Source organism: Osmia bicornis, chromosome 4 (genome assembly GCF_907164935.1).
Source record: "Osmia bicornis bicornis chromosome 4, iOsmBic2.1, whole genome shotgun sequence".
Classification (NCBI taxonomy): Eukaryota; Metazoa; Arthropoda; class Insecta; order Hymenoptera; family Megachilidae; genus Osmia; species Osmia bicornis.
In genome coordinates, this window is record NC_060219.1 from 246,770 (window position 1) to 318,858 (window position 72,089).

The following is a 72,089-nucleotide window of genomic DNA, read 5'->3' on the forward strand; positions in this document are numbered from 1 at the left end:
TAGCAAATCCCCCTTCCAACCCTCAAGATAACCCTTTCGATAATCCTCCCGTAATACCGACCCCTCAACGTCAACCCCATAACCCCTTTCCCCGCTTTTCCGACTCGTCCCACCTGTATCGTGACGACCAAGGAGTCCCTCCGCCCTCCTTGAGTAGCACACGTATCCCCTTCCGTATCCCGGAGCCCCCGTTACCCCATTCGTCCCGATGGTCCAACCCTATCCCAGCCCCACGCAGAAATTACCAGAATTTCACATATTCATTGCCGGATCCCCCGAACCACCCGTACGACCCAGCTCCTCTCCCCTACCCGTCAATTCCGCCCCCACCACGTCCCGACACCACCCTATCCCGCACCAACCCTTTTCACCCTTCGACCGGCGACCCCCCGGGCCCCGCGCGTGGGTCAGGGGGAGGCCGCGCTTCCGAACTTTTTCGGAAGTGGCGGATCTCCTTCGCGGGAGCCCCCGGGGAGGAGGAAGAAGGGTTCCTAGAAACCCTAGCCGAGTACGCGACCGGACATCAACTAACGGAGGACGAAATGTTGCTCGCAATCCCCTTCGTCCTCACCGGTTCGGCGCGAGTCTGGGCCGGGGGCCAGGCGGAAAATTGGTTCACATATGAGGAGTTTCTGGAGGAATTCCGACTCCAATTCATACCGACGAATTATCAAGATAGGTTATGGTGGGACGTAATTACGCGAACCCAGGGAGAACGGGAGACCCTGGTGGAATATTTACGTAAAATACAGATGATGTTCGCCCGCGTCGAACCCCCCGTCCCCGAGCGCGAGCGACTGGCCATCGCCCAACGAAATCTCCACCCCCGATACAAGTACGTCGTTGATTTTCACCCTCCCAGATCGTTTAAAGACCTCCTGAAATTAGGAGCATGGGTAGACGAGGTCCAAAGATATACCCGCGACTACCGCGAACCGCCACCAGTGTAAACGACCCTTATCCCCGAATGCGGGTATATACCACCGCGAAGTTCCCGATCCAGACTGGCGGCGGCGGCCGAAGCCGCCCAGCCATCCTCATACCGCCCTAAGCCCCGAAATCCTCCTCCCAGACCTTCGACCCCTCCTAACACGCCCTCAAGAACCCGTAAAGCCGGGTATCCACCAGTATCAAACGCCCGTATCGTATCACCGTTCCGAACCCTTTTGAATAGGCAGACGTTGCCATCGTTGCATGCAACGGCATGCTGCGGCGCGGACATTTCTTCGTTTCTTGATATAAACGGTTAGGCAATAGGACTGGGCCACTACAGGCGAGGAGTTTCGTTTTGCTGCGTGCCGTTCCAAAGGAACGGAGGCAACGGATCCATCCGAAAAATTTGTCGATTCTTTGCTGTTGCATCGAAGGAAAGGTTCATGCGTTGGCACTTGACATAGCGTTTCGTGCCGTCACTTGGGTTTCAATTTATTTGAAATCTTGCGGTATTATTGGATTCATTTCAAAAGCGATGAAATTATTTATGAATTTAATCTAATTTAATTTAGACAAATTTTATCGTCTAAATATATTTAAACAGATCAATTATCTTCGGTGCTACGCTGTACATAAAAGAGCAATGTTAATAATCCCTGTGTGATTATTGAAAAAGGACAATGTTAATTTTCCAGAGATTTTTCCGTTGCCGAGTATCGAAAGTTCTATTGGTCTGTGATACGGAGGCGAAGGAACGGGCCGATCCGAAAATTGTCGGTTTCTTGTCGTTCAAAGGATTGGTTCGGAAACCACTTGAAACGTAAAAACAACATACCCAGGCGAAGGCCCGAATGCTATATCAAGTGGAAACATGACACTTGAGGCACGAGATAATATGATTTGGAATTGGATACATCAGTGAGATAATACTAATGCAACGACTGAACTTTGTTATTTTTCATTTTTTTCTTAAAAACTGTTACCAACATATTTGTGACGTTTTTCTGATTAAAATGATACCAAACACGATATGGTTTGGATAATTACACTAAAGAAACAGCATGCAGCAAATCGAAACTTCTCGCCTATAGGAGTTTATTTCAAGACACGAAGAACTATTGTCCGAGCCGTAGCACGCCGTGGCATGCAACGAGGCAACGTCGGCCTATTCAAAAGGGTTGGGAACGGTGATACGATACGGGCGTTTGATACTGGTGGATACCCGGCTTAACGCGCTCCCAGGGCCACGAGCTCTCCCTACCTCACCACCACCGTCCCGAAGAAACCCTTATGCATAATTTCTCAGTACTCCAATACAGCCCGATCCTCCACCCCCTATCGTCCTGCTACACCTCCTCCTCCCCTAACGATTACCGAAATCCCTAGTCTAATGTCCCTCCCCACGACACCACCTCCCGTCGGATATAATGTCCCAAAATCCTCTAACGCACCGACCACCAACCGCCCTACTTCTTACGCCCAAGCGACTTCCGGTTCCCGACAACATCCTCCCCGTTCCGCAGCCCCAACCTCCCAATCCTCCCTGCCCGGCCAGTGCTGGAATTGCGGCCAGCAAGGATACTGGTTCGGCGCTTGCCAACAAACGCGGCGGAAATTTTGCTTGCGGTGCGGAACGTTTGATGTGATTGCACCGGAATGCCCAAGATGCTTGTCGGGAAACGCGTACGGAGGTCGGCGGTAAGGGTCGACGCAACCTCCCCGAAAACACCGATCCAACACCCCGGATCCCGTGTCCTACTATCCCCAAGAATTCCTCCAACCGCCCCCATTCCAACTCCAAGGAAATCCCTTTTAGTAGAGTCCCGTACAGAACCCTATCCCGGTGATAACCGCATTTTCCTCCCTTTACAACACGGCAAATACATTTTCCAGGCCCTCCTTGACACCGGCGCAACCCATTCCTATGCAGGTCCCAAAATTGCTGAATTATTTAGACCCCATTTAACCCCTTCCCAAGCCTGCATGATCCTAGCCAATAATATAAAAGAGAGAATCCTCGGAGAAGTCACCCAATCCCCCTCCGCGCAAGCGAGTCATTGGGGTATGAGGTAGTCCTAGGGATGGATTTTATCGCCCGATTTGGAGTGACCATAGACGGAGATCTAAGGTCGTGGCGGACTCCGAACGGACCTCTTCGCCCCTTTTACCCCGAATCCTCACCCAACCCTTTTCCTATGAACCCCGCTTGCGCCGGACTTTCCGAAGCAACTCCCGAGGAAATCTCGGGAATTCAAACCCTGCTTGACCACCTCATTCCACCCCCATCCTCCACCTTAGGAACCACTCCTCTTGTAACTCATTCCATTGATGTCCAAGCTCACCCCCCAATTAAGCAACGTCCCCGTCGTATGGCTCCCCGTGTCTTAGAAGCCGCTCAAAAAGAAGTAGATTCAATGCTCCAAGCAGGCATAATTGAACCCTCCTCTAGTGCTTGGTGCAGCCGTCCTGTCCTAATCCCCAAACCCAACGGCTCCTATAGATTTTGTATCGACTACCGTGACGTTAATAAAGTCACTAAAAAAGATGCCTACCCCCTTCCTAGGGAGGTGTCCCACTTGGACGTCGACCGATTGGACGCGTCCCGATTGGACGCGTTCCTTTTGGACGCCGTGCTGATTGGACGCGTTCCTTTTGGACGTCGTGTCGTTTGGACGCCGTGCCGTTTGGACGTCGTGTCAATCGGACGCCATATCTTTTATAATCATTGCCTTTGAAAATCGGCAGATGGTGGTATTGTTTGTCGATTTGTGGTGGCACCTACGTCCGGTGAGCCGTCTCGTCGGAGAGTTCATTTCCGACTACACGAGCGCACCCTATAGTAGTATAGGAAAAGCGGGAAAATGTTTTTCCTCCCCCGCGCCAAGCGTTGGCGTAGGTCATTTTGTCCGGAAATCTCGAAGCGGTTAGTTGGAGACGCTTGTATAGAAAATACTTCCATATTTTTATATTTTTATAATTTTTATATTAATTCAAATTTATAAACTCAGTTATTTAGTTATAAGAGTTTAGTGTTAGCATCAGTTAGATGAATGACTTATTAGAAAAATAAAGGACTTGTTTCATGTGCAATACAGACAAAGAGTATTTAATTTATTCATTCTGTGTAACGGGTGATGATATGGTTAAGGCCTAATTTATCCTCACTCGTGAAGGCCCCTACAATTGGTGACCCCGACGTGATTCAAGACCTTTTGGTTTTGGAAGAAAAAGTGAAAAACTGTTCCGAAAAAATGTGCACAAGATGCCCCTCACACGGTCCTCCGGCGCGACTCGATGGAGACGCCATAAGGGCGGACGAGTCGGTTGAAGCAACCCTTCCGACGCTTGCGGCCGGGACTGATGCGGCTATATATTCGGCGACTTTAAAAAAACTACCGCCGTTTTGGAAAGAAAACCCGATACTATGGTTTGCACAAGTGGAAGCGGCTTTTGATCTGGCGAGAATTTCGAGTGACGATACAAAATATCGTCACGTAATCACACATTTGGATCAGACGGTTTTACCCTTCGTGGCGGATATCCTCACCGACCCACCGGCGAGAGGGAAGTATGAGGCGATAAAAAACAAAATTATCGGCGCTTTTGACGAGTCGCCGGAATCAAAATTGCGACGTGTTCTCCGTGGTCGTGGAATGGGGGACGAGAAGCCGTCTCATTACCTCCAAAAAATCAGGAACCTCGCTAGTGGTCAGATCAATGAGAATGTGCTGCGATCTTTGTTTTTGGAGCAGCTGCCGGACAATATACGTAGCATCCTGGTTATTACCGAGACACAGGATTTGGGTAAGCTGACTTTGCAGGCTGATAAGATCGCCGAAATGCAAGCGGTAAACGTGGCGGCGGTGTCGTTCACATCAACGGCGTCTTCACCGCCCGACAAGATGGCGGCGCTGCAGGAACAAATCGGGGCATTGACCAAGATGGTGGAAACGCTGACGACACGAGTCAGCCGAGTGGATCAGCGACCATGGCGGCAATGGCGGAGAAGGCGTAGCAACTCGAGGGAACCCAGGTCACCTCACCGATCGAGGTCGAACGATGGCCTATGTTTTTACCATCGACGGTTCGCGGACAGGGCGAACCGGTGCATTATCCCATGCAGTTGGACAGGACCACCACCACACGGACCTTCGGGCAATAGGAGCCCTGCACAGCTGCCGGAAAACTAACTGAGTCTATCCGCATAATGACGGCAGCGGAGGGTCAGCACAATAATTGCCGTCTTGTAATTACTGATCGCGCCAATAATTTAAGTTTTTTAGTAGATACAGGGGCCGATATCTCCGTGTTACCGCATAGATCGGCGACAGGAGTATCTGTTCCCGCAGATTTTAAAACATATGCAGCTAACGGCACCGCGATTGAGACGTACGGGACGACTACATTGAAGTTGAATCTTGGTTTGCGGCGTCCGTTTACATGGGAATTTATCGTGGCCAATGTTCAGCAGCCCATTATCGGCGCAGATTTTTTGCGCAGGCACGGTCTCTTGGTGGATCTCCGAAACAAAAGACTAATTGACGGACTCACCAGACTTTATACAATAGCACAGGTTTGCACAATTCCTCAACCCTCTTTGACGACAATAGACAGTAATAACCCTTTCCAGGATCTTCTTAGACGGTACATTGACATCACACGGACGATACAAACTCACACACAGCCGAAACACAAAGTTCGACACCACATCGTCACTAAAGGGGCAGCATGCGCGGAGAGGGCGCGTCGATTGCCGCCGGAAAAAATTAAAAGCGGCGCAGGCGGAGATGAATTATCTTCTCGCGCAGGGGATTTGTCATCCTTCCTCTAGTCCGTGGGCCAGTCTCATGCACATGGTGCCCAAGAAGAACGGTGGGTGGAGGCTGTGTGGTGATTACAGACGTCTCAATAGTATGACGATCCCAGACAAATATCCTATTCCCCATATTCAGGACTTCACGCACAGACTACACGGGACAAAGGTTTATTCGACATTGGACTTAGAGAAAGCGTACCATCAGATCCCGATGACGCCTGAGGATCGCGAAAAAAACAGCGATAATTACACCGTTTGGATTGTATGAGTATAGAGTCATGCCATTCGGTCTTAAGAACGCAGCGCAAACATTTCAACGCTTTATGGATACAGTACTTAGAGGTTTAGATTTGTATTTTGCTTTATAGATGATATTTTGGTAGCCTCAGCGAACGAGAGCGAACATAAAGATCATTTGCGGCAAGTTTTTGAGCGTTTACAGGAGCATGGCGTGTCATTAATACGGCTAAGTGCAATTTGTTTCTCAATCGGTACGGTATTTGGGGTACCTTATTGATGCTAAGGGAGCCAGACCGTTACCGGAGAAGGTACAGGCTATCGTCGAATATAAAAAACCGAATACGATAGCAGAATTACGTCGTTTTTTAGGCATTATTAATTTTTATCGCCGTTTCATAGGCAACGCTGCTTCTATACAAGCTCCATTGAATACATTTCTGGAAGGTGCTAAAAAAAGAGACAAAAGGCCAGTCAATTGTGTAAGGAGCTCGAGGCCGCGAAACCACGAGCCCCGCCATCACGCTAGTACCGACGCCGCCGACAGGTGGCGACCGCGCGCACCGCGAACTCGCGAGGCCGTTCGCCTCGCGAGCATAGATATACCGGGCCGCGACGCGGCAGAAGGCAGATCGACACTCGGAAGCGAACCATACGGCAAGCGATAAAGAGACACGATCATCTTCATTTTGGCACCTTCGAATCCTCCAGCAGCGTTCGGTAGGACGGGTTGTCTTTACGGCCGTCCTCCGATAAAGTCAGCTGTTTCCTGAGCCACGGCCGAGAGCTCGCTCTCGGCGGCTTCCTGACCGCCGGCCCGGACGTACTACGTCTCCACGGCGTCCACCGGAACACGGTCCCCTAACTGCCTGGGTATAGGACGGGTTGTCTTTACGGCCGTCCGCCCATGAAGGCATCGGACACCCGATCACCCAAGACATCCCGCTACCTCCGCCGCACCGAAACGCCGCGCTAAAGACGGCCAACACCCCGTCTCGCGACCGCGACCGTGCCGCACCGCAATCCGCGCCGTAGTTATAAGTCCGCGTCGTAGTTATAAGTCCGCACCGTAATCGCTTTGCGACCGTAGCCGTTAAGTATAGTAGACTGATAGGAACCCAGGGCCGTAGCTTTAAGTACACGCTGTAATCGTTAAGTAAATATAGTTATTTTTACCCACCAACCAACGACTTATTTATTCGTTCACACCAAACCCCGGACTTACCGGCTGAGCCGGCAACCCCCCGGCGGTTATCCGTTACAATTGGACTAGAGAAACCGAGGAGGCTTTCGAGGCTTGTAAGAATTCGTTGGCAAATGCGTCATTATTGGTTCATCCTAAAGATATTCTTCGTTATTGTTAGTTACAGATGCTTCAGATTTGGCATGCGGTGCAGTGCTCCAGCAGGAGGTGAACGGAGTGTGGGAACCTCTAGGTTTTTTTCCAAAAAATTCACTCCACAAGAACAGAATACAGCACTTACGACCGTGAATTGACAGCCATTTATGAAGCAATCAAACATTTTAAACATTTCATAGAAGGACGACATTTCATTATACAGACAGATCACAAACCGTTGACATACGCATTTTACAAAAATCAGATAAAGCTTCTCCCAGACAATTAAGACAACTAGACTACATTGGACAGTTTACAACTAATGTTACCCACATTCCGGGATCTTGTAATAATGTTGCTGATGCTTTATCACGGCTGGACGTTATTAGTATGCCAGTCGTGGTAAACACTGAAGATATAGCAAGGATGCAAGCTAACGATCCCGAGCTTCCACAATTATTGCAAGGAAGCACTGCACTGCAGCTCAAACCATTAAAAGTCGATGGGCTGAAACAATAATATATTGTGATATTTCTACCAATATTATTAGGCCTTATATCCCTGTAGAATTGCGCAGGCGTGTGTTTGATGGCGTGCATGGGTTGTCTCATCCAAGCGGTAGGTCCACCAAGAGATTGATTGGTAAGCGTTTTGTTTGGCCGCATATGAATAGGGACATTGTCAGTTGGGCTAGAACTTGCTTGCGTTGTCAGAGAAGCAAGGTAGCCAGGCATACCATTAATAAGCCTCAAAATATAGCTGTTCCAGAGGGTAGATTCCAGCATGTGCATATGGACATAATAGGACCTCTGCCAATAGTTAAAGATTACAGATACTGTCTTACTATGATTGACAGGTTCTCCCGTTGGCCTGAGGCGGTTCCAATTAAAGATATTACTGCAGATACAGTTGCCACAGTTTTCTATGGCACATGGGTATCGCGTTTTGGTTCTCCTACCTCAATAACTACTGATAGAGGCGCACAATTTGAGGGACAGTTATTTAACTCATTGGCAAAGCTTATTGGTACCAAACATATTCGCACAACTGCATACCACCCTGCATCAAATGGTATGGTAGAAAGGTGGCATCGATCACTTAAGGCAGCTATAATGTGCCATGAATCAAAAGATTGGGTCACTATCCTCCCAACTGTCTTGCTAGGATTGCGATCCAGTTACAAGGAGGATATTGGTGCCTCAGCAGCAGAGATGCTTTATGGAACTGCCCTCAGATTGCCGGGAGAATTTTTATTGACACACAGCCACGCGATGATTTCTGCACTGACGATTTTAGACGTTACATGCAACTGATACGACCAAAACCGACGTTACATCACAGCCGAAAGTCCCATTTCTTATCAAAAGATCTGTTTACTACTTCTCATGTTTTTGTTCGAGTTGATGCTTCGAGGAAACCTCTGGAACAGCCGTATGAAGGGCCGTATCGCGTTATTAAACATGTATCGGACAACACCTTTTTGGTGGATTACCGCGGAAAAGAATCTGTGATTTCCACCGAGCGTTTAAAACCGGCGTATATATAAATGGACGAAAATTGTGATCCGCAACCAAGAGTTTATTCGCGAAAATCGTCTGCTCTCCTTGACAGGTCGAGTGACTTGGAGGGGGGTAGTGTGGCGGCACCTACGTCCGGTGAGCCGTCTCGTCGGAGAGTTCATTTCCGACTACACGAGCGCACCCTATAGTAAGGAAAAGCGGGAAAATGTTTTTCCTCCCCCGCGCCAAGCGTTGGCGTGGGTCATTCTGTCCGGAAATCTCGAAGCGGTTAGTTGGAGACGCTTGTATAGAAAATACTTCCATATTTTTATATTTTTATAATTTTTACATTAATTCAAATTTATAAACTCAGTTATTTAGTTATAAGAGTTTAGTGTTAGCATCAGTTAGATAAATGACTTATTAGAAAAATAAAGGACTTGTTTCATGTGCAATACAGACAAAGAGTATTTAATTTATTCATTCTGTGTAACGGTTGATGATATGGTAGAGGCCTAATTTATCCTCACTCGTGAGGGCCCCTACAGATTTAAATTCCTATGCTATTCGAATGCGTATGCATGCTAAAATATATGATTACATATATCTAACGATAAGGTCAAATGGTTGTTTGCAACGTTTGACAGGTATAGGTTATAATGAAAAACATGTGGAAATTGAATGCATTTACTTTCTTACAAGATATATCTTGAAGTATGTTTAAGGTAAAAGAAATATTAAACCTTACTTTGTTCAATACATCCTTTATTTCAAATTAATGTTGAGTACAATGTATGAATATATAATAGTATGATATCTTTTTTTATATTTTCAGCACCTGTTCAGACATTCATGCGGAAATTACAACCAGAAAATTATGGAGGAAAAAAGTTGAATAGATCCATCAAAGAAATTAAACAGTGTGGACTGAAATACTAGGACAAAAAACAAAATTATACTCTGAAAACAGATGCAATTACCCAGATAGCAATTTGCATGCAGATTGGCAGCAGATTGGCAGCAGACTCTGCTAGAATCTGTCTACAAAACCATAGCCATCTGTTTCCGCATTTGGCTGCGTTTCTGCAAACAGAACCTGCGTACAGAATGATATAGCAGATTGGCGTCAGAAACCGAGCAGATCCTGCTAACATAACCTGTTGCCAAATTGGCGACAGAAACAAAACAGAGTCTGCGCGCAGACTGTAATGTCAGATTTGCGGCAGATTGGCAGCAGATCCTGCAACTTCAGCCATTTAAAATTTAAATGGACGTGCATATACTGGCATTTAAATGAGCTCTTTAAATTCTTATTATTACTTATTTTTTAAGGGAAAAAAAAGAAATATTACAATATTTTTTATTTTATTATTAATATACATATGTGCTAGTTATTATGAATGTGGTATAAGTCAAAATGTATCAGTTCTATTGAACGGCATAATACATAAGAACTGACAAGTTCAATGTTTTTTACATTTCTATTTACACCACTTTCATAATAACCGACATATATATATATGTATTTATTAATTTAATATACATATTTATAATTTCAGTGTTCATTTTTATATTAACAATTTCTGTGAAGTATACTGTCAGTCAAAAATTTGAAATCAGGATTGTAAGTACTGCAAACAAAGAGAAGAAATGTGAAAATTATATTACTTCTAATCGAATTCCAAAATTGTGACTGCTAGTATTTTATTTATTTCTTCTTTGTTTTGGTGATTCCTCTTCTCCACTGCATTTGGGCTGAAGCGAGCGTGCTCGTGTATGCATCGCGTATCCAGTTGCTTCTTCTTGAAACCTCTCCGTTCCCGTACATGAAAAAAGAAAGTATACAATTCACTAGTATTAATGCTATGAAGAAGTTACTATGAACAATGAAATATTTTAAAACGACAAAAGTACATATGTTAGTAAATTCATGTGTAGAACTTCTCAAAAAATCTCGTCGTTTGGTCCAATTTTAAATGAGGTGTTTCCAAACTTTTTGACGAGGGTTGGTTCCTAGGATTTTTTTTTTTTTTTTTTTTTTTTTTTTTTGGCGAGGAGGGGGAAAATGCTTTATGCACACCGGGCAGGGACCGCAAGCCCGGTAGTGTGGGACTCCGTATACCCACTAAAAACCCTACTCCTCGTACTTACCTATATATACACCAGAACCGCCTGTGTCAGCATTGCTTTACCCTGATTCGTAGGGTAGGTTGTAGCTTCGGAAAATTGGTCAGAAAAAGTAGTTAATTTTCAAACCTGTCATATAGGATAATGGTAAGAATAATACTATAATAACAAAAACATTTAGTGGGTCATACCTTAAAATTAAAGCCGCTTCATCCTGGATATATTTCTTATTTAAATGCCATCTCCTTCCCGCGTCTTTAGTGTAGCCTGTAAAACCAATAGCAATATTGAAAGAGATGCAGAGAGATGAATACATGTTGCATTTATTTATTTATTTAATGATTTCAAATAAATACTGTTTGTGTTTGAAAAGTTGGCAGTACGGCCGAAAATGCGTATGAGCCTAGATGGGGCACGACCGATCAAGCCCGCGTTCCTTCCCACTGCCAACACTCGAAACGCTTCAATAAGAAAATACATATATATACATATCGATCTTACATGTTGTCGGAATGTAGCATCACAGCCACGGCGTATTCTCTTCTTTCTTGTTCGTCCTCTTCATTGTCGTCCATGTTGTCTCCAGAAAACGGCATTCTGAAACACTTTGAACAAATATCGTGTGGACTAATATTAAATTCGGGGCTCAAATATCGACATTTATACAGACCTACCGCAGAGGATTTTATGCCGATATCAAAAATATCATCGACCTCTGTGAATTTCTTCACACCTAAGCGAAATGTATTACTGTGCTCGGCAATGGAGGACAGAATACATATGGCACCGTCGCGCAAGATGCAGCAATTATCGCGTACATCAAGACTGAACGACATGCCATTAAACTGTATCCTACGATACTGGAGGAAATCAGTACCGCAACCAAGAGGCACAGATACTTCAATATGAGAAGATGGAACGACCCTCACCCTATTTGCTCCATGAGCCTGAATCTCCGCCATTCTGTTCACAAATTGTTGAAGAGGTAAGCCCGGCTTTCTACAATACTTTCTAAAAATTCGCATGTTGCTTTCAAACGGAAAAGCAGAAAACGAATCTAAAGGACCAAGACGTCTTACATCATTAGTCAAATGCAGAAGACCATGAACATTATAGGAACAAAAATTTGGGCCATACAACTCTTCACAACGATAGACAAATTTTTGCAGAGCAAGCTCTGCAAAATTCAAAAAGTGACTCGACGGAGATTGTGACGCTAAAATTCGAATACCGGTGTGAAGGAAAAGGAAATGAGTATATAAGTTGTCATTGAGGAGCCCATATGCCACAACCGGCCCTGTGTATAAAAGAAATTGTCTAAACTCTGTTGCTTTATACTTGGTATAATACACCAGAGATCTTGGGCGTCTTCCAAACTCAGAGGGGCAAAATTCTCTGAGTTTGTCCAGTCTTGCAGACATACAAGCAAGATGGCTACCTGACAATTTGGACAAGCGTGAAAATTTTCCACTTATCCATGCAGATAATATTTTTTTCGTGACGCCCAAGCATACCAAATGCATGTATTCAAATGGAACCTGGGAAACCATTCTGAAAGGTAGTAATGATAATGGACTGCAACCTTCTTTATGATGATCCTCATCTACACATTGAGAGTATTGGTTGTCAGTCCTAAGCAAATGCTTTATGCCATTGAAGACATATCTACCTTCGCTGTGCGTACCAGACACTTTGCATTTGGAACAGGGCCGGCTGGATGTATGTCCACGGTGGTTAAGGATGAAAGCTCTTGCTGGTGCATCAGCAATAAAGCACCTTAATTTTATTGGTATCTTAGTACCATCAAGATCAACACCACCGTTGGAAAGCATATGGGTAATGTTCATGATGAACATATTGAAAAGCCTATTAGGATCACTAGGCTTTTGCAATCCTCTATAAATGCCGACAACTATTGGCCTTGCATCAGGTATGTTCCTAATCATACACTGAATCGGCCACAGATGGATTGTTCCCGCTCTATCTAAAGCACATCCATCTGTGCTGAAATCTAATTCTAATTCACTATCTGGTGAAAAAGAAGCATTCTTGATAGATTTTACAATTTCAGCTTCGACATCAAAATGCACATACTCTCCCGGTTCTACAACATATGTTGCAACACAAGTTCGTGGAGTACCCAGGACAGTCCTAATATCCTTGGGTAGCTGGCTAAAGCAGCTATGTGTTCGAAGAAGGGTAAGTAAATTATTACCCTGAACATGATTAATATTGTTATCCACACAATATGAAGCCAAACTTTCCTGAAATGAAGTTTCAGGAACCGCTTCAGAACTACACAACACTGAAGAAGACAAAGAAGAAGAAGAGGAAGAAGAATTGTAATCCAAATCTACACCATGGATGGCATCAATACCATCTGCGTAATCTGTTGAGGATGAAGGAACATCCGCCAGATTAACAGGGGCATTGATCTCTTGAATACAAGAAGAAGAAGGAGAATCCGACGAAGGGACAACACTATTGGATCCTACCTCATTCCTTATGTTGCGTCTCTGTCTGGTCGATGATATTTTAAATATCGGCTTCCTCGACACAAATTAAAGGAACTCATAATTAAAATTACTAATTAAATTAAATGTATGTTAGGAATATAAATGTAAATATATGTATATGAAAAAATAAATGTAAGTAAAAATAATTTGTGGTTAATATATGAAAAAAATCAATATAATTTAAAAATGGAAAAAAATGGTTAGTAGATAATAGAAAAATGGTAGTTAGTAGTTATAATAGTAAATAAAATATATGAATAATTTATATTAATTAATATGCGATTCGAATAAGACGCCTGTTGCACTGCACTCTCGTTCGTTCAGCGACACAAAGCGAATGATATAAAACGGTTGAACGCTGTCTCTGGGAGAAGTTTTTGTGGGAAACGCGTTTATTGGATGAGAATTTCCGTCACGTTGATTTCTGCAACCAATGCAAACACCTCCCGCGAAAATTGATGGATCGTCTTTTGTTTTTTAACGGAACGACTGCAGAGACGATTGTTATCCCTTGTGAGGCTCGTCGGAGACGGTACAGACTGCTAAATTCGGATACATTTTACTGCGATTTTTTTTTCAATTTCATTATAGGGACTACAGGAGAGAAGTGCAATTGCCAAGGATGAATTCAAATGTAAGTATGACTTTTATTCATTGCAATTACATGTATCGCGGATATGAATGTATACATATTTTAAATTTTCTTACAATATTTATTTATTACAGATGGAAATGGAACACCGTCCAAAGAGGATGGCCAACAAGCCGGCCCGGTATCAAACCACGTCCTCCGACGAAGAACCGCGAAAGCGTTTAAAGGTGGCCCCCGGAAGTATCGTCGAGGACATAACAGACCTGAGGGCTACCTTGCAGGGCGCGGACGATGAATTTGTATCTAATTATACACAACACGAACACACGAACACATACACATCACTAGACACATACTCGCCATACACAAGCACATACACACCACCAAACATAAACATATACTCGTCACACACACCACCAAACACATACAGGCCACCTCCAACAGTATATGCACCACCAACGCAAAGTTTACATATTCCAGATGCAGCGGAGAGTAGGCCTGAACCAGGGATGCAGCAAGGTCCGGAACCTACAAATTTACAAATAAGGTAAGTTGCATGTTCATTCTTCTTCTATACAATATAGGGAATAAGAATATATTCCTCAATTTGTTACATGTTTAAGGACATTTTCTAACAAATATTAATGTTTACAGGGATCTATATACAAAAATTGGCAACCTGGAGTCCATGGTGACGTAAGTATTGATTGCATGTTATTAAAGTATATATAATTATCATTTATCTTTATAGGAAACCCCATTCATTATTGGAGAAGGTGGCGAAGCAGCAGCAGCAGCTGCTGCACCAGCATCATGGAATTCCGTCAAAGCCAGCGTTTCTACCAATTTCATCGCTGGCTGGAATGACGGAATTCCAAAATATTGATGAAGACAGGTACACGGAAGTTGTAAGTGAAACAGAAGTCTCATTTTATTTATCTTTATGTAACAAATGTTTGTGTCAGTTGTTACTTACTTTGTTTAGGTACACTATTTGGAGTACGTGGGCGGCTTCAACCTGAAGGAAGCAGTCACCCTCTCTTTTAAAGAAACAGTGGGTGACTGCTTGCTAACATCTTATTCCTGGTTGGGCCGCGAAGATAACAATCTCGCACTTTGCGAGACAAGAATTGTTCGTGCTATACACGGTAAGAATCACTGTTTATATAATTGTGATACTATTACTTCATATGGTACAGTATTGCCTCGTAATAAGCAAGTGGTCTCGACTTCGAAATAAGCAAGTCGCTATCCCCTCTTCTTTGTTTGAAGTCGCCCGCAAAGTGAGAGGTACGAGAAATGAGTGAGAGGTCCATGAAAGCGCGAAGCCGATGTTTAGGGTAATAAATTTCACGCTCGACTGAGCAGTGACATCGGTTAGTAGAAGAAGGATGGAATATATGTATATAATGCTTTCTATCCTTGTTCAAAAAATAACATCGCTGCTCGGCCGATCACTATATGATTTGCCGCTACCTCGGATCTCTCACTCGTTTCTCGCGTTCTCTATCGTCCCGTTTCGAGAACAAAGTCAAGCCGAATAGCTACCTCCCTCGAAATAAGCAACGGTTCGGTCCCGAGCCACTTGCTTATTTCGAGGCAATACTGTATTCTGTATTCATATTATATGCTTACATTTGATTTTTAGATGCCGTGCTCCGGAATAGGCACTTCCCAAGGCCGTCCCGCAAGGATGTAGCGGAACACTTGAAAGCGGCGCTTCGCACTGCTAAGGAAAGAGTGCGAAGCAAAAGAAGAGGCCCCCGAAATACTCAGCATGAAACAGTGGATAACTTTTGGACTGCTGAGGAAGAATCACGTTGAAACAGGAAGAGGTTAGTTTTATATTATATTACATATATAATCATAACCTTGAAACACATGTACTTACGTATGTACTCGCAAGTACCTTTATGCCTTTTTCATTCACTGCCATAAACTCACTTGTTGGATAAATAACTCTAATCTAAACACATCTTTTTCAATCTTTCTCTTCTCTTTCGCTTTCTCATAGCGAGCAATCCATCTATGGCACGGCAGCTCTAACACTGCCCTCTAGCGAGAATGTACATATGTATATAAACATTTATACATATGCATAATATTTATAATTTGCAGCAGGCTGGGGTCAAGCAGTGAAGAGGAACTGAAGAAGAACTGAAGAGGATCTGAAGAGAAACTGAGGAGGACCTGAAGATATAATTATTTTGTACACTTGTTTTATTTTATGAATTTATACATTATTTATATCAACATTTATATGTTGATTTGTTATGTATATTGTTGACATTGTAAATGTAAATTTTTTGGTTGTGAATACTGGTAAGGTTTTGGCAGTTTTCCTTATCCTAGCAACAAATGTTGGTATTCTTGTATTTATTCTGCCAAATAAAATATTTTATTTTTTGTTATATATTTTGTTTACAGTTCTTTTAGTATCCGTCCCTTTCTACCCCCCCCCCCCCCCCCCCCCCCCCCCCAGAAAAGGACAAGTGTGAATGTATTGTATATATGTTATACATTCATTTTTCACAATCTGATCATGACAATTTTTGAGAAGATTATATATAAATGTACATATACTGTATATATGAAAAATGTATAATGGCATCTTTCATTTTTCTTATTGAATAAAGTTAATGCATTCTCAATTAATTGCAATTTATTAATTATCAATAATTTTATTTTATAATTTATAATTTTCTTTTTATTTCGTTCGTAGTATTACAATTCATGTTATTGAAAAAAAATATCCTGTGCTCTGATCAAATTTATAGAGTTCTTATTCTTCAACACTCGTAGTTCGGAAAAAGATTTTAAATACCACTTATATGTATATATACAGTGACTATAGTCACTGTTCCGTTTAAAATTTAAATGGCTGAAGTTGCAGGATCTGCTGCCAATCTGCCGCAAATCTGCCATCACAGTCTGCGCGCAGACTCTGTTCTGTTTCTGCCTCCAATTTGGCAACAGGTTATGGTAGCAGAATCTGTTCGGTTTCTTACGCCAATCTGCTTTTGCAGGGTTTGTTACATTTCTGCCGCCAATCTGCTGCAATAACTGTATTTAACAGATCCTGCATCAAATCTGTAGCCATTCTGCTTATAAAATCTAGTAACAGGAATCCGACAGAATCTGCTATGCGCAGGTTTGGCTATCTGGGTACTTTCTCACAGGATATATCTGGAAATATGTTTGAGGTAAAAGAAATATTAAACCATATTTTTTTCAATACATTCTTTATTCCAAATTAATGTTTTTGAGTACAATGTATGAATATAATATGATTTCTTTTTGTTTATTTTCAGGATTCATTCAGACATTGATGAGGAACTTCCAACCAAAAAATTATGGAGTAGAAAAGTTGAATAGATCTACAGAAAAACTTGGATATATGCAACAGAAGTTTGTCTGGATATATGCAACATCGCTATCCCCTCCACTTGGGGGGATCCCCCTAAGCCGGACCGAGCCGCTCGGCGAGGAAACCGTGTAATATGATCCGACCGTAATATCGGTGTGACTAATACTAATTGAACGATAAAACTTTTTATTTTTAACTTTTTCTTAATGAAACTTTTATTAATGCACTTGTGAGATTTTTCTGATTAAAATGGTACCAAACACGATATGATTTGACTACATATGTATAAGGCAGGCCGTACACCAAAGATACATGAAACACGCAACATGCAACATGCAACACGTCGCATGTTGTGTACGAACGTAGAATAGGTAACGCGGCACGGTACAAACGATTTGTACGGACGCAGAATCGACACCTCGCTTGGATATATGCAACATTAAATGCCCAGAATCGACACCTCGCTTGGATATATGCAACGTTTAAATGCCCAGAATCGACACCTCGCTTGGATATATGCAACGTTTAAATGCCCAGAATCGACACCTCGCTTGGATATATGCAACGTTTGAAACCCGAGTCGACGCCGCAACCGGTTTTCATTTCCAATCCTCCTTTGCTTTTCGCCAACTTTTAACATCAATTTTAGCAAGTAATTATAATTCAAACTATATCGTGTTTGGTATCATTTTAATCAGAAAAATTTCACCAATGCGTTAGTAAAAGTTTCAGTAAAAAAAAGTCAAAAATAAAAAAGTTTTATAGTTGAATTAGTATTAGTCACACCGATACGTTTCGGCTCTTTCCTTTGATCATCGGACCTCTCTCTTTCCACCACTGTCTGTCCTTTTCTACGTTCACGCTTGGCTGCTCGTCGCGTGTAACCCGAGATTCGACACCTCGACTGGATATATGCAACGCCTGGGTCCCAATGTTTGTTGCATATATCCAAGTTTTACTGTATTAAAGAAATCAAACAGTGTGGAATGAAATGCTAGGACAAATAACAGAAACGTACTCCGAAAACAGATGCAATTACTTATCACAATAGCATAAATAATGGCATACAATCGATATTTTTGAATTTTACACGTCAAATACTACTGAAGTATTAAAAAAGGTTAAGAATTTAATGTCTCTCAAAATGAAATTCAACCAATGCTCGTAAGAAGGTGCCTGATTTGTTATGTCTATAATGTCAATAATGTTATTACAATAATAATAGTGTGTCCAATATAAAAAAGGAACATTCTTGAAAATGCATATTTTTTTTCAGTTTTTATTATTCCATTATGTCATCTGTGTAGCAACTTATCTACCATGATAATCATCTTTCCTCGTTCAATAAATGAAAAGTACTCCAGATTATCAATGAAATAAAATGTTGTTAACGTACTACATTGTTGGACTACCATTAATTAATATTATGTAGTATAATTGTTCAAGTTAATTTCGTGAATGACATTGTAGAAGATCTCAGATTATATTTACCAATAACGATATGACTAACTAGAGAGGAAAAGAGTTTCCAACGTTCTGTCCATAAGTCTTCTTTGACAAGATTCTTTCTAAACGTTTTAATATCATTTCAGATTCGACTTAGCAATAGAATAATTCAATACAACTGTTCTACTCGTTTGAGACAAATTCAAGATATGTAAACAATACAAGCGCTATAAAAAAGATACAAGTGAATAGTGAAATAGAAACTCTGTTTCAAATTATTTTTTTTATAAATTATTAATTGGTAAAACTATTTATTTGAAAGTAGAAGAAAACACTGGGAATTGTAACTTAAATTCTATATTAAGGAAATTAGAATAGGAAGTTAAAGTTTAAGGGATTCATCTACTTTTATTAAACTATTTATTTGAAATATGCTGGTATTACATTGTTTTTAAAGTCTATAACGTGCAAGACAAACTTATCTAATTTAATACTGCTCTTGCTTGAATAATTTCTACACTGTATCTATTTAATACTTCTACTCCATAATATCTCTGTTGCAATTTTCCCCTCCGTGTCTGATCAAACGCTGAAAATAAAGAAGAAATCATATTATTATATATTGCTACATTATACGCAACAACATTAATTTAGAATAAAGAATGTATTGAAAAAAATAAGATTTAATATTTCTTTTACCTTGAACATATTTCTAGATATATCTTGCAAGAAAGTAATTGCATCTGTCTTCAGATTATGTTTTTGTTATTTGTCCTAGCATTTCATTCCACACTGTTTAATTTTTTTAATGGATCTATTCACCTTTCTGACTCCATAATTTTTTGGTTGGAAGTTCCTCATCAATGTCTGAATGAATCCTGAAAATAAACAAAAAGAAATCATATTATATTCATACATTGTACTCAAAAACATTAATTAGAAATAAAGAATGTATTAAAGAAAATATGGTTTAATATTTCTTTTACCTTAAACATATTTCCACATATATCTTGCAAGAAATTAATTGCATCTGTTTGCAGAGTACATTTTTGTCGTTTGTCCTAGTATTTCATTCTACGCTGGAAAGTATCTTTAATGTATCTATTCAACTTTTATACTCCATCATTTTTTTGTTGTAATTCCCGCATCAATGTGTGAACAGATGCTGAAAATATAGAAAAAGATATCATATTATTACATATTGATATATTGTACTTAACAGCATTAATTTGAAGTAAAGGATGTATTAAAGAATATAAAGTTTAATATTCTGACTGTAATATTTCATTGTTCACTCTAATTAGAAAAAGGATTAAAACATTTAGAAACAAAGAAGACTTATGGAGAAAATATAATTAGGAAAGGATATCTAATTACTATGAATTAATGTTTTATTTCACCATAGGTAAATATAACCTAAAATCTTACAAAGTGGAATTCAGTAAATTTCTTGACAATTGTAATAGATAATATTAATTACATGTAGTCCGACAATATATTGTGGCTGTTAACATTTATTTTTCTTGGTAATCTCCAGTATTCCAAAATTTTCTAGCGAAACACGTAGCACATGCCAAAACGGAAAGCGTTATGCAGCTGACGCGAAATAACTGTAGAAATCAATAGGAACCGATGATTCCACTATTTTCCCACGCATTTTCATGATCAACCCCTTTTTTTACGAAAAATCACGAGTATTTTCCAATTTGTTAACGAGGGAAGATGGCCATCATGAAAAATATGTATGTTATTCTAAATATGACGCAATAAAATAGTTAAAAATCGAAAAAATCAATATTTCCACTATTTTTCTACGCATTTTCATGTTGAACCGCTTTTTTTACCGAAAATCACGAGTACTTTCCAATTTGTTAACGAGGAAAGGTGCTTATCGTGAAAAATAAGTTGTTCTATATATGACGCAATAAAATAGTAAAAAATTGAAAAAATCTTAATTTCCACTATTTTTCCATATATTTGCATGATCGACTACCCTTTTTACTGGAAATCACCAATACTTATCAATTTTTTAACGAGGAAAGGTACTTATCATGAAAAATAAGTTGCTACGTAAACGGTGCAATAAAATTGTAAAAACCGATAAAAACGACAATTCGACTATTCCTCCATGTATTTACAGATGTCCAAGTAAGAGCAAACTGAAAGATGACTTGCTTATTTCATGAAGCAAATACAGTCAGGGAAACTATGTTATTGGCCAGTGTTTTTCTTTAATAACACAAAAACGAAGCTTCAAACGACATTTTGGTAAAGGAAAATGTTGTTCAGAATCACCCGAGCAACCCCCCGTTTCCGAGAGTTACACAAGTTACGGAACACCCTGTATAGTGGAATCATCGGTTCCTATTGATTTCTACAGTTATTTCGCGTCAGCTGCATAACGCTTTCCGTTTTGGCATGTGCTACGTGTTTCGCTAGAAAATTTTGGAATACTGGAGATTACCAAGAAAAATAAATGTTAACAGCCACAATATATTGTCGGACTACATGTAATTAATATTATCTATTACAATTGTCAAGAAATTTACTGAATTCCACTTTGTAAGATTTTAGGTTATATTTACCTATGGTGAAATAAAACATTAATTCATAGTAATTAGATATCCTTTCCTAATTATATTTTCTCCATAAGTCTTCTTTGTTTCTAAATGTTTTAATCCTTTTTCTAATTAGAGTGAACAATGAAATATTACAGTCAGAATATTAAACTTTATATTCTTTAATACATCCTTTACTTCAAATTAATGCTGTTAAGTACAATATATCAATATGTAATAATATGATATCTTTTTCTATATTTTCAGCATCTGTTCACACATTGATGCGGGAATTACAACAAAAAAATGATGGAGTATAAAAGTTGAATAGATACATTAAAGATACTTTCCAGCGTAGAATGAAATACTAGGACAAACGACAAAAATGTACTCTGCAAACAGATGCAATTAATTTCTTGCAAGATATATGTGGAAATATGTTTAAGGTAAAAGAAATATTAAACCATATTTTCTTTAATACATTCTTTATTTCTAATTAATGTTTTTGAGTACAATGTATGAATATAATATGATTTCTTTTTGTTTATTTTCAGGATTCATTCAGACATTGATGAGGAACTTCCAACCAAAAAATTATGGAGTCAGAAAGGTGAATAGATCCATTAAAAAAATTAAACAGTGTGGAATGAAATGCTAGGACAAATAACAAAAACATAATCTGAAGACAGATGCAATTACTTTCTTGCAAGATATATCTAGAAATATGTTCAAGGTAAAAGAAATATTAAATCTTATTTTTTTCAATACATTCTTTATTCTAAATTAATGTTGTTGCGTATAATGTAGCAATATATAATAATATGATTTCTTCTTTATTTTCAGCGTTTGATCAGACACGGAGGGGAAAATTGCAACAGAGATATTATGGAGTAGAAGTATTAAATAGATACAGTGCAGAAATGATTCAAGCAAGAGCAGTATTAAATTAGATAAGTTTGTCTTGCACGTTATAGACTTTAAAAACAATGTAATACCAGCATATTTCAAATACATAGTTTAATAAAAGTAGATCAATCCCTTAAACTTTAACTTCCTATTCTAATTTCCTTAATATAGAATTTAAGTTACAATTCCCAGTGTTTTCTTCTACTTTCAAATAAATAGTTTTACCAATTAATAATTTATAAAAAAAATAATTTGAAACAGAGTTTCTATTTCACTATTCACTTGTATCTTTTTTATAGCGCTTGTATTGTTTACGTATCTTGAATTTGTCTCAAACGAGTAGAACAGTTGTATTGAAATATTCTATTGCTAAGTCGAATCTGAAATGATATTAAAACGTTTAGAAAGAATCTTGTCAAAGAAGACTTATGGACAGAACGTTGGAAACTCTTTTCCTCTCTAGTTAGTCATATCGTTATTGGTAAATATAATCTGAGATCTTCTACAATGTCATTCACGAAATTAACTTGTACAATTATACTACATAATATTAATTAATGGTAGTCCAACAATGTAGTACGTTAACAACATTTTATTTCATTGATAATCTGGAGTACTTTTCATTTATTGAACGAGGAAAGGTGATTATCATGGTAGATAAGTTGCTACACAGATGACATAATGGAATAATAAAAACTGAAAAAAAATATGCATTTTCAAGAATGTTCCTTTTTTATATTGGACACACTATTATTATTGTAATAACATTATTGACATTATAGACATAACAAATCAGGCACCTTCTTACGAGCATTGGTTGAATTTCATTTTGAGAGACATTAAATTCTTAACCTTTTTTAATACTTCAGTAGTATTTGACGTGTAAAATTCAAAAATATCGATTGTATGCCATTATTTATGCTATTGTGATAAGTAATTGCATCTGTTTTCGGAGTACGTTTCTGTTATTTGTCCTAGCATTTCATTCCACACTGTTTGATTTCTTTAATGGATCTATTCAACTTTTCTACTCCATAATTTTTTGGTTGGAAGTTCCTCATCAATGTCTGAATGAATCCTGAAAATAAACAAAAAGAAATCATATTATATTCATACATTGTACTCAAAAACATTAATTTGGAATAAAGAATGTATTGAAAAAAATATGGTTTAATATTTCTTTTACCTCAAACATATTTCCAGATATATCCTGTGAGAAAGTAATTGCATCTGTTTTCAGAGTATAATTTTGTTTTTTGTCCTAGTATTTCAGTCCACACTGTTTAATTTCTTTGATGGATCTATTCAACTTTTTTCCTCCATAATTTTCTGGTTGTAATTTCCGCATGAATGTCTGAACAGGTGCTGAAAATATAAAAAAAGATATCATACTATTATATATTTGTTACGAGCCGGAGGGGGCGGCTGCGTAGCCGGGGCTTAATTTAGGTAAATGGTAATTGTTAATGGCTTGACCAGTGATGTTATTAACACTGGGAGCCTAAGGAAGTAGACGTGGAGACGAACCTACGTATGGCTAACGTAGGGAGCTCCAGGAGGTTGGCTATGGTGGACGAACCTACGTATGGCTAACGTAGGGAGCCACAGGAAAGGTGTAGAGTGGAGGACGAACCTACGTATGGCTAACGTAGGGAGCATCAGGAGAGTGATATGCGGACGAACCTACGTATGGCTAACGTAGGGAGCCGCAGGAAGCGTTAGTATTAGGTCTCGTAACTTGATTGATGTACCTCGAGCGGTAAAGGTACACCTTAGTGGGTTTCTGGACAGTAAATATAATTGTACAATAGTATGTAAATTAAACTAGTATGAGTTTATTCTCTATTCCGGACCTTACAATTGTTGTGTGTAATTGTCGCGGTATTCAATGAATTGAACTCTAGGTTGCACGTTTGAAATGATTTGAATAAATAAAGTTTAGTTTCGATTCCGCGAAGCAAGAATCTAATCCTTCTCGGTTTTCACGAACACGAGCAAACGGGGGCGGATTACAACGATTATAATAATGCTTAACAGCCGACAACGTACTGTATAGTTACTGTGAGTGCTTGAAAGGGACTTGAATACCCGATCTCGCAGAGTTTCCTCGTTGCAGAGATTATCCGAAAAAGAACGTACTGACGTGTATCGAACTGATTCTAGACTTCAACTAGACCCGAGGTGCCCTTGTCGCCACCCTTTTTATACTCAAAAACTAGAGTAAAAAGGGTGGTGGGGACTGACTCTACGTGACCCGTAGGACCGCGCCCTTGCTTTGCGTTGGTCTCGAATTTTCTAGAAGACGGTTGGTGTAGGGTGCACACATCCGATTCCATATAAGGAAATTTCTTGAGAAGGGTTTGTAACACCATATAAGGAAATTTCCAAGACGGATACGTAACATATTCATACATTGTACTCAACATTAATTTGAAATAAAGAATGTATTGAATAAAGTAAGGTTTAATATTTCTTTTACCTTAAACATACTTCAAGATATATCTTGTAAGAAAGTAAATGCATTCAATTTCCACATGTTTTTCATTATAACCTATACCTGTCAAACGTTGCAAACAACCATTTGACCTTATCGTTAGATATATGTATGTAATCATATACTTTAGCATGCATACGCATTCAAATAGCATAGGAATTTAAATCTGTAGCGTACGTCTACGCATATAGTTCGTACTCACGGATCGAACGGAGTTGGGAGAAGGTTCGTGTTTTATGCTAGAAATCAAAACTTCTCAAATATAACACCGTTTATTCTTTTGTACAAGTCGTTACCTTTTATTGCGACGCTCAGACGTGTTCTGACGCGCTTTTTCTAACTATCTTTTTTTGGTATTGTTGCGTGTCCGTTCACGATATATAGGGATTTCAAGGGAATTTAGGCGCAGGTAAAGCCGGGTATCCACCAGTATCAAACGCCCGCATCGTATCACCGTTCCGAACCCTTTTGAATAGGCAGACGTTGCTTCGTTGCATGCCACGGCGTGCTACGGCTCGGACAATAGTTCTTCGTGTCTTGAAATAAACTCCTATAGGCGAGAAGTTTCGATTTGCTGCATGCTGTTTCTTTAGTGTAATTATCCAAACCATATCGTGTTTGGTATCATTTTAATCAGAAAAACGTCACAAATATGTTGGTAACAGTTTTTTAAGAACAAAACGAAAAATAACAAAGTTCAGTCGTCGCATTAGTATTATCTCACTGATGTATCCAATTCCAAATCATATTATCTCGTGCCTCAAGTGTCATGTTTCCACTTGACATAGCATTTCGGGTCTTCGCCTGGGTATGTTGTTTTTACGTTTCAAGTGGTTTCCGAACCAATCCTTTGAACGACAAGAAACCGACAATTTTTGGATCGGCCCGTTCCTTCGCCTCCGTATCACAGACCAATAGAACTTTCGATACTCGGCAACGGAAAAATCTCTGAAAAATTAACATTGTCCTTTTTCAATAATCACACAGGTGATTATTAACATTGCTCTTTTATGTACAGCGTAGCACCGAAGATAATTGATCTGTTTAAATATATTTAGACGATAAAATTTGTCTAAATTAAATTAGATTAAATTCATAAATAATTTCATCGCTTTTGAAATGAATCCAATAATACCGCAAGATTTCAAATAAATTGAAACCCAAGTGACGGCACGAAACGCTATGTCAAGTGACAACGCATGAACCTTTCCTTCGATGCAACAGCAGAGAATCGACAAATTTTTCGGATGGATCCGTTGCCTCCGTTTCTTTGGAACGCCACGCAGCAAAACGAAACTCCTCGCCTGTAGTGGCCCAGTCCTATTGCCGAACCGTTTATATCAAGAAACGAAGAAATGTTGTCCGCGCCGCAGCATGCCGTTGCATGTGTCACGTGGAAAGTTCACAGGTTTTTAAATGAACAGCACTTTTAAAGGTTTGGCACTTTATTTTTATAATATGATTTCGACTGACTCCGCTTATGTCCGCTAAGGTCTTTTATAATGTCGCTAGTGGTGGAGAAGGGGCCGATGATTGACAAGGTGGGATGTCCGTGAGAACGCGTCTTATCGAATACTTAAGTAGGTGGTCGTAATATGACGTTTAGGTGTCCGGTCGTGAGGACTTCGGTTGTTCGAATATCGATCGCTTAGGCGGGTGGCCGTAACATGATGTTTGTCCGAACGTGGGAAGAATTCGATTAATGTACGTTTTAGGCGGCTGGTCGTAACACTTCCCCCTCTTTAGACTTGTTTTGGTCTCACAAAACGTACAATTTTCCGGGCTGGTTGAATATGAACGATGTTTTCTTCTAGTGCAGGTAGCAAATCTTTGGTTGATGACCTGGTACCTTCGTCATAGATTGACGCTGATGTTGTTGGTGGGAGTGTAGTATTTTGTTGTTCTTGATTTGCAGTCGCAGTGGGACAACAGATATTAAAAATAAATGTGGATGGTATACATCGAGAAAGTAGTTTACATTTGTATAGTGTATAAATTGTGATTACGGCTATAGATATGTATCCCATAATTTGTAATACAGAGTATGCTATTTCTTTTAGGTTTTTGATTCGGTGTTCGATTTGAATTTGATCTATTTGGTTGTTGATCTGTCCTAAAGTTGTTCGGTATTGGTTGAAATTTGGAGTAACCTTTGGAGTAAAATCAATGTTTTTTTCTAATAGTTTTAGATCACTTTGTGAAATGTTGAAAGAGAACTCTTTGAATTTAGTTTCATAAGTAACTTCTTGGGTGGTGCCTCCAATTTTCATTACATTGTTTTCATAGGTTATTATACAAGGTTCATCGCTTTTAATTAAACTAGGGGTTTGTATAGTTCGTGTTTCATGTCTATCGCAGAGAATGTCTAGTGTTAATGGTTTATTTGGTATTAATATATAAACATTTGGTTGTTCAAGAGGTATAAATGTAGCGTCTATAATTTTGAATACGGAGAATGGGCACGTGTTAATTTTGTTTTTGTTGTTAACTAGCTCAATTTGACAATCTTGTATTCCTAATTTACTATGCGTGGGTTGATTAAGTTTACAAAGATGAACTAAAGGCGTCCTTTTACAGAATTTTTGAATATATCTATCGTCAGTAGGAACATATTGTTCTTGCGTAGTAAATATAATTTCATGTTCGATTACTGGAGCCACAAAAATTTTGTCTCTCTTTGAGGGAATTGGATAAATTTTAGTGACTTTCCACTCTGTATCTTCCAAAATAGGAGTTATTATTGTATATACAATTTTTCCATTGTTGATCCAAAGTTTTAATTACTAATATCAAGTAGGGTTTGAAAATTTTCGAGAGTTGGTTGAATATGATTATAAAGAAAGTGGGTTTTAATGATTTTATCAAATGTTTCCAAAAATTGTTGTGGCTTTACAACCTGTGGATTGATTATTCCTTGTTTACCTAGTATAATCGTGTTGATTAGTTCATCGAGATTTACATGTAGTTCGGAAAGAACAAATTCTGTGTGTATAATTAAAGAGCTGATTATTTCTTCGTTTTGTACATTGTCTTGGAGTTCGCTAAGTTTTACTTGAATTTGATGGATAGATTGAATATGAGAATCGTCTAATACTTGTTTAATAAGGGCTGATTGATTAGAAACGATGATTTTTAATTTGTTATTCGAGTCAAATAGTTTGTCCATGTTTTCGTTAATTATCGTTAAGTCGTTTTCATCTAGAGTACCGAAAAGAGATTTGGATACTGAACCAACTATATTTAATAAACCACGTTTATGAATAATTCTTAATGTTAATTTCAATTGAGCAATCATTTTTTTTATTGTTACGAGTTCCTTTACTAAGTTTTGAATTTCTGTTTTGTACGCGCATTTATTACAATGTTTTGATAGACCTTCTAATGATTCTGCAATAACTTCGGGTTGTTTTAGTAGGTAGTGTGGATTAATAATAATAGATATAGATACTTGATTAGTATATAAGTAACAATTATCGATATGTTCTAAAAATACTGTCGAATTATTTAAAGGTTCAGTATGTAATTTACAGTGGATTGTTCCAATGAAGTAGAACAAGAGGGTAAGGGTCGTCGGCCTGAAATAAAAAGTTTTAATCGATTACCATGTACCTTTAATTGTCGATTCTCCGATGGAAAATAAATAGTATACGTTGGAGGAGAGGCCTGTATTATTTCGGCAGGTCCTAACCATTCATGATCAAGTTTATTTCGTTTATGATCGTTATTTAGAAGAACTCGATCATCTATTTTGAATACAGTCTCTAATTTTATAATTTTTCTGTCTTGATCCCGTTTATAGCGAGCTTTGTTTTTATTGAGTGTTTTTATTGCCTCAGAAATGTACGTGTCGTGTCGTCTCTTCCAAAGTTTAAATAACTGTTCTTTTGTCATCGAAGGAGTTGCGGAAATTGTTGAGGGTAGATTAGCTTTGTGTCCGAATGTTAGTTCAAAGGGTGTATAACCTGTCGATTCGTGAACTGAGGTATTATAACCCATACAAATAAGTTTAAGATTTTCGTCCCAATCGTTTTGTCTTTCAGCTGTACATGTACGAATTAAGTCTTTTATCGTTGCGTGTGTTCTTTCAAGGGAACCGTTAGATTGTGGATGGAAGGAGGTCGTTTTAACATGTTGGATTTTAAATGCCTGTTCAAACGTTTCCATAAGCTTACAAACAAAATTCGTTCCTTGATCAGTTAAAATTTGTCTAGGTGCAGAAAATATGTATACATAATGATCCAATAACTCTGGGATAATTGTAGTGGCTTGCTGATTTTTGAGGGGAACGAGGACAAGGTATTTTTGTTAATTGATCTTGGATTGATAGGATAAATTGATTTCCTCTTTTTGTTTTTGTTAATGGGCCGAAAATATCCATGGCGATTTTAGTATTAGGTTCTATAGGTGTATCGGTTATGATAGCTTCTTCCCTTTGCCTACTTCTAACTAGTTTTTCATGTTGACAGGTTTCGCAATTTTTTATAAATTCTGTAACGTCTGCTTCTAAGTTAGGCCAGTGAAATTGTTCTTGAATTCGTTTTACAGTACGATTAATACCTAAGTGTCCTACTATTTCATTGTGATTTTCCTTCAGGATTGTTTCTTTTTCTTCCAGGGTGTAATCCCGCGGAGGTTCTGAACCGAATATAATTTTTACGTTTCTAAATTTTGTACTAAGAAATCGTATCATCATTTGAATGTAAACCTTTTCTAGTCGTGTTATTTTCTCGTCTCCTATTCCTATTGGGAAAGTAGTTTTGTGTCTATTGTCGTTAATTAGTTCTGCTAATTTATTTATCCATGTTTGTTCGTCGTAGTCACCTAGTAATTCCTTTGTTAGTTGGTAGAAGTGTGGTCGATTAATTTTTTGTGTTAGTGGTGCAGGTGTTATGTCTATTTTCCAATTTTCATATTCATTAAAATAGTCAGGATTTGGGGAAAATTCAGCTGGGACTTCTTCCGTTTCTTCTGGAGATGATATAGGAAGGTTGGATTCTTGTGAGGTGATAGGGTACAGCCGTGAAAGAGCATCTGCGGCGGTATTTTCTTTACCTTTTTTGTATTCTATGTCATAATCATACTCTTCGAGTCTTAATCGCCATCTCATGAGTCTAGAAGAGGGATCTTTTACATCCTTTAACCATTTTAGCGCTTGGTGATCAGTCTGAATTATGAATTTTCTTCCTAATAGGTATTGTCTAAGTCTTTTGGTGGCCCAAACTATTGCAAGTAGCTCTTTCTCGCTTGTACTGTAATTCTTTTCAGGAGAATTTAGTGTTCTGGAGATGTAACAACAAGGATGACCATCTTGGGAGAGAATTGCTCCTAATCCTTCATTTGACGCGTCTGTCGTTAGAGTGAATGTTTTATTAAAATCGGGGTATTGTAGTACTGGGGCTTCGCAAAGCCTTTGTTTTAGTGTGTCAAAAGCGAGTTGTTGTTTGTCTGTCCAATGGAATGGGACGTCTTTTTTTACTAAGTCTGTTAGTGGTTTTGCAATTTTTGAAAAGTTACGGATAAATTTTCTATAGTATCCGGCTAGTCCAAGAAAAGATTTTATATTTGTAGAATCTCTAGGTTGTTTGAAGTCTGTTATTGCTTCTAGTTTTTTTGGATTTGGTTTAACTCCTTCCGCAGTTACTACATGACCTAAATATTCTAGTTCCGGTTTGAGGAATTCACATTTGTCGGGTTGGATTTTAAGTTTAAGATCTCTAAGCCTTTGGAATACGATTGCTAAATTCTGATTATGTTCTTGTATCGTCGACCCGAAGATGATAATATCGTCTAAGTAAACAAAACATTGTTTTCCTATTAAACCGCGAAGCGCCGTGTCCATCATTCTTTGGAACGTTGCTGGAGCATTTTTGAGACCGAATGGCATTCTATTGTAATGGAAATGTCCTTGTGGTGTAGAAAAAGCTGTATACTTTTTAGAATTGTTGTTCATAGGGATCTGATGGAATCCTGAAGAAAGATCTAACGCGCTAAAAAATTTTGCTTTGCCTAGGTGGTCCAGAATTTCATCTATATTAGGTAATGGGTACGCGTCTTGGTCTGTCAATTCATTGAGTTTACGGAAGTCGATTACTATCCTCCATTTACGTTTACCTGAAGCATCCAATTTCTTCGGAACTACCCAAACCGGCGCGTTATAAGGAGAGTCTGATGGTTCAATGATTTTTTTAACTAGCATATCATTAATTTGTCGTTCGATTTCTTGCTTATGGCATTCAGGTGGTCTATAACTTTTTATATTAATAGGTTTTTCGGATTTTAACGTAATAGCGTGTTCCGTAAGGGATGTACAAGGAAGTAAGTCAGTTTCTAAATTAAAAACGTCAAGATAGTTAATAAGGATTTTCTCTAAAGGGTCTCGTAAACTTGGATCAATATGTTTAGTTCTAATAATTTTTGCAAATTTGTTAATTTGATCGATTTTATCATCTGGTTCTATTTCGTTTGTAATCTGATGGTCTTGCTTACCAGTGTTGATGTAGCATATTTGAACAGGTTTTCCGTCTAGATATTGTGTTCGTTTTGTTGTTTTTCCCGGAGACAGTGTGTGAGGAGTAGTTTTCTGAAACGGTATAATTTTGTCGTTAATTTTTAATGATTCGTTATTGATTTCGTATTTATATTTTTCTAAGAATGGTAGGCCCATTATGCCGTCTTCTATTAAAGGAAATGAATCAGGGACTATGTGAAAGGTATGAGGTATTTGTTGTATCTGAATTATAGTCGTCTCGTGAGTAGTATGTTTGTCATTACCCATAAAGAATGTTTTGCTTTCTGTCGGCTCTATTCTTTCAGCTACTGATCGCTTGAGGATGTTGATTCCTGCTCCTGTGTCCACGAGTAGTCTTCCGATTCTCGACATTCCTGGAACTCTGCAGCAAATTTGTAGTAATTTTCCGGTGGTGCAGTTGATTCGGATGTTGTTTCTGTCACTTTGTTCTCTTGAGAATTGAGGTTGTTCACTCTTGGTGGTGGAATTTTTCCCTGGTTGGCCACTTGAAAATTTCGCGCGTAGCACTTGTCACTGGTGTGTCCTAATCTTCCGCACTTTGTACACTTCAAAGGTATCGAATGGTTTGGTCGATCACTCCGTGTATTTGGGCGTTGCCCTTGTTGTTTAGGTGGAGGAATTCTGGATGGCACTTGTCGACGCTCCATGGCACGATTCGCGTCGCGAGTCCACAGTTCCACGTCGGCTGCCATTGTTTGTGCCTCTATTAATAATTTCGGTTTACTTGGTATTACGAGCATGCCTATGTCCCTGCGGAGATTGAGCACATATGTTCGAGTAGCTTCTGTTTCTTCTTCTTCTATAGCTATCCTTCTTGAAATTGGATTTTGGTGTTTATTTTGAACGGCGTAAATTAATTCATTGAGTTGTTGTCTAAATCGTAGGTTATAAGACTGTACTGTTTCCGTTGCTCCTTGCCGTATTTGTTGTAACTTATTACGGCAACTACTAACAGTATTAGGTATTGAAACGTTCTGACGGAGTACTTCATAAAGTTCTTCATACGTTTCAATTGACGTGTATTGAATACTTCTTTTCGCGTTTTCCGTAATTTTGTCGATCAGAATTAATTTTAGTAATAATGTTTTCTCAGAACAATTACTCCTGGCATACCTGACTGATTTGATAAAATCTTCAACTCCTACATCATCTCGTCCTCGTAAGGTCTCGATGGTTCGAATGGCGTCAACTGCTTTCATCAGTTCGTTTGGCCTGATTGTTGAATTTTGGGGTGGTTGACGGGCCGTATGCATTTCATCTTCTTGTTGATTATCTTGATCTCCGCCGCTACGTCTGGTGATAGTAGACGCGTCTTCAGTGAGGGTAACCAGTTTCAGCTGCTCTGCAATATTTTGGATTTCTTTTGCACGGTTTTGGTTTTCTTCTCCTAGAGTTGTCAATTGTTGATTGATTCCTTCTTCCATCCGTTGCATTCTGTCCAAGAGTTGCCGTAGCATGTTCTCTTGTGCAGCAGGTCCGGAGGCAGTCATTATTGAAGATATTGAGGACTCAGAGGATAAGGAGGATGAGTCTTGAGAGGAAATGCTGGGTGGTTTTAATCGGTAATGTTCAAACGCCAGCTTTTACCTTAGGTTCGTTGGATCCTTACGTATCACGACAGAGTGGCACTCGTAGTTCCTTCGTCCGGAGTTCCGTAGAAAGCCCCCTTTGGAAGTTTCTCTTCGTGATGTTGAATGGATCCTGGCAGGATCGCCAAAATGTCACGTGGAAAGTTCACAGGTTTTTAAATGAACAGCACTTTTAAAGGTTTGGCACTTTATTTTTATAATATGATTTCGACTGACTCCGCTTATGTCCGGTAAGGTTTTTTATAATGTCGCTAGTGGTGGAGAAGGGGCCGATGATTGACAAGGTGGGATGTCCGTGAGAACGCGTCTTATCGAATACTTAAGTAGGTGGTCGTAATATGACGTTTAGGTGTCCGGTCGTGAGGACTTCGGTTGTTCGAATATCGATCGCTTAGGCGGGTGGCCGTAACATGATGTTTGTCCGAACGTGGGAAGAATTCGATTAATGTACGTTTTAGGCGGCTGGTCGTAACACATGCAACGAGGCAACGTCTGCCTATTCAAAAGGGTTCGGAACGGTGATACGATACGGGCGTTTGATACTGGTGGATACCCGGCTTTAGCTGATTCGTGGAGCGCGGAGGCGCTCCGCTTGCAACGCGCGAGAATAAAACAAAATAAACTATCGTTCACTGTTGTTTACGATTCGAAATACGTCTCTTTATTAATCGACTTGAAAAATACGACTTTTAAATGCGCTATGATTGCACGTGAGAAAAGATCCGTCTATTTTAGTTTACAAAATCGTTCTGCACGTTCAACGCTTGGCGGAGGAGATCTTCGCGCGTCGTCGGTCGATTCCCCTTCCTTGATGGATCCTGGATCCTCCCTCAGGATCATCCCTCGTCCAATGGTGGAGGAGTCCACCCCGTCTTGTGTGGGCCCCTTCTCCTGGCTGTGGTCCACCCTCAGGCGCGTGGAAGTGGAGGCGCTCCGCCAAGACGCTAGAACGTTGCAGCGCACATGTGCTACGAGAAAGCGTGGGACCCAGAGAAAACAGGAAAAGACAAGACCTTGTACTTGCCAAAGGCAACTCTTGAGGAAATTTACGACCCTCTTAGAGTGCAATGAAAAGACAGGATATCGAAAAGACTTCGTTACTTTTAAGGACCGTTCGTGACTTGGTCGGAAACAACGAATTAGCTATGGTCTATCATAAATTAGTCTTTTAGGAATTTACTAAGTGAAACTATTCCATTCTCTGGATTTCCGGCCTTCTCTCAGCTCGATCACCCATGTCGAGGGGTTTACAACTTTAGGCTTTGTTTATTTTATAATACGAGCGTACACGCAGATGGTTTAAACTCCGCTCTTAATTTATAGCCATCGATACAAAAGGTCCTCGAAGAACATTCGAGACATATCGATACAATAGTCTATTCGATAAATATTCCCATGTCAATGTCGCCATACCACTCTAGACATATTCACGTGATAACGTTTCACGTTACACCTTCCCCCTTATACAAAAAGGTGTTTACATTAAACAGCTTTTTCATTCATAACATTACGCTTTTGTTAACATGATAGTAAGTCCGGATTTAATAGTTCATTCAAAGTCACTCGTCGTACTACTTCAATAGTTCATTCAATAATCCGTAAATTTCGCGCACATCATAATCTGTATATGTAAACGATACAGACAAAAGGTAGTTTTTCCATGTATTATCAACTGTCTTTGGATTATTCACAGGCAGTAATATTGGTAGGACATAGATACCAGATCACAAGGCCTGTTAGTCTAGTTCGGTACTTCAACAGGATCACACAGCCTTATATACACCCAAATATTATAAAGGTAAGCACTAGTCGTAATTATTCATCTCACAGTTCATACGACTACTATAACTTATTTAATAATTCAGAACATTGTTCAAGTAGTAAATATAAGCATACAGAACTAAAATAGTCTTTGCTAGCACAACAATATTGTCCAGGATAATAGGTAAAATACAAACTTCAATTATCAATAATTAATGATAATAAAACACACAGCACACAGTGATTAATTATTGCTAATCTAATTTTAATCTATCTCGGTAGAATCGTCTAGCCTTATATGCGCTAATTTGAGTTTATTAGTATGAACTATCTTAAACTTATTCGTTCCTAATTCTAATTCTGCAGTTAGATCATTAAGCATTTTGCTTATCCTGTAATGGTCTGTCCAGTCACAATCAAACTTAGAAATTCTGGGCTCCTTGAGTAAATATACAACATCGTTCACATTAAATTTACGAGGATTAAGCGTCTGATCATAATAATTCTTACTTCTTTGTTTTGCCTTTTCTAGATTCTGGGCCGCAATAATCTGAGTAGTAGTGATTTTAGTAAAGAGCTCGTCAAAGTGTTGCGCAATGGTTCGTGGTGCTTGTCCTCTAGCAAATTCGGAGGGTATCCTGGCTTTAACGCCAGAAACTAATTCGTGAGGAGTAAAACCTGTAGCCTCATGTGTGGAGGTATTATACGAGAAAAATGCAGAATCCTATCCAATCATCCCAGCTTGTTTTAGTGCAATAATGTTTCAGATAATTATAAAACTTCTGGGTGCCCTTTCAAGCGAACCTAAAGACTGAGGATGGAAAGCTGTTGAAGTTATTCTTTGAATCTTGAAAATCCTACAGAAATGTTTCATCACCTGACTAGTGAAATTCCTTTCCTGGTCAGTATGGATTACCCTGTGGACACCCAATCTGCTAATAAATTGCTCAGTAAATGCATGAGCGACAGTTTTCGTGTCGATGGTTCTCAAAGGTATTGCATCTAAATATTTAGTAAGATTATCTTGTATAGCGAGTAGGTAGTGATTTCCCTTATCGGTTACAGGTAATGGTACAACTTTATCCATTTGGATTTTTCAAAAACTTGTCGAGAAGTAGTCCGTATGTATTCTAAATGTTGAAGCCTCCTAAGACTTTAAGCCATGCGAAACATTGAAATGCTGTTTTAACGGGAGCATGCATAATTGCTGCAAACATATTTTATCACAAGTTCTAGCCACGCCACGGAGGCTTCGAAGTTCCTTCACCATTCGCTTTCCTCTCTTTTGATACACAGTTTCAGACTACGATCAGGGGTACCGAAACACTGCATTGATTGTAAACAACCATTTTTATCTTGGAGCGGAGCGTTCCTTTACTCGTTCGATTTGTCTTGTCGCGTGTGTATTCGCTTTTTCGACGCTTTTAAACCATTTAACTTGTTTAGCGAAGCGAAACGCACAGACAGACAAAAGAAAGGAACAGCATCGCGCGTCAAACAGCGACGACCCATCTGAAGCGATCTTTTATTTATACACCGTTTGTAAACAGAGAGATATATAAAGCGCGGGGAATCATTCGAAACCCTGGGGCTATTCGAGCTTGCATTTCAGCAAATTATCATCTCAAACATTTCACTCGTTTGCTTTTTCTAAATTTATAGGAGAGCTTCTTAATGACTTTAACGATAATTCAACAATCATGTCTCATAAAAAGATTATTCTCTACATGATGTATAACAGGAAAAAAGGAAGGATCTACCGTAGGTCTATTTATTTCATCATTCAAATTATTAACCAATACCGTGCTTCTACTATTTTCACCACTCTCGACATTATTAAAATTTATAATCTTTATCTTTCTTTACAGAAACTGTTACCGAGGTCACAAATCCCCTTGGGAAATCCCAATGCCAACTTGTCCACGCTGCCTGATCTCCTTACCAAGGCATTCCACAACATCAACCCTAGGACCATGCAAGCATGTATTCACGCACGCTGGGCAAATAAATGGCCTGTCGGGTTGAAAACATTTTCCGTGCCGCACCCGCATGTACATCTGGGGTGGATTTCACGGTGGGTCCAGCATATCCACTAGCTGCGACCTCATTCTCACACTCACCCGAAACCACTCTTCGAGGTGAGGACAACCACACAGTAAACCACACAGTAACGGGGATCACACCCCTGCGCTGGCACAAGCCGCACCGGGACCACACAGGCACCCAAATAGGATGATCCCTTCAGAGATTTAAATAAACTTCCTGATGATACTACTTCCAAATACAAAGTTCCTTGCACTTTGTTAGTGACCTCGTTTTATTTAACCGCTGCCTTCCCGCGCGCCAGGAATGCAGAAGCCACAAGCGACTCATTATCAACAAACTGCATTTCATCCAACCCGGCCATTTCAGAACCTGCAACTGGTGTCTCACCTGCGCAGGCAAGCACCCTTTCCAGACACCATGAACCGGGATTGGAATCCACGCCAGACCGTACGGTAAATGGTTGAGGATCAGAATTTATACAGGTTGCTACAGGGTTCCGCGAAAGTGCGTCGGCATTGGCGTTAACCTTTCCAGGTTTGTATACCATAGTATAATCATACTCAATCAATCTAATACGCCACCTCATAATTTTAAACGTGGGGTCCTTGACACTGTGTAGTCGAACTAAAGGTCTATGGTCAGTAAACATCGTAAATTGCCGACCATAAAGATAGAATCAAACAAAAAATGTTCTACACCAAAGAAGACTACTAACAACTCCTTTTCGAATTCAAAGGATTTCCTTGATTTTTAGAAACTGAAAGGAAACTGGTGATCGCGATTTTTCCAAACACGGTTAACATCTCTCCTCCTACATGATAAATTGGTTCGGCCTAATTTCCCACATTTCCGACACCTAAGCGCGTTGCGAATTGGCCTCCCGTATTGACGATCCGGTCGCGCAAGGCATTCCTTAGAAAAATGACCTGTTTTCCCACAACTAAAACACGTTTTTTTACGCACTTCTGCTCTCAATACCCTAGGATTAATATCAGAAGTATTCGCATTTCTAGATGTCCGTGGAGAGTTTACATATTTTTCAATTCTAGACGCTAATTTTATAACTTCCCTTAATTCTTTAATATCACCCTTAAAAAGGATACTCGCGATGACATCGTTCTGTAATCCCCTTAAAAATCCGGTCATCGCGCTCGTCATAAGCAATTTTTTAACTTCCCCAAATTCCTTCGAATTCAAATTTTCTTTCGCCGCCTGTACCCCGCGATCTAGAATATCATTTACTCGAAATCCGTACTCTTCTATTGTTTCGCTTTCACGACGATATACAGCCTTTAATTCGTTTTGGGTATAGTTTAAATTAAAACTTTGAGCAAATGTGGATTTGATTAGAACTATCAATTCTTCGACGGTTTTTGGAAGCTCAGACGGTGTCGTGACCACACCCTTAATTGTGTTATTTAAAAGAGGTTGCAATGAGCCTAGACTTGATTTATTTGACGGATGCACATTCGCATCTGAAGAAGAACCTAACATGTTAGAAGGTAATGCTCTGGACGGAATCATAAGTGTATTGTTAGCCGTACTACTAGATGAAATTGATACGCCGCCCGTCTCACCCCATCTCTGTGTCGTAGACTGGGCAGGTACAAGAAGTGACTCTTGCAATCGAAGCTCACTAGTATACAAAGAAAAGGAAGACTCTATGCTGGGAGATTCCCCCGAAACATCCTCTACAAACATGACATTAACACCACGCAGACTATTTTTGCGACCCTTCTTCCTTCTGGCCCTTACTAGTTTATTTAAAAACGGCGGCATCTTATCGAGTTAGAATTTACGATTACAAACTAATATTCTATAGTCCAATTGCTTATATTCTAGACTTACAGTTCTGTTGCAACGATCGATTTATAATCCGTAAGAAGTCACTTAAAATTTTGTTTAACTAATCCTTCTTTTCACAGGTGTACGGCTCCATCCGTCGGTGACCCGTTGATTAGGTTGACCTCGGTTTATGGGAAGATTCCTTAGTACTCCGGCTCGATGGTCCCCAATTCAGCAACAGGTACCCCAGTAAAATCCGTCCGCAATCAGCTGTTTCAGGTAGGCCTCAGCTCCGTGAGAAGTCCGCTCAGGTCTCTGGATTTTATTTCGTCCTCTCTTATGCTCTAGGAATGAATCAACGATGACGTGGATGAGGTGCGTGTGATTTCGGTGGATGGCTTGCACGGCAGCCGAAATCAACTGTCTCCGGTATTTACCCTTCGCTCTTGGGGAAACCGTGCCAAAACCCAAGAGGGAGAAGTTGCACTTAACTTTGTCCACTTATTATAATGTAACAGTTCAATAAAATAGTTTGTAGAATGTTTAATTGACTGTTTAATACACACCCGTGAGCTAATAAAGTAATTTAAGTGTACATACGTTTGTCACAATCACTTTATTTAACTATTCAGTTATTTCACTGTTTTAAATTGTTTTCTCCGAACTATCACCTTTTAAATTGTCACCTTTTAAATGTTTATCCCCACTTTGGAACTATCCCCTTTTGAAATATCCCACCGCTGTCACCAAATATGTTGCGTGTCCGTTAGCGGTGTATAGGGATTTCTGGGGAATTAGGCGCAGGTAAGGTGATTCGTGGAGCGTGGAGGCGCTCCGCTCGCAAGGCGCGAAAATAAAACAAATAAGCTATGTTTCACAGTTGATTATGGTTTTAATTTTAAGAATTTAATCAGACTGTTTCAATTAGGTATGATGTTGATTTGCGGCGTGAGAACAACTTTGCAGAGTCAAGCGACAAAATCATTCTGAACGTTCTACGCTTAGCGGAGGAGATCTTCGCGCGTTGTCCGTCGATGCCCCTTCCTTCGTGGATCCTGGATCCTCCCTCAGGATCATCCCTCGTCCAATGGTGGAGGAGTCCACCCCGTCTCGCGTGGGCCCCTTCTCCTGGCTGTGGTCCACCCTCAGGCGCGTGGAAGTGGAGGCGCTCCGCCAAGACGCTAGAACGTTGCAGCGCACATGTGCTACGAGAAAGCGTGGGACCCAGAGAAAATAGGAAAAGACAAGACCTTGTACTTGCCAAAGGCAACTCTTGAGGAAAATTTACGACCCTCTTAGAGTGCATGAAAAGACAGGATATCGAAAAGACTTCGTTACTTTTAAGGACCGTTCGTGACTTGGTCGAAAACAACGAATTAGCTATGGTCTATCATAAATTCGTCTTTTGGGAATTTACTAAGTGAAACTATTCCATTCTCTGGATTTCCGGCCTTCTCTCAGCTCGATCACCCATGTCGAGGGGTTTACAATTTAGGCTTTTGTTTATTTTATAATACGAGCGTACACGCAGACGGTTTAAACTCCGCTCTTAATTTATAGCCATCGATACAAAAGGTCCTCGAAGAACATTCGAGACATATCGATACAATAGTCCATTCGATAAATATTCCCATGTCAATGTCGCCATACCACTCTAGACATATTCACGTGATAACGTTTCACGTTACAATACGTTTCACGTTACAGTATCGTTTTCTAGGTTGGCAAGATTGGTCGTGCGCCTGCGCGCTACATGTAGGTCCCTACATTACCCCCCTTCAAGTATTTAAACTACTAACGTAAATTTGTAAATAACGAATTGTAAATAAAAATTGTGAATAAACTAACAAAACTAATTAAGAAAAACTTATCCTAATAATATATAAAAAATTTTTACAACTTCAATCTAACAGTCTTTGGTCCTTTGTATGTCCTTAGTTGTACTTGTCTATTTGTATCAAGCTCTTCCTGTGAGACCTCAATGAACGCTGGTTTGAGTCGTTCTGTGGATATATTTGTTAGTACGCCTTTGTAATCAATTTTAAATACATGTTCCGAAATTCTATCCACTACAGTGTAAGGTCCTTCGTATGGTGCTTCCAAGGATCTCCTGCTCGCGTCTACCCTGACGAAGACGTGTGAACATGTATGTAAAGTCTTATGAACGAATGGTTTAACCAATTTATGATGTGCGGTCGGCGCTGAACGTATTTTCCTAATATGTTCTCTAAATTTTTCAATGAAAGGTTGCGGGTTGTTGATTACTTCTTCGCTTAGGAAAAATTCTCCTGGCAGTCTTAGCGTAACGCCGTACAACATCTCCGCAGCTGAGACCTTTATATCCTGTTTGAAACTCGTCGTTAGTCCTAATAATACTGTTGGTAAAATTTCTACCCAGTCTTTTGTTCCGTTACACATTATTGCAGATTTAAGCGAACGGTGCCACCGTTCGATAATGCCGTTAGAAGCTGGGTGATACGCTGTGGTACGAGTTCTCGTACATCCCAAAAGCTTCATCAGTGATTCAAATAACTGAGACTCAAATTGTGCACCTCTGTCCGTGGTAACGGTTAAAGGTGCTCCAAATCTTGCGATCCAAGCCGTGTAGAAGGCTGATGCGACTGTATCCGCTGTGATGTCTTTAATGGGAACCGCTTCTGGCCATCTAGTAAAACGGTCAATCATCGTCAGGCAATATGTGAAACCCTTGGATTGAGGTAGCGGCCCTACGATGTCCACATGTATATGCTCAAGTCGTCCTTTAGGTATTTCTATGTTTTCAGGGACTATTTTATTATGCCTTTGTATTTTACTTTTTTGACAAGCAATACATACTCTGCACCAGTTCCTAATATCCGCATTTATTTTTGGCCAAACAAAACTTTTTGCTATTAATTTTTTAGTGGATCTGTTACTAGGATGTGCCAGATTGTGGACTGAATTAAATATTTTTCTACGTAAACTCTTAGGTACGTAAGGGCGTATATTATCGCCTTTTACATCACAATACAACTGAGTATTATTTCCTTCCACCTGTAATTTGTGTAAATTTAAATGAGGTATACTTGCCTGCAATATTTGTGGTAACTCTTCGTTTTTTGCTTGTTCTCTAATGAGCTCTTCTGTGGAGACTAACACCGGCATATCTACTTGCTCTATTCGAGAAAGTGCGTCTGCAATAATATTATCTTGACCAGATATATGTACTATGTTGGTAGAAAATTGTCCTATAAAATCCAAATGTCTAAGTTGACGTGCTGTAGCTTTGTTTGATCTCTGTTCGAATGCCGTAGTTAATGGCTTATGGTCTGTGCGTATTACAATGTCTCTTCCTTCCAACAGGTGTTTAAAAAATTTAATGCTTTTGTAAATGGCCAGTAGCTCTCGGTCATACGCACTGTATTTACTTTGCGTTTTATCGAGCTTCCTTGAAAAGAAACCTAATGGCTTCCATTGACCATCCTCAAGCTGTTCCAAAACCGCTCCGATCGCCACGTCCGAAGCATCCGTTGTCAATGCTAATTTAGCATTATCCTTAGGGTAATGCAATAACGAGGCTTTCGCTATTTGTTTTTTACACTCCTCGAAAGCTTGTTCAGCTTCCTTTGTCCATTTGACACGTCTTTTATCCCTTTTTTTAGCTCCGGTTAATTGGGCATGTAGAGGTGCTTGCGCTTCTGCAGCGTTTGGTATGAACCTTCTATAGAAATTAATTATTCCTAGGAATCTTCTTAAATCATTTATTGTGTTAGGTTTTGAGTACTCTTGTATTGCTTTGACCCGTTCCGTCAACGGCGCAACACCATGTTGGCTCACTTCGTAGCCTAGAAACCTAACGCTTTCTTTTGCGAAAGTACATTTTTTTATATTTACCGTCAAATCATACTCTTGCAATCTCTTGAAAAGAGTGCGTAAATGTTGCTTATGTTCTTCTTCTGAACTAGATGCGACCAGGATATCATCTATGTAGCAACGAGCGAAAGGTAAGTCTCTCAGAACTGTGTCCATGAATCTTTGGAATGACTGTGCGGTATTACTAGGTCCAAATGGCATTTTAAGGAACTCGAATATATCGAAAGGCGTGATTACAGCCGTCTTGTGTCGATCTTCAGCCACTATTGGTAAGTGATAATATGCACGTGTTAGATCCAGTACTGTATAAATTTTTGTACCTTCTAACTGTTGAGTAATGTCATGAATATGGGGTGAGGGGTATCTGTCGGGCTGTGTTTTACTATTCAATCTGCGGTAATCTCCACATAGCCTCCACTCACCTGTTTTTTTTCGCACCATGTGGAGTGGACTTGCCCATTCACTCCTTGATGGCTGACAGATTCCTTGTTTTAATAAAAAATCGAATTCTACCTTAGCTACTTTCAGCTTCTCCGGTGTGAGACGTCTTGGTCTCTCCGCAATTGGGGGTCCTCGTCTTGCAATATAATGTTGTACTTGGTGTTTCACATTGGTCTCGTAGGATGTTTTGGTTAGCTTTGTAAACTCCTTAAATAATTCCCCGTAACAACCGTCTTTGCTCACAGTAGTTATGGTTATGTGCTGTGAACCAGTAATTTTTCCTTTTGAATGTAATAAAGTTTGACCGTCTACTAACCGTTTGTGCTTAATATCCACTAGAAGATGGAAATGCCCCAGGAAATCTGCACCCAATATGGCCTTGGTAGTTTTCGCCACAATAAACTTCCATGGAAATGCTCTGCGCAAACCTAAATCAAGCGTCAGTGTCCTTTCGCCATAGGTATTAATTGTTGAATCATTTGCTGCATACAAGCAGAATTCGGAATCTATGCTTCTTTTGTCTCCAAATCTTTTAGGTATTACCGACACATCTGCTCCAGTGTCTATTAAAAATTTGGTACCTGTTATATGATCAGAAACCATGAGGCGTGTTTGTTTAATTGCACCACTCTGTCTCGCCTCGAAGAGAGACGGTGACATTAGTTTTCCTTTTTCCTTTGATCTGGGCCTGTCCAGTTACATGGCTTCTGGCATCTCCATGAATTTTCACCAAATTTATTATGGAAATAGCATTTCCCGTTAGCATTTCGACTTCTTGAACCAGAACGATATCGTCTCCAATGTGGTGACTTACCTTTTCTCTTAGATTTGAAATTACCACGTACCAATGCCTCAAGGTTGGCCAAACGTTGAGTCAACTCTGCCATTTCGCCTTTCTGTTCGTGTTGGTCTCTTCTAGATATTCTCTCAGGTTCCGATACAATAGCTATTTCTGGTTGTCCAATGCGTTCCATAGTTTTATCAGCTAATTTTGCCAGTTTTACTAATTCGACATCTTCCACCACGGCTAGTACCTCTTGGGTCCTTTTTGGTAACCTTTGTAACCAGAGCGTCTTTAAAACATTGTTGGTTACCTTTTTGCCAGCCAGAAAAACCATTTCCCTTAAGAGTTCGGATGGCCTTTTATCTTGTAACTCAAGACCCGTCAGCAACTGTCTTAGTTGAGTTTCTTCAGACGCCGCTAGCCGAGTGATCAACGCTTCTTTTAACTCGTTATAAGAGTCGCCTGTTGGCGTAGCATCTAATATATCTGCTACAACTTTCATTGTCGCGGAGTCGAGATTTCGGACTACCGCAGCCGCTTTTACCGCATCTGCTGTGACACGATAAGCTGCAAATTCTTTTTCTAGCATTGAGAACCATAATTTTGGTTCCTCTTTCCAAAACTGTGGCAATCTGGCACTTCTAAAATCGTTGGCCTGAATTTCTATAGGAAAGTCTTTTGCGTCTCTTTGTTCTCCGTCCGTCGGCATTGTTCTTTTTTAACCGCGTTTCGGCACCAATTTATTATGTAGCGTACGTCTACGCATATAGTTCGTACTCACGGATCGAACGGAGTTGGGAGAAGGTTCGTGTTTTATGCTAGAAATCAAAACTTCTCAAATATAACACCGTTTATTCTTTTGTACAAGTCGTTACCTTTTATTGCGACGCTCAGACGTGTTGTGACGCGCTTTTTCTAACTATCTTTTTTTGGTATCGTTTTCTAGGTTGGTAAGATTGGTCGTGCGCCTGTGCGCTACATGTAGGTCCCTACAAATCGACAAACAATACCACCATCTGCCGATTTCCAAAGGCAATGATTATAAAACATATGGCGTCCAAATGGCACGACGTCCAAACGGCACGACGTCCAAAAGAAACGCGTCCAATCGGTTCGGCGTCCAAAAGGAACGCGTCCAATCGGCACGGCGTCCAAAAGGAACGCGTCCAATCGGGACCGTCCAATCGGGACCGTCCAATCGGGACGCGTCCAATCGGTCGACGTTCAAGTGGGCATCACTCCTTCCTAGTATGGATCGTATCCTTGATAGCCTCCGAACTGCCCGTTATATCTCTAAATTAGACCTTAGCCAAGCGTATTTCCAAGTCCCCCTTGATCCCTCCAGTAAAGAAATCACCGCTTTTGCAGTCCCCGGTAGAGGCCTTTTCCAATTCACCCGCATGCCCTATGGCCTCACCAACGCCCCCGCAACATTCCAACGTATTATGGATAAATTGATTACCCCCGATTGGGAACCACATATTTTCGCGTATTTAGACGACGTAGTAATCGCGACAAATACTTATGAAGAGCACCTTGAGTGGCTCACGAAAGTCCTAACCCGTCTAAAAGAAGCCAATTTAGAAATAAACCGTGAAAAAAGTGAATTCTGTTGTTCCGAAGTCCGATACCTTGGTTTCCTAATAAATAAAGACGGCATGATAGCCGACCCCGAAAAAATAGAACCCATCCTTTCATACCCTCCTCTTACAACCCTTAAACAACTCCGACGTTTCCTTGGCATGGGAAAATGGTATTCCCGATTTTTAAAAGATGTTTCGAAAGATCAAACTCCCCTTACCCGCCTTTTACAAAAGGATGTTGCTTGGGAATGGGGTCCCGAGCAAGAATCCGCCTTTGAAACTTTAAAAATTGCCCTCACCAAAACTCCCGTCTTAGCCCGTCCTGATTTCACCCTTCTCTTTTCCCTCCAAACAGACGCTAGCGATACGGCTATCGGGGCAGTTCTCGTACAAACCGTGGACGGTAAAGAGCACCCGATAGCCTACGCTAGCCGTTCCCTTACCCGCGCGGAGAGAAACTACTCCGTGACCGAAAGGGAGTGTCTGGCCGTCGTGTGGGCGACCCAGAAATTCCGCCCCTATATCGAAGGGTCCGAAGTTACAGTGGTGACGGACCACAACAGTCTCCGGTGGCTTCACCACCTTAAGGACCCTACAGGACGGTTAGCCCGATGGGCATTGACCCTTCAAGGTCAGCTCATGAAGATCGTCCACCCACAACGTTGTGCCAGACGCTCTCTCCCGAATGTACGGCGATCCCATAGACGGCATGGCTGCCGTTGGTAATGACCCTGACCCATGGTACTCCAATAAACTCCGTGATGTTAGTGATTTTCCCTCCAAATATCCCGACTGGACAATTGAAGACAACAGATTATATTACCACCGTCCTAATTCCCTCCTAGATCCCATCGTCCCCGACCTTGACGGTTGGAAATTAGTCCTCCCCCTTTCCTTACGCCAAAAAGCCCTTTCGGACGCCCACGATCCTCCCCAATCCGTTCACCTTGGCATTGATAAGACCTATTACCGTCTGACGCAGGACTTCTACTGGCCTGGAATGTTCCAGGACGTAGTCCAATTTGTCAGACGGTATCTCCAATGCCAACAAAGTAAAGTCTTGCAGCGGCCACCGGCGGGGTTGATGCGGGAGCGCCCGGTGGAGGCGCCCTGGACCGTCGTAGCTGCTGACATTATGGGTCCCTTCCCTCCCAGTAAATCCCAAAACAAATATCTCCTCGTTTTTCAAGACCTTTTTACAAAATGCATCGAAGTAAAACCCCTTCACAAAGCTTCCGCCAAACCAATCCTCTCCGCTTTTGAGTCCCTTGTCCTCCACCGATGGAGATGCCCCAAATTCCTCCTTACAGATAACGGTACAGAATTTTGCAACAGAGACGTAACGAACCGACTGACGATGTACGGAATTGAACAGACGACAATTCCTCCCTACCACGCCCAAGCTAATCCCGTCGAAAGAGTTAATCGAACCCCTAAAACAATGATCACGATGTTTATTGGAGAAGACCACCGAAATTGGGATAGACATCTCCCTGAATTTTGTTTTGCTTATAATACCGCCGTACATTCCTCTTCCCTCGTTTCTCCCACGTTCCTCAATTTTGGTCGAAACCCCCGTCCCATCCAAAACCTCCACCACGAAATTAAATCCGATTCTTTGCTAATTCTCCGAAACCCACAAGAATGGTCCAACCGTATTTCCCGTTTAACCCTTTTATACGATATAGTCCACCGGAATTTAGAAAAAGCCTCCGATCGTCAAGCCTCCTATTATAACCGTGGACGTCGTGACGAGCGTTACCAAGTCGGTGACCTCGTCATGAGACGCCAGCGAATTCTTTCCTCCGCAGCCCATAATTTTGCATCCAAACTAGCCCCTAAATTTTTAGGTCCTCACACAATTTCCAAAATCTTTTCCCCCGTTGTTTACGAATTAAAAGATTCAGTTGGAAATATCATTCCAAAAGTTCACATTAAAGACCTTAAACCCTTCAGACCTCCTCCAAATTTTGACGATTCAGTTTCCGATAACCCCTTCTCGAGTCAAGATACCGATGATATTTCCCAACCAGAACCTTCTTCACAAACCCTTGACATATCCACCCAACAAATACCACGACCAACACCCACGCAAACATCCCCTTCCTTGCCTATCCCCACCCCACCACCTCGTCGAGGACGAGGAAGACCCCGAAAAATCCTAACACCCCACAGCATCCCACAAATAATAAATACACCACCCACTCCTATCCCACTCCCTCGTCGAGGGCGAGAGAGGCCCAGAAAAATGCAAATACCTCCAAATAATACCCAAGTTACGATGCCCGTACTTGTTCCTATTCCACCCCCTCGTCGTGGACGAGGGAGGCCCCGAAAAGTCCAAATACTCCCAAATCCCACGCAAATCATACCCTCCCAACCAGCTCCTCCTCACCCCCCTCGTCGAGGACGAGGACGACCCCGAAAAAACCCCCTAAACCCTTCAGTGAACGTAATTAGGACTGACCAACCCTCCATACCTCCCCTCATGTCCTTGTATATTCCCCGTCCTAGGAAAACCCCCAACAATTAATGAAAAATTAAACAAAATCTAGCGCGGTAACAGTTAGTACGATTAAAGTCCCCGGAGGATTTCCGCTTCGGTCAAGTTTTGCTCGATTGCGCCTTCGGCCAGGATTTCTAAAAATTCCTCCCCGCCCTCGTCGGGGTTACCCGCGAAGGAGGCCCCCCCATTTGCGAAAGGGTCCGCATGCCCGGCTCCCCCCGTGGAGGTGATAGAGAATATCTTGGGGGAATACTGGTACTCGCCAAGGCCACCGGTAGGGCTACGGCAACTACTAGTTACGATAATTGTAACTTAGTACAAAGTGGATTTAGATCCGATAGAGGTTCGAGAGGTCCCTTTCCGAAACCTTTTACACGTCTCCACAATCTCACGCCAGGTCTCACCCAACCTGGTAACGGATCAATCCCTCCCTATCCCCCTAACCCATATAAACCATCGACGCAACAATAATCACCACCATACAAAGGCAGGTAAATTATATAATATTTCTCCACCCACCGTTAGCTTCTCCCCCTTTTTTTTTCTTTCATTTGGCCAGATACCAATTCATTTTCATTGCAGATCCATCAATAGTACATTATATTCTTCGAGCGACAACAGAAGGGTCGCTCAGAACGCGCACCCCCCCCTGGATAAGAGCGCAGCATGGACGAATGAGTGACCGCGATTAAAAGCCAACCGATTATTGTATTTCTTCTTTGGTCATTCGCTCCACTTTAGTTGTATTCCCCGTTTCCGGTCAAGGCGGGGGGGTGTTGTAACGTGGTGACACCCGTGCCCCCCCGTTACAGTCGCTGCGCTTTCTTCCACCCATGCGCCCACCTAATAATAACCTCTAACCCTTCCCTCACCTTACCTCTTTCCCCCAGCCCACCGGTGTCGGACCGAACGAGGCGACGGACAGGTCGTCAAGGACCACCCTCACCAGGAGCTTCGAGGCCGGCGACAGCCCCACCCCTCCAACAAACGGAGCAACGTGGGACCCCCAAGGAATTATCCAGAAATTAAGACGAAGCGGCCCAGATTGACGCAAACGTCCACCCGGAGCCATCTGTCGCCGAGCCAGAAGACCTCAGCCCACCCGTCACCGAAGGAAGTCCGTCAGCCCCATCGACTCCGATCACCGGTGTATCGAAAGTCGATCATCGATCCATCGCGGGCTGGAAGAGGCCCCTTCCAAACCCCATCCCCTCCCTAAAGTATCCCGCGACGGTCTCGTCATAGCCGCGGCGACGACTAGCCGGCAATGAGCCCTAGGCTAGCGATAGAAGCGTGTTATAGATTTTTGCAAGGTATAGAGAGTATTGAGAGAGCGATTTGGTAAAGCGTAAATTCGGTGTGTAGTGTGCGTGGTACGTGCGTTTTGGTAAGCCCTTTCCGTAATTACGATTATATTACTTGTGTCATTGTTTGAGTATTGGCAACGTACCCCTTCTCGTTTTGAACCCCCTTTTTATAAAACTACGCGTAACGTAGAGACCCTCGCGAGAACCCATCCCGACCCTGTACCTTCCCACCCCCAGCTATTTCCTCCATGCGCACTCCCCTGCGAAATTGTACGGATGAAAGTGTCCGAATCCCCGCTACTGTGAATTCCCCAATACCCCTTTCTTTTCTTTTTTCGGATTTCGATTGCCACAGTGTGGCTGGCGCCAGACGAGATTTTGTAGTTTGCGACGTCCCCGTTTTTGTATAGAGTGAACCCCCGAAAGGGTCACAAATAATAATGACATTGGTATTTAATATATATTACATTATGTCTCATGTAGATATAGTAACAATGACATTGTTATTAAACGTATATTACATGTCTGATGTAGATATAGAAACAACTATATTGTTAGTAAATGTATATTACATTATATCTCATGTAGATATAGTAATAATGACATTGTTGTTAAATGTGTATCACATATCCAAGGTAGATATGCCAATATTGACATTCGTGTTAACTGTATATTACATTATATCTCACGTAGATATAGTAACAGTAGCATTGTTATTAAATGTATATCACATACCTAATGTAGATATGCCAATAGTGACATTCTTATTAAATGTATATTGCATTATATCTCATGTAGATATAGTAATAATGACATAGTTATTAAATCCATATTACATATCTGGTGTAGATCCAGTTGCGTTTATATTGTTATTAAATGTATATTACATTATATTTCATGCAGATATAGTAATAATGACATTGTTATTTAATGTATATTAGATATAGTAACAGTTATATGGCCATTAAATGTATATCACATTATATCCCATGTAGATATAGTAGTAATGACATTGGTATTAAATGATTATTATATTATATCTCATCTAGATATATTAATAATGACATTGTTATTAAATGTATATCATATATCTAATGTAGATATGCCAATAATGACATTCGAATTAAATGTATATTACATTATATTTCATGTAGATATAATAATAATGACATTGGTATTTAATGTATATTACATTAGGTCTCATGGAGATATAGTAATAGTGACATTGTTATTCAATGTATATTACATTATATCTCATGTAGATATAGTAATAATGACATTATTATTTAATGTATATTAGATATAGTAACAATTATATGGTTATTAAATGTATATTACATTATATCTCATGTAGATATGGTAATAGTAACATTATTATTAAACGTATATTACATATTGTTGCGCCGGGGAGTGGAGCTCGCGCTTTCCTTAGTGAAATGAATACACCAGGAGCAAACTCGGCTGTCTATATTTCAGTTACAGAAGTGGTTTAGCAATAGATCCGTACAGGTCGGCTTCCCGATACAATCTGATATTTAAAAAGACGCGCGGTTGTCTAAGAGACTTCAAGCATCCGGTGACGTGTTTCTGCTCGAAACAAGGGATAGCTTCACGTTATGATTCGACGACAGCTTCGGACGGGGCAGTCGATGGCTCTTTCGATATATCAAGAAGCGGTCGATGCGTCGAAAGAGCGTGAAGTTCTCACCGTCACAACAATATTTAACGTAGATATGCCAATAATGACATTCTTATTAAAGGTATATTCCCTTGTATCTCATGTATATATAGTAATAATGACATTCGTATTAAATGTATGTTAACATTGTATCTCGTGTAGATTAAGCAGTAGACACATTGTTATTAAATTTATATTACATTATATCTCATGTAGATGTAGTAATAATGATATTGTTATTTAATGTATATTCGGGGGTGTCCACTTGGACGTCGACCGATTGGACGCGTCTCGATTGGACGGTCCCGATTGGATGCGATTCTTTGGACGCCCGACCGATTGGACGCATTCCTTTTGGACGTCGTGCCGTTTTTACGTGGTGCCGTTTGGACGCCGCGTCGTGCCGTTTGGACGTCGTGCCATTTGGACGCCATATGTTTTAAAATCATTGCTTTTGGGAGTCGGCAGATGGTGGTATTGTTCTTCGATTTGTAGGGACCTACTTGTAGCGCGCAGCCGCACGATCAGTATTACCAACCTAGAGAAAGACAAGAAAAAAGCTTGTGTAGAAAAAGCACGTCAGTACAAGTCTGAGCGTCGCAATAAAAATAACAATTTGGATAAAAGAATAAACGGCGTGTTACAAAAAGAGTTTTGATATCTAACGGAACAACGTAAACCTTTTCCCGACTCCGTTCTATCAGATAATAAAACTATAGGCGTAGGCGTACGTTACAGATTTAAATTCCTATGCTATTTGAATGCGTATGCATGCTGAAGTATATGTTTACATATATCTAAGGTCAAATAGTTATGTGTAACGTTTGACAGGTATAGGTTATAGTAAAAAACATATGGAAATTGAATGCAGTTACTTTCTTACAAGATATATCTGGGGTTAAACTTCGTCTTAGCGGACCAAAAATTAACGGGTTCAAAATATGTGTTCTTGTAGTTTTTGATCTGAAAAGTCCGAAAATACAAGTTAAATGTCCAGGAAACCAATAGTTCAAAAGATACGAGTATATAAAAATGTGTGTACTTGGCGTACTTTGACAGATCAGTACGATGCGATATTGACTCTTCCCCGCGTCCAATCCTTTGTTTGGACTCTATTTGTTGAGTGTGAGTACCATCAGTTCCTATCAAATCCGAGGGGATATTGTTTATTAAAAAAAAAAACTTAACCTTAGGTATACTGGGTTTAGGCCACCACTTATATAATTCTGTTTTACCGACGGCGACTCCACTCATTGGACAATATGGCGTCGTATTGACCTGTCAAAGTACGCCAAGTATACACATTTTCATGTACTCGTATCTTTTGAACTATTGGTTTCCTGGACATTTAACTTGCATTTTCGAATGTTTCAGGTCAAAAACTATAAGATTTGACACTTTTTCATCCAGAAATTTTTGGTCCCCCAAGACGAAGTTCAGCCATTATATCACTTCCAAATTTAATATTTTTGACCATGTATGTAATCATATACTTAAGAATGCATATGCATTGAAGTAGCATAGGAATTTCTATCTGTAGCGGAAAAGTCCCACGGAGGCAACCGTAGGGATCGGACGTAACTGAGAGCGGTGTGTTTTTCTTGGACTATAAGGAGAAGACTGCAGGTGTTTTCTGGGTTTGAGTTTTAAGAACACGTAGGGGGGTTTTTGCCTAGGTGTGTTTTTTCTTTGGAGTTTTCCTTTCTCACGAAAAGCAGTGCAAAGGAAAATTGAAAAAGGTGAGGCCGGTGTGCCCCCCTGTGACATCTCCGTGTCACAGGGTGGAGAGTTTCAGTGGAGAGAAATAAAGAAGAAATATAAAAAAAAGAAGAATAGAAGTGTAAGCGAAGGAGATGTGTCTTGGAAGAAAAATAAAGCGGTAGAAGATAAAGTGTTGGATGTCGATTTTGAAGCGGAGTATTTAGAAAAAGATGTGGAGGCTAGGGAGTTTTTTGAAAACTTTAACCGTAGCACCGTACCGTTGGATAATACCAACCCGACGAATAAGGATGTTTCTAGTAAAAGTATAGAGCAGTTAGGGTCCCTAGATGATACCAATGTAGGGTCACCAATCCCCACTAGGGATATGTTTGAGCTCCCTGCAAAGGTGGGCATTGATGACGTACAAGTTTGTGAGAAGAAAGGCTCTGTGGCGTCCCAGTCTTCAAAGGACGACGCAATAAGCAATAAGGTGTTGGATGAGCATAGAAAAGTAAGGAAGAGGGCTGCTGAAGAGGATGTGGAAAATTTGGAAGAAGGTAACAAAAGGGACAAGAGAGATGATGAAAGTAAGAACGACTCTAATAGTTTAAATCCAGGTAGTAAGGACCCCGAGACAAGCAACCTACAAGGTGAAGAAGCTTGTGGAAACGTGGCATCAACGAGCGCTGCCTCAAAGGTCTTTGTGAATAAAGAAGTGGACAAGGATTTCCTGAAACTGAGGAAAAATAGGAATCCAGGTGAGAACAAAGATATTTATGTAGAAGAATTGAGAAGCAGAGAATACCTCGTTACAATGGTTCTGGGGAGGGAAAATACCAGCAAATTCAGAAGGAACAATATAGTAAAAATTTATAAAATTCTGAGTGGAAAATCACGCTTTATTAGATTCCTGAAAATGATAGGTCTCAATAAAGCAGAAATTACTTTCAGCGACATGGCAGCAGCTAATGAGATAATCAAGATGGCGGAAAAGCAGGGCGTTGGCTACGATGCTTTCCTTCTGGATCGCAAAAAAACGCGCAGAGGGGTCATCACGGAATGGGAGGATTCAATCGAAGAATTGATTGATTTTGTAATGCCAGGACAGGGGGACTTTAAATTTGAAAGGATGAGGAAGAAAGTTACCAAGGATGGAAAAAAAGTATGGACTGAGGGTATTGCCATAATGGTCACTGTGAAGGGCGACCGATTCCCTACTTCGATAAAAATTGGGGAAGGCCATGTAGCCCTAAATGTGGTGCCATATATAGACCCTGTAAAGCAGTGTTATAGATGCTTTACCTATGGTCATATCCAAGATTCTTGTAAAGTGGTAAGGAAATGCTTTGTATGTCTAGAAAAAGAACACGGTAGGTGTGATAAATCGCCTATCTGTCTGAATTGTGGAGGGAATCATACGTCATTGTCGAAAACTTGTTGGATGCACCAGAGGGAAAGGGCGATTAGGAAAGTCATGGCCTACAAAAATGTGGCCTACACATATGCCACTGCAAAAAATATTGTTGCTAGACAACTGGGTGTAAACTGGGAAAACGAAGATTTGGGAAGAGAAGGTGGTAGTAGGGACTACCCAGTGCTTCCTTTGAAAAAAACTGATTTTTGGGAACTGAAGGAGGTTCCCCTGGATGATGAACTATATGTATTAAGGGAGGCAAAGAATAAATCTGATGCTGCCAATATGGCAGTTAGAAGATGGGAAAACACATTGGGAAACACGAGAAGCAGTAACTTACAGAATTTTGGAAGAGGAAGAGGAAGAGGGAGACTTCGTGAAGAAGAAAAAAGGATTGAGAATTCCCAACCGGGTGCTCGCTCAATCAATATTACTTTAGAAAATAGGTTCGAAGGCCTACAAGAGGAAGAAGGTGCCTCGTCCCTGGAAACCCCTGCAGTAGAAGAGAGGGAATTCCAATTTGGTAACGGTTATCCAATGGAGAAGGCAATTAAGAAGATTAGTTTGGTGGAACAGCGTGTTCATAGAAAATTGATCGAGCAGCTAGAAAAGCAAAGGGAAGAGAACTTTTTATCTGATTTGATGAGATTAATAGTGGACAAAGGATACGAACAAGAGGTTGAAAAGATGCTGTGCGAAAACAAAAAGAGGAACAGCCCTTCAATAGAGGATGAGGATTATGATTATTGGAATACCATAAGGCATAGGCCCAACTGGTCAGTTCCAATCCCAGAAAAAATCCAGGAGAAGTTCAGAAGAAGAAGAGAACGCTATGAGGCCCAAAAGGCGGCGAAGGAGGCGCAACAGGCAGAATTGTAGAGCATTGCTCGCAATGCACATCAGCAGTACGGATGGACGCGTGAAAATATTAGGCAAGAGGACGAATATAAGAAGAGCAGAATTGAAGAACTAATGAAGAGGATAGAAGGAAGAATTACCTCCAATAAAGAAGACAGTAATGAGAATTAGATGTATGGACAATAAGGGCTTTGCGTTTTTCAGGATGAGTGTGGTTTGGTCGTATGTGTTGAAGTGTTTGTGGATTTTTCTATTATACTACTTAGGCAGGTTAAAAGTGAAAAATGTCTTATATTTGTTTTATTTTTTGTGCTTAAAACCTATCTTTGGTTTTTCAGGCGATAATATATTTCTTATATTACTTAATCTGCTAAAAATTTTTTTGATATTAATACAAATTGAGTTTTTTTATAGTCTAAGGAAAAAATTGCGTTGGGTCCTGGAAGTAGGCCTTGATAGATTTTCAGTGACAAGTTCAAGTCACCTTCGATACAAAATGGAGGTTTTGTGTAATGAAAGGCATAAATATGTAGGTATTCCGAACTTAATATCTATAAAATGTATTGTTTTTGTCTTATTTTTGATATCTGTGTGTAAAACGGTGAAGGGTTTGGCCTTATGGAGCCATTTTGAAAGATATTGTTCTGTTGTTTACATAAATACAGTTCATAATTGCGCTATATTTTGTAGGATTGAATTTTATTATTGCCCCTCCTTCTTGGATGCATGGAGGAATGAAAAAAGGAATCTACTTCATGAGGTTAAGGAGCGTATGAAACGGCTGGTAGAAGGGCGGGGAGATATGACTATTTTTCTAAAAATAAGAAATGGCGGCTCCTGATATCAGCGGTAAGCTCTGTCTAGGAACCTGGAATGCGAGGAGTGTTAGAGGTAAACTAAGCGAAATTAAAGAATATATTGGTAAATTTAATATCATGGGAATCACAGAAACGTGGCTTAAGAAAAAAGATAGATTCGTAATCTCGGGTTTCAATGTCATTAGACACGATTTGAATGAAAATAGACAAGGGGGAGGTTTGGCTTTTGTAATTGAGGAGGGTGTTAAGTTTTCGATTAGGCACGATATTTCCTGGAAGGGAGAGGGTAGGGAGATCTTGGGTATCTCGATTGAGGTTGACCAAACCATGTGGGACCTGATTTTGGTTTATAGAAGGCCGGGGGGCAAGTGGGATAGAATGGATTGGGTGAATTTATTTAAAAATAAACGGATAGGAGTCGAAACCATTTTCATGGGTGACTTTAACGCTAGGAATAAAATCTGGAATTGCGTAGTGGATAGCAGGGAAGGCTCCTTACTGGAAGATGTAATCAGGGACAATAATATGTTTGTAATAAATCCCAATACTAACTCAAGGGTAGGTACGGGTGGGCGTCCTGCGTCCAACATAGACTTATTTATTGGTTCACACATGATTATGGAAAAGGCCACGGTTTTTGAAGAAAACAAGACATTAGGGTCGGACCATCAGGTAATCGGTTTGTGTTTTGACGAAGAGATTTTGGATAGGTTTTGTGCAACAGGGGTTTCGACAAAAAAGTTTAAGGTAAATAAAACGAACTGGGACTTATTCCTGATTTCGTCTGAGGATGAGGGATCTAAACTGTTAGAAAATTGGAATATAGAGGGATGGGAAGAGGTCAATATAGACATTAGGGTGACCGAATTCACGGATGCATTAGAAAGGTCTATTATAAAGGCTGGAGGAGCTGCCCCGGGAAATAGGCCAAACAACCCTAGAATTAGGAAGAGAAATATGGTTAGGACCCCTCCCAAAAAACAAATCTGGTGGGATGATGAATGTAATGAAATGAAAAAGGCTAGAAGATCTGCTATTAGGAAATTTGTCAAAAGACCGAATCAGGACAACTGGTTAACATTGAGGGAGGTGGGAAAAAATATGAAGAAGATGATAGAGGGTAAAAAGAACAAGGCCTGGGACGACTTTGCTGCATCAATAGACTGTTTTACAAGCTCAAAGGAAGCCTGGCAGAAAATTAAACAAATCAAAAATGGAATTGACAAAACAGGGAGTAGGAATATTAGTGAGGAGGAGTTAAATAAATTGGAGGAAGAGGAGATCAAAAAAATTTTTGATTTATCCCAATTGGAGGATAATCTAGTTAATGATAACCCTGATAGTGTAGAGTTGGAGTCCTTGACGATTCAGGAATGCAGCTCAACAAACGTGGACTATGACTGTTATGGAGATAGGGATTTGCAAAATATTTTGGATAACGTCCGCCCCACTTCTGCGCCTGGGGTGGATGGTATCTCATACGGATATATCAAGGGACTGGGAAATAATATGAGGGGTTGTTTGCTGATGATTTATAATTGGATTTGGAATAAAGGTAGGATTCCGAAAAGTTGGAAACAGGTTATAATTAGATTCTTGGAGAAACCGGGGAAAAAGGCATTAAGACCAATATCGCTGATAAATTGTTTGGGTAAAATATTAGAAAGACTTATTAAAGATAGACTTTCTGAATGGACGGAGAAGGTAGATATTATTGATTCTAATCAGAGCGGGTTTATGAAAGGGAAGTCCACTATTGACAATCTTGTAACCCTAGTAACTGATATAAAAGCGGGTTTTAAAAATAAACAAGACACACTAGCGGTTTTTCTAGACATAAAGTCTGCATATGATCATGTAAATTATGGGAAACTAATTAATTTTTTGAAGAGGAAGTCATGTCCGGAAAAGATTAGGCGTTTTATAGAGAATTGGTTAATTGATAGGTCTGCTATCTGTCTTAGGAAGTTCTCAGCAGAGGTTAAAGGGAATATCAATAGAGGTTTACCACAGGGATCGGTTTTGAGCCCCTTACTTTATAATATTTATACGGCAGAAATTAGTAAAAACATCGAACAGTGGGGTGTTAAAATTATGTTGTACGCTGATGACATTGTTATTTATATCTCCGGCAAGGACTATAGAGAAATGAGACATAGTTTGGAAGGCGCGGTGGATACACTTAGGGAAAACCTTAGGTCGATAAATTTGGACCTAGCAGAGGTAAAGTCGAAGGCTGTTCTTTTCTCTCGGGCGAGGAACAGGAGTAGGGCCTCGAGCGTCGTTAGAATAGGGGAGGTGCTAATTGAAGTAGAAAACCAAACAATGTTTTTGGGGATTATATTGGATCGTGCTTTGAATTTCGGAAAACACATAGAGTATGTTGTAGATAAAGTAAGGAAAAGATTAGATATCCTAAGATTTATTACAGGAATCAAAAAGGGAGTCAAGCCTAATACTATGCTAATCTTTTTTAAAGGCTTAATTAGATCGGTCATAGAGTATGGGTTGTTTATCGTTTTTTGGGAAAATAGTAAAGCTATGAATAAAGTAATGAGACTGCATAACGCGGGCATTCGTACGGCTATGGGTTATAGGATCTCTACTCCTATCAATGTTATGAATGTAGAGGCAGGTATAATGGACCTGGAGTCAAGGGCTGAAGCCCTCTTGGAAAGATTTATCTTAAAACAAAGAATTAAAGGGAAGGGTTTGGTCTTTGAGTCCTTGATGAGGACATTGGTTGTCAGAGACGAGGATCTCCCCGAGGACTCAGATCCGTGGGTTAGGGCATGGCGGAATACTGAAAACTTTGCAAATAGAACGCTGAGTTGTAATATAGGGAGGGAAGAAAGAAATAGATTGTGTGATATGATAGAGGGTGGATGTGTATTAGTTGAGTGGGAGGCAGGTAAAAAAAGGAAAAAGGACGAAATCCCAGATGAATGTCTGGTGGGAGAAATTAAGAAGGGACTATGGGGGGAGGAAGGACCCCATGAAGTTATTGAAATCTACACTGATGGCTCAAAAAGAGGTCTGTCTGAAGTAACTGGTGCAGGAATAGCCATTAGATCTCTTGAAGGGACTTGGCATGAAGAAAGCTGGTCGCTAAATAAGGCGACGTCGGTTTTCTCGGCAGAGGCTTTTGCGGTCCTTCAAGCAGTTAAAACAGCTAGGGTCAACTGGCCCAATTGTAGGATCATTATATTTTCCGACTCTGCTAGTGTCTTAAAAAAGGTTGAGAGTTTTAGCAGGAAACAGGGTAATAACCCCTGGATCCTTGAAATAGTTAAAGAGCTTTATAGATTAAATGAGGAAGATTTCGCGGTTGTGTTAGAGGGAGGTGGAGAGAGAGGTAAGAGTAGAATTGGTCTGGCTTGGGTTCCCAGCCATGTAGGGATCGAGGGTAATGAACGAGCTGATTTACAGGCGGGGGAGGCCACAAATGGGGATGAATCGTTTGAGTTCGGCTTAGCAGAATGTGATATTTCCAAATATATTATGGAGGGTGCGTGGGAGAGGAACCATGAGAGGGCTAGAAGAATAGGCGAGGTGAAAGGTGCGAAATACTTTGCCATAGAAAATAACAATTCAGGCGCGAGGAAGCCTTGGTTTGACAGTATTAAAGGTATGGATAGGGGGGATTTGGTGAGGTTGAGCAGAATTAGGGCTAATCATTTTAACTTGGGTGAATCGCTGTTTAGAAAGAACTTAACAGAGGACAGAAGTTGTATCTGTGGCGCGGAAATTGAGTCTATTGATCATGTCATATGGAGCTGTGATAGATTTTATGAAAGCAGAAAGGAACTTAATGAATATTTAATGAGTAAAGACGTCTCAGAGTACATGGATGTTCAAACAATCCTAATGCTAGGAGATCTGGGAATTCTAAAACGTATATCCAGGTTCCTAGACAAACTGGGAAAAGTAATTTGATTTTCCTTGTATTCCCAAGGAAGGAGTGGCAATAAGGAGTCTTAAAATTAAAAAAATTCCTCCATATGTGAGGAATTATAATTTTTCCCAATTTTCTTGTATTGTATGGTTTTAGTATGGACGTATGAGTGTGGACTTTTAAATTAAATAAATTAGTTTGTATAAAAATTTTGTATTTTAGCGCCAATAATGTATTCGAGGCTATATAGGGGAATTTTTCCCCTGAAACGCCATCTTGGGCTTGCCCAGGAAAACTAAAATGTAATGTGTAACGTGAAACGTTATCACATGAATATGTCTAGAGTGGTATGGCGACATGGGAATATTTATCGAATGGACTATTGTATCGATATGTCTCGAATGTTCTTCGAGGACCTTTTGTATCGATGGCTATAAATTAAGAGCGGAGTTTAAACCGTCTGCGTGTACGCTCGTATTATAAAATAAACAAAAGCCTAAATTGTAAACCCCTCGACATGGGTGATCGAGCTGAGAGAAGGCCGGAAATCCAGAGAATGGAATAGTTTCACTTAGTAAATTCCCAAAAGACTAATTTATGATAGACCATAGCTAATTCGTTGTTTCCGACCAAGTCACGAACGGTCCTTAAAAGTAACGAAGTCTTTTCGATATCCTGTCTTTTCATGCACTCTAAGAGGGTCGTAAATTTTCCTCAAGAGTTGCCTTTGGCAAGTACAAGGTCTTGTCTTTTCCTATTTTCTCTGGGTCCCACGCTTTCTCGTAGCACATGTGCGCTGCAACGTTCTAGCGTCTTGGCGGAGCGCCTCCACTTCCACGCGCCTGAGGGTGGACCACAGCCAGGAGAAGGGGCCCACGCGAGACGGGGTGGACTCCTCCACCATTGGACGAGGGATGATCCTGAGGGAGGATCCAAGATCCACGAAGGAAGGGGCATCGGCGGACAACGCGCGAAGATCTCCTCCGCTAAGCGTAGAACGTTCAGAATGATTTTGTCGCTTGACTCTGCAAAGTTGTTCTCACGCCGCAAATCAACATCATACCTAATTGAAACAGTCTGATTAAATTCTTAAAATTAAAACCATAATCAACTGTGAAACATAGCTTATTTGTTTTATTTTCGCGCCTTGCGAGCGGAGCGCCTCCACGCTCCACGAATCACCTTACCTGCGCCTAATTCCCCAGAAATCCCTATACACCGCTAACGGACACGCAACATATTTGGTGACAGCGGTGGGATATTTCAAAAGGGGATAGTTCAAAAGTGGGGATAAACATTTAAAAGGTGACAATTTAAAAGGTGATAGTTCGGAGAAAACAATTTAAAACAGTGAAATAACTGAATAGTTAAATAAAGTGATTGTGACAAACGTATGTACACTTAAATTACTTTATTAGCTCACGGGTGTGTATTAAACAGTCAATTAAACATTCTACAAACTATTTTATTGAACTGTTACATTATAAATAAGTGGACAAAGTTTAGTGCAACTTCTCCCTCTTGGGTTTTGGCACGGTTTCCCCAAGAGCGAAGGGTAAATACCGGAGACAGGTGATTTCGGCTGCCGTGCAAGCCATCCACCGAAATCACACGCACCTCATCCACGTCATCATTGGATCATTCCTGGAGCATAAGAGAGGACGAAATAAAAACCAGAGACCTGAGCGGACTGCTCACGGGGCTGAGGCCTACCTGAAGCAGCTGATTGCGGACGGATTTTACTGAGGTACCTATTGCTGAATTGGGGACCATCGAGCCGGAGTACTAAGGGTTCTTCCCATAAACCAAGGTGAAACGGATCAACGACCCGTCAACGAACGGAGCTGTACACCTGTGAAAGAAGCAACAAGTTAAACAAAACGTTAAGTGATTTTCTTGCGGATTATAAATCGATCGTGGCAACAGAAACTGTAAGTCTAGAATATAAGCAATTAGACTATAGAATTTTTAGTTTGTAATCGTAAATTCTAACTCGCTAAGATGCCGCCGTTTTTAAATAAACTAGTAAGGGCCAGAAGGAAGAAGGGTCGCAAAAATAGTCTGCGTGGTGATAGCGTTATATATGTAGAAGACATTTCTGCGGAATCTCCTAGTATGGGATCTTCTTTCTCTTTCGGTAGGATTGAAACCCAATTACAGGAGTCATCTCTTGTACCTGCCCAGTCTACAATACAGAGTTGGGGTGAGCCGGGCGGTGTATCAATTCCTTCTAGCAGTACTGCTAATAACACGCTAATGATCCCATCTAGACCACTACCTTCTAACGTGTTGGATTCTTCTTCGGATGCGAATGAGCTTCCGGCAAATAATTCGAATCTAGCTTCATTACAATCTTCTAAGGACAATACGGTTAAGGACGCGGTCACGACATCGCCTAAGCTTTTGTAACGACCCAAGAGTTAAACACAATATCTTTTTAATTTCATTTTTCTTTATTATAACCAATTTTTATACAGAATATTTTATTTTATTTTATTGTTAATATTTAATGTATAAATTTCTGTAATAAACATTTTCATTTTGTCGATAACCGAGTCTGTTAAATACATCGATAAAAGTTTAGTCGATAAGTCAGACGGTAAAACAGTTTACCGATAAATTATCGACGTCTGACCGCGCGCGCGCGAGCGCAACCCCAGTAACCATACGGTGGGGTAGTATTCTAGAGTGGGGATGCTGGACTGATGGGAAAAACCCAGCTACCCCAAGAACTCTATGCGGAAAAAAAGTGCCGACTCAGCAAAATCTGAGTATAAATAGAGGCGTTCCGCACAGTTTCATCGCAGATCTTCTCAGGCCTCGACCTGAAGCAGACAATACTCTGAGCAGTAGAGAAAAGCTTGCGCTGAACTGTTTAGGCAGCGATAGAGCGCGAGCTACAGCTAATTCCTACTATTCCACTGGTGGCGTGCAGGACTACGGATCAGTGGACCTCCTATTCGCGGTGCGCAACGTGTTACACAGGTGTTACGCTAAGCCAACATTCAAGTGTAAAGAGCTAGCGAGGAGCGGAGCTCCTTGAACGGCCTGCGTCTAACACGGCTCTGGTATAACCAGAAACCGATTGCGACCTATAGGAAGTGTTAATTTTGCGACGACAGCCGCGGATCGGCGTCGCGCATCGCGGACCCCCACCGCGGCGGCCTCCCCACTCCCGCGAGCGAGGCTATAAGTATGATCGATCGACGCGTGGATCGATGAGTTGCCTCGGGGCCTCGGCCCCGAGCAGACCTCCCAGGAGGTCGGACCGGAGCACCGGCAGACTCGGCGTTGCGGTTTGTCCCGACGACGAGTTCACCGGCAGTCGGCTCGTGACGTACGTCACGAGCTGGCAGCTCCCAATCGGTCCAGCAGCCGTAGGCGCCTAGCTTCGTCAGTCCCGAGGTTTGACCCAGGATGACCAAGCTAGTGCGCGCCCGTAACATCCGCCGGTTTGTCCGCGGGGTTCCAGGCGCTAGCTTACACGGCACCGCATCCGGCCTATGGCAACCGATTCCGTCCCGTCCCGAGGCTTGACCCAGGGCGAGCCAGGATTGGTCGTCGCCTCGTTCACTGTTAGGTTTGACCACGGTGTACGAGGAGACAAGCCGCGTCAGGCAAGCGGGCAGCAACTCCACCGCAGCGCGAAACACCGCAGCGCGAATTTCAAATAAAGACCGGCGGCCCGAATGGGCCATCCCCGCTCCTAGCCTCCAGCGACTCCGCGTTTCACGCGTACACCGAACACCGCGTTTCTCTCTCTCGTTCGCGTTCGCGCTCCGCGCCGCGCTCTCACTCCGCGCCGTAGCAAGTAAGACCGCGTAGCGACAGCTACGATCCGCGCTAGGTTAAGACCGCGTAGCAACGGCTACGACCGGCGTTAGTTAGTAAGGCCGCGTGACTCATGTGACGGGCCGGGTCCCGAGCGTAGTTCGTAAGACCCTGTATGCATAGATTTAAGTGCGACACGGCTCCATCGCCAGCTCACGGTTAGGTTATTTTCTGTTGTAGCGCGAACGGCAGGAGATACCGCCGACACCACCGGCGGCGACACCCGGGGCCGCGGCCGGCGGCCCACCAACCGCCGAATAATTACCAGCCTTATTATCTAGTTTCTGAATAAATATTTCTATTTTTCTACTAACACCGACTCGTTATTTACCCGAACCTGTTCCCAAGCGAACCCTGGCACGGGGAATCCGACCGCGGTGCGCAACGCCGTGCGCACCGACCAGACCGCCCCGTTACATGGCGCCCGAACAGTTTCGATAGAAGCGACGGTGGAGCCACCGGTGTCGACAATTTAGTTTATAAGGAACGAGCGAACGGACCCGGGATGAGAAGCTTACGAGCAACCAGAGCGATAACATCAAGAGTAATCCAGAGAGAACCAGCTACGAGACCAAACCGAGCGAGAGAACCAGCTACGAGACCAGACCGAGCTGCAGAACCAAGTTCGAGCCGAACACCGAACCAGAGGCATCATCCTGCGATAACCAGGCCTGTTAAACCGCTAGCCAGACGACCGAGCTAGCTACAAGCTGCCAACCCAGCCAGAACCAGAGGCAACGAAATAGCTAGCACCGTCGGAATAACACCGAAGATGCCGAACGAAAGAAGGACTGGTATCGCGTGGGTCTACCGCCTGAAGAAGGACCAGTTGAGCTACGAACTGAGTCGTCGAAACCAACCGACCACGGGAACTTGGGTCCAGCTGCGGCTACGCTTAGTGGAGTACGTTCGAGAACATCCGAACGAGTTTACCGATCGTCCGCAGGACGAACCAGGCTACAAGGAGGACACCGACCGGACGAGGGATTTCGAGGAATTCCACACCGAAATCGCTCGTGATTGGCACCAGTACACCTTAGGTGCCCGACCAACGACGGCAACGTCTACGCCGAATCGCGGCGAGACGTCAAACGCCGGTACACCGGAAAGACCACCATCCCCGGCAGGACCATCTACGCAGCCGCAACCAACCAGCCGACCACAAGAAGAACGAGTAAAAATACTCGAAACGATGCGTAAGTGGAACTGCCACTTCGACGGGAAGGACCCGTACGCATTCCTGGAACGTCTGGACGAATTACAGACGGCATACGGCCTCTCGGACCACCAAATGCTAACAGGGTTCACTGAGCTACTACGAGGTGAAGCCCAGAGGTGGTACCGTAACGTGGCAAACAGGGTTTGCACATGGCCAAATCTACAGGAGCAACTGCGTAAATTTTTCGTACCGGCGGGCGAAAAAAGACGATTGGATCAACAGATCGCCAATCGGAAGCAAGGTCCAGACGAACCACTACGGACCTTCGTCACCGAAATCACGACACTCATGCGTCGTCGAGGCGAGCACACCGAAGAAGAGCTGCTGGATGCAATCTACTTTAACATGGATGTAGATTTGCAATTATACGTCAGCCGAGCCGACATCAAAGACGTGAATGCTCTAATCACCAGAGCCGAAATCGTCGCCGGTATTATCACCCAGCGCCAGAAGAACGCATCCAAGTACGAGAACAGGCGCATCACAGTCAGGACAGAGCCGACGGCAGGACCCTCGAACACTACCAAAGAGGGAAGAATCGCCGCAAACTACCACCGGGACACGCACTGCTGGCGATGCGGCAAAGCCGGGCATGACCGCTTCAAGTGCCCAAATCCGGCGATAAAATTCTGCTCCCACTGTGGAAAAGTAGGCGAGATGACCAGGACCTGCCTATGCCCAAGGCAGGGAAACTCAAAAGGGGCCGGAAAAACCCGGCCCGAATAAGCCAGCTAGCCAGCCTCGACCGACCCGACCAGACGAATAACCAGCCAGGAATCGACCAGCCAGGAATCGACCAGCCAGGAAACAACCAGCCAGGAACCGACCAACCGAGAAATCGTCCGGAGGAAAGCCAGAACACCGGCCGTTACCAGATGAAAACAGACCGGCGACCAAGGGTGGTCGACGACGACAGAATAATGTTAGGCGTCCAAATAGGCCCCCACAGGGTGGACGCCCTCCTCGACACAGGATCCGCGGCCTCGTATATCAGCAGCGAGACCGCAGAAAAATGCGACCAGACCGGATGGAAGCGAGAGGAACACCACCTATCCTCCGCACTAGCCAACGGCGATGAGATGACCATCCACACCAGCTACAGTGGGCTGGGACTCTACAATGGCATACGTAAAAGACACCGCTTTTACGTCATGCCGACATTAGCCTACCCAATGCTGGTTGGCATGGATCTACTACGCAGGCTAGACCTGCAGATATGGCTAAGCAACACACGCGTGGACAAGGAAAACGACCAGACGCAACCAGCGAACCTACCTGCATCCTGCACGATAAACGCGCCAGTCGGGTTGGCCGAACTAACACCAACCGACCAGGAACGGCTAAACCGACTCATCGAGCGCGAAAAAGAAGCTTTCGAAGAAGTCCGAGGACCAACACCGCTGATCGAGCACGAAATTCGACTCGAAGAAACGACGCCGATCAAACAACGATATCGACCAAGGAATCCAGCCATGCAGAAGCTGATCGATGAAGAAGTTGACAAAATGCTAGCAGACGGAGTCATCCAGCCGTCAAGCAGCCCGTGGAGCTCGCCAATCGTCATGGTAAAGAAGAAGGACGGAAAATACCGTTTCTGCGTGGACTTCCGCAGAATAAACCAGGTTACCCGCAAAGATGCGTATCCACTGCCGCACGTCAACGCGACACTGGACAAATTGCGGGGAGCGAGATACCTTTCCACCATAGACCTGAAAAACGGCTATTGGCAGGTGCCGCTATCACCAGAAAGCCGGCAGTTAACCGCTTTCACAGTACCAGGGCGAGGACTCATGGAATTCACCGTCATGCCATTTGGGTTACACTCGGCACCGTCAACCTTCCAGAGGCTCCTGGACCGAGTGATCCCGCCAGAAATGGCACCGCATGCCTTCGCGTATCTAGACGACATCGTCATCGTGTCGTCCACGTTTGAGGAACACCTACGAATCCTGACCGAGGTCTTCCAACGTCTTCGGGCGGCAAAACTCCGCCCAAATTGGGAGAAGTGCCACATGGCGCGAAATAGCCTTAAATATCTCGGGCACATAGTTGACGACGAAGGCCTGCGGACTGACCCAGAGAAAGTAGCCGCCGTAGCAGACCTGCCAGCGCCAACCAACATCAAAGATCTCAGAAGGTTCTTAGGCCTCCTGTCGTGGTACAGACGCTTCGTGCCAGACGTCTCCAAAGAAGCCGCCCCGCTCACAGCTCTCCTACGAAAGGCCGTGAGATGGACATGGGGCGAACCACAACAGCAAGCATTCGACGAACTGAAGAAACGCCTCGTCGATTCACCAGTCCTGGCAATGCCGGACTGGAAGAAAACCTTCGTACTGCAGACCGACGCGAGCACAGAAGGTCTGGGAGCCGTGCTCACTCAGGAAGACGATGACCAGGGCGAGCGCGTAATCGCCTACGCCAGCCGATCGCTAAACAACGCCGAGAAAAACTACTCGGCCACGGAACTGGAATGCCTAGCCGTCAAATGGGGCATCTGGAAAATGCGACACTACCTGGAAGGCTATCATTTCGTCGTGCTGACCGACCACCAGTCCCTAAAGTGGCTTGAGAAGATCGACAACCCATCAGGACGACTAGCCAGATGGGCCATGGAACTCAGCCAATGGGATTTCGAGATCCGCTACCGCCGTGGCCCAGACAACACGGTGGCGGACGCACTTTCGCGGCAACCGGTATGCGGCATCCAAGCACCGCAACCAGGAAACTGGTACAGAAACAAGTACCGGGAAGTCAAGAACAACCCGCAAGAGAACCCGGAGTACCGGATTGAAGGCGGAAAATTATTCCGCAACATCCTGCACACACTGGACTTCAATGAAACGGAAGAGGGACAACAGTGGAAAATCTGCGTGCCGAGCGACCAGAAACAACGCGTCCTGGAAGAAACACATGATAGCGCAACCGCCGGACATCTAGGAGTGGCCAAAACCCTCGTCCGCCTGGCCAAAACATATTATTGGCCGGGAATGCTGCGAGAAGCCACAAAACACGTACGGGACTGCGAAAAATGCCAACAATTCAAGGCAAGCCAGCAGGCCCCGGCGGGAAACATGTACGCAACCTGCGTACAACAACCATGGGAAATGGTTTCAGCAGACCTGGTCGGGCCGCTCCCGAGGTCCAAGACCGGGAATACGACATTGCTCGTCATGCAAGACCGATTCTCAAAATGGATCGAACTTCGGCCGCTCCGACGCGCAACAGGTCCAGCGGTGGCAAAAGCAATCAAAGAACAGATTACGCTACGCCACGGAACACCGCGCGTTTTAACCACCGACAATGGTAGGCAGTTCATCGGAAAAGACGTCGAGAAGACCCTCGCCGAGAGTGGAATTAAACACCGGCGAACTCCACCGTATGCGCCGCAATGCAACCCGGTAGAACGCGCAAACCGAGTAATAAAAACGATGATTAGCCAAGGCCTGGGCAAATCACAGCGAGCGTGGGATGAACAGCTACCAGAAATCGCGTTCGCCTACAACACAGCGAGGCACGACGCGACAGGGTACTCCCCAGCGTACCTGAATACGGGGAGAGACCTCGTACCGCCAGGAAGCCTGCAGCAACAGAACCGCCAGGGAGTAAAAACGCCGTGGATGACCCGGTTAAAACATCTACGGGACGCACAAGAACTCGCACGAGTCCGGTTGGCGCAGGAATTCCAGCGGCAGCAGCGCCACTACAATATGCGCAGGCGCAATTGGCAACCAAGGGTCGGCGAGCGCGTATGGAAACGCGCCCATACGCTCTCAAACAAAGCGCAGGGCATAAACGCGAAGCTCGCCGAACGCTACACCGGACCCTTTAGGGTCCACAAAAAAATCTCACCGGTCATTTTTGACCTCAGGGACAATCGGGGCAGACGCGCAGATCATGTACACGTAAGAGACATGAAACCGGTAACCGGGAACAGGACGCCGCAGCCGCGCAACGACGGCAAGCCACCGCGCAACCAAGACGCGCAGCCAGCCGACGTCACCAGCCCCCACCAGGGCGGACCAGCCCCACCGGCTATAAAAGGCCGACAGCAGCAGCCACGAGCTCAGATTGACAATGGCTCGTGGACCGGCGAACAGCCAAGAGATCGAGGCAGCGCTCCGCCGCCTGTCACTACTCGAACGAGCCGACAACGAGCCGGAGGAGATGACCGGCAAGGAGTGGAAACAATTCGTCCGCATAACGCGGCCGAAACGAACGCCGAGCGGACAGCAAGACCAGGCCCCGAACAGGAAGCCGACAAGGCCAAGCCGGGTCCAAACACCGGCAAGGCGTCCGCCGGCCGGCGAGGTAACCGCCGCACGACGGATACCGCTACCACTGGCCCCAGGAGACAGACCGCCGAGGAAGAAACCGGACCAGGCCACGGTGGCCGTACAGACGTCCCCAGCAAAGATCACCGCGGAAGCGGTCGCACGAGCGGCCGCATCAGCACACGGCCGCCCCGCGCCACCGCGAAGCCCGTCGCCAGAACCTCCAGCAGCTCCACCAACGGACACGGGCTCGCCGGTCAGGCCAAGACCGGCAATTACAGGATGCAGGCTGGAAGCAACACCACCACAGGAGGCCCTCGGCAGGGTCTGCGGAGCGGGACCACCAACCGGGAGCGACTACATCCGGTGCCACCTCCCGGACGGGACAACAGTACACCTGTACCGGGGCATCCGCCGACACCGCTTCCTCAGGGCCGGGAAGCAATGGACGGTTATGCTAGACCGCCGAGGAAACGTGACCCGGTGCACGTACACGGAGGTAATTTGCGTAACCATCTTTATTTTTTGCGTGACCAGGCTACGACGCCTGGTCTTCCCGGAGGAGGAGGGGGGTGCGACGACAGCCGCGGATCGGCGTCGCGCATCGCGGACCCCCACCGCGGCGGCCTCCCCACTCCCGCGAGCGAGGCTATAAGTATGATCGATCGACGCGTGGATCGATGAGTTGCCTCGGGGCCTCGGCCCCGAGCAGACCTCCCAGGAGGTCGGACCGGAGCACCGGCAGACTCGGCATTGCGGTTTGTCCCGACGACGAGTTCACCGGCAGTCGGCTCGTGACGTACGTCACGAGCTGGCAGCTCCCAATCGGTCCAGCAGCCGTAGGCGCCTAGCTTCGTCAGTCCCGAGGTTTGACCCAGGATGACCAAGCTAGTGCGCGCCCGTAACATCCGCCGGTTTGTCCGCGGGGTTCCAGGCGCTAGCTTACACGGCACCGCATCCGGCCTATGGCAACCGATTCCGTCCCGTCCCGAGGCTGGACCCTGGGCGAGCCGGGATTGGTCGTCGCCTCGTTCACTGTTAGGTTTGACCACGGTGTACGAGGAGACAAGCCGCGTCAGGCAAGCGGGCAGCAACTCCACCGCAGCGCGAAACACCGCAGCGCGAATTTCAAATAAAGACCGGCGGCCCGAATGGGCCATCCCCGCTCCTAGCCTCCAGCGACTCCGCGTTCCACGCGTACACCGAACACCGCGTTTCTCTCTCTCGTTCGCGTTCGCGCTCCGCGCCGCGCTCTCACTCCGCGCCGTAGCAAGTAAGACCGCGTAGCGACAGCTACGATCCGCGCTAGGTTAAGACCGCGTAGCAACGGCTACGACCGGCGTTAGTTAGTAAGGCCGCGTGACTCATGTGACGGGCCGGGTCCCGAGCGTAGTTCGTAAGACCCTGTATGCATAGATTTAAGTGCGACACGGCTCCATCGCCAGCTCACGGTTAGGTTATTTTCTGTTGTAGCGCGAACGGCAGGAGATACCGCCAACACCGCCGACGGAAACACCCGGGGCCGCGGCCGGCGGCCCACCATCCACCGAATAATTATCAGCCCTAATTATCTTAGTTTCTGAATAAATATTTATATTTTTCTACTAACACCGACTCGTTATTCACCCGAACCTGTTCCCAAGCGAACCCTGGCACGGGGAATCCGACCGCGGTGCGCAACGCCGTGCGCACCGACAAGACCGCCCCGTTACAACGTGGTTCCAATAGTCTAGCACAAACCTCTGGAGTTTAGTTTCCTAAGTTATTTGTGAAATTGAACAGAGTATTGACTGTGGTAGAAGAGTTAAGCCACATTCGCGTTAGCGCTATCAATTAATTATTTATTATTAATTTCTACTTATATATATATTAATTACTAATTACATAATTCTTATTGTATTCCCAATTTAGGGCGAACAAATTATAATTTCTTACTGTATTCCTATTTCTAGCCGCACTTATTGTAATACTAGCGATTTTCTTTTATATTTCAATTCACTTACCTTTTATTCTTGAATAAACATATTTTCATTCGGTTTCTAGCACATTAGTGTTTGGATTTCACTCCTTAACCGCACACCACACGAACCTATAATCCTTAACACATTGATTACGAGTCACCTTCTAAGGGAACCGCTCTCCCTACAAGTCGGTGCAGTAACGTACTCACTCTGGGTCGTTACACTTTCAAAAACCGTTACGGGAACCCAGTATGATGTAGTAAAAGGTTTTATTCCTCATTTTGATGGAAAGCCATCCCAAGTTAACCATTTTATTGCTCAATGTAGGCTTGCCAACACCTTAGCTAAATCCGAGGATACAACTCTTTTGCTCGGTATAATTCGGAATCGAATGCAACACTGGGTTTACAGGAGTATAGTGGGCGATGTCGAACCAAACACTGTGGAGGAGTTGATAGCTCTGATCAAATCTACGTTCGCCCAAAGTTTTAATTTAAATGATACTCAAAACGAGTTAAAGACCGTACGCCGTCGCGAAAGCGAAACGATCGAAGAATATGGGTTCCGGGTAGACGAGATTTTTGATCGCGGGGTACAGGCGGCGAAGGAAGACTTAAATTCAGAGGAATTTGAGGGTATTAAAAAATTGCTCATGACAAGCGCGGTGACAGGATTTTTAGGGGGATTGGGAAATGACGTTACTGCGAGTATTCTTTCCAAGGACGACGTTAAGGATTTAAAAACAGCAATTAAATTAGCATCGAAAATTGGGACCCGGGTAAATCCATCGCCGACTTCAAGGAACACTGACGTTTCTGATGCAAATTCTAAGGTTATGATCGCGGAAACGCGCGACCGCAAATGTTTTACCTGTGGAAAGGCCGGACATTTTTCTGTCAATTGTCGGGTGCGACGGGACCGTCGCTTCATAAATTCGAATCGCGACACGCTTAGGTGCCAAAGATGCGGTAAGGCAGGTCATACGAGTACAACATGCTATAGCAGGAATACTCACCGTACTTGGGTAAAAAATCCGCAACCAGCAGTTTCCTCGGCCCCCGGAAATCGAAGGAATCCTTTAAACTCAAAAGGGCCCCCGGAAACGGGCGCGACACGGAGGGAGCCCCTGATATCACGCGTCGGATCCACCGCGTCTGCCGCGAAAAAGAATTAATTAATAAAGTGCAGTCACCGGTTGTTTCTCTAGAACATGAATATTTTTGGAATGAATCACCTAGTTTTCTTGTAGATACTGGTTCACAATTAAATCTTATTAAACGGAAAGAATTAAAACCCGACCTGCCGGTCAACGTAGATAGAATTTATTATCTTACCGGAATTGGCTCAGGAACAGTCCAGTCGTGGGGTGAAATTGTCATTCCTGTACATGGCATTCCTATTAGTTTTCAATTGGTTGGGGATGATTTTCC

General features: G+C 42.4%; 3 protein-coding genes and 3 long non-coding RNA genes across 7 annotated transcripts; 4 read left to right on the forward strand and 2 right to left on the reverse strand.

Moving 5' to 3' along the window:
* Positions 1–4,067: 4,067 nt before the first annotated feature.
* LOC114882224 lies at positions 4,068–5,123 on the forward strand. The gene has a single exon (XM_029199103.2). The coding sequence runs from the start codon at positions 4,068–4,070 to the stop codon at positions 5,121–5,123; it is 1,056 nt and encodes a 351-aa protein (XP_029054936.2).
* A 6,645-nt stretch (positions 5,124–11,768) lies between these two features.
* LOC114882436 lies at positions 11,769–15,021 on the forward strand. Its single transcript, XM_046285331.1, has 4 exons — positions 11,769–11,936; positions 14,059–14,101; positions 14,194–14,606; positions 14,714–15,021. Exons 1-4 carry the CDS (start codon positions 11,857–11,859, stop codon positions 14,757–14,759), a joined length of 582 nt encoding a protein of 193 aa, XP_046141287.1. The 5' UTR covers positions 11,769–11,856; the 3' UTR covers positions 14,760–15,021.
* On the reverse strand, positions 14,498–16,100 carry LOC123987712. 2 transcript variants are annotated; one of them, XR_006829314.1, is made up of 4 exons: positions 15,951–16,100; positions 15,695–15,860; positions 15,036–15,198; positions 14,498–14,587 (listed from the first exon to the last, which is right to left on the reverse strand). It is a non-coding gene; the product is annotated as an uncharacterized LOC123987712 (long non-coding RNA). The 2 variants fall into 2 exon arrangements; XR_006829313.1 differs by having other exon boundaries at positions 15,695–15,863.
* Positions 16,101–19,717: 3,617 nt separating this feature from the next.
* Positions 19,718–21,026, reverse strand: LOC114882310. The gene is made up of 3 exons (XR_003790400.2): positions 20,353–21,026; positions 19,859–20,037; positions 19,718–19,750 (listed from the first exon to the last, which is right to left on the reverse strand). It is a non-coding gene; the product is annotated as an uncharacterized LOC114882310 (long non-coding RNA).
* A 184-nt stretch (positions 21,027–21,210) lies between these two features.
* LOC114882309 lies at positions 21,211–22,016 on the forward strand. Its single transcript, XR_003790399.2, has 3 exons — positions 21,211–21,382; positions 21,698–21,876; positions 21,985–22,016. It is a non-coding gene; the product is annotated as an uncharacterized LOC114882309 (long non-coding RNA).
* Positions 22,017–52,859: 30,843 nt separating this feature from the next.
* On the forward strand, positions 52,860–54,939 carry LOC123987722. The gene is made up of 3 exons (XM_046285359.1): positions 52,860–52,949; positions 53,010–53,150; positions 53,344–54,939. The coding sequence occupies exon 3, from the start codon at positions 53,348–53,350 to the stop codon at positions 54,683–54,685; it is 1,338 nt and encodes a 445-aa protein (XP_046141315.1). The 5' UTR covers positions 52,860–52,949; positions 53,010–53,150; positions 53,344–53,347; the 3' UTR covers positions 54,686–54,939.
* The last annotated feature ends 17,150 nt before the right edge of the window (positions 54,940–72,089 follow it).

What these genes read in the sequence shown, in the direction of transcription:
- LOC114882436 (XM_046285331.1), top strand. Translation starts at nt 11,857, where the DNA reads ATGAGAAGATGGAACGACCCTCACCCTATTTGCTCCATGAGCCTGAAT. An exon ending in GTTCACAAATTGTTGAAGAG is followed by an intron (nt 11,937 to 14,058) that starts GTAAGCCCGGCT and finishes ATTTCATTATAG; the next exon opens with GGACTACAGGAGAGAAGTGC. An exon ending in TGCCAAGGATGAATTCAAAT is followed by an intron (nt 14,102 to 14,193) that starts GTAAGTATGACT and finishes TATTTATTACAG; the next exon opens with ATGGAAATGGAACACCGTCC.
- LOC123987722 (XM_046285359.1), top strand. Translation starts at nt 53,348, where the DNA reads ATGGCAGCAGCTAATGAGATAATCAAGATGGCGGAAAAGCAGGGCGTT.
- LOC114882224 (XM_029199103.2), top strand. Translation starts at nt 4,068, where the DNA reads ATGATATGGTTAAGGCCTAATTTATCCTCACTCGTGAAGGCCCCTACA.